The sequence below is a fragment of the Humulus lupulus genome, chromosome 7, assembly GCF_963169125.1.
Source record: "Humulus lupulus chromosome 7, drHumLupu1.1, whole genome shotgun sequence".
NCBI lineage: Eukaryota > Viridiplantae > Streptophyta > Magnoliopsida > Rosales > Cannabaceae > Humulus > Humulus lupulus.
The window spans coordinates 7,973,777-8,045,143 of record NC_084799.1 but is presented as its reverse complement, the minus strand read 5'-3'; the positions used below and the strand labels follow the sequence as shown (position 1 = coordinate 8,045,143).

Here is a 71,367-nt window from a genome sequence, read left to right as displayed (position 1 = left end):
CTGCGGCCCTGTTCTTGGGCGCCGCGGCCCAAGCTTGGCGCTGAGGGCAGTGGAGGTTGTGTGTGCTGGGGGCCGTGACACTGGGTAAGGTGCGTCGCGGCGCTTGCCCCTAGTGCTCCTGGCTTGGCTGGGGGCCACGACTCTTGAGGGTTTTTGATGCCAAATGGGTGTTTTGATCATGGGAACTCAACCTTAGGCCTTAAGATCGTTCCTGCTACCCGGTTTAGTGGGATTCGATGTCCCGGAGGCTAGGTCTTGGTTCGGGAACCTTTGTTGTTCATTTTATTGATGGAATCCCATATTTGGTTATGACTAGGTGACCGCTAAAGGACTAAAAGTTAGATCGTTCTCAAGAGTGGTTCTTTTATTCATTCTCGCTCGAACCAGAGGTAAGAAAACTACACCCTGTGTTTATGACATGCGTGGTTGTTATAGAGGCATGTTGGTTGTTAAATGTGGACATTGATCGCATATTAAATGCTTAGCAAATCTTGCTTACTTGTGTATGGCACTGACTATTCAGAATCAGCACTGGTCGCATATTGCTGACCTAAGAGTCAGGAACGGCATAAGCGTCAAGAACGCAGAGCCGATAAAAGATTAGATCTAATCGATATCAGCGTTGAATGATTCTTAAGGAGCATTGATGCTGGACCGACCCTAAGGTCGATGAAAATTATAAGCGCTTGACTAGTCTAAGACTAGTTACTTAGAGTCAGGGCCAAAGGCCTAGGTGACTATTTTGTCACATGGCTAGGGAGCGGAATCCCATGGTTGTGACTCTATGGTCACTCGGTAGGTTATGATGGTGGCTATTTCATCAAATACCTATCTTGATAAGCTAGTGAAAGGATCACTTATTTGTAAAGCCCAGGTGACCCTATCGTCACATGGCTAATGGGAACGGAACCCACCTTAGTGAGTATTACAACTGTCACTCCTTTATTTTGGACTAAAAGTCCTGAATGATTATTATGATCATTGTTGATATTATATTCATGTTGTATTGAGTTTTCTTGCTAGGATTTGGCTCATGGGTGCTATGTGATGCAGGTAAAGGGAAAGAAAAGCTCACCCAACCTTAAGTGGAGAGCTTAGGTGGTGATGTGTACATATGCGGCCGCTTGACCACCACGGCCAAGGAGTTCTCAGGGGAACTAGGGGGTTTACCCTATTTTTGCCGCTTAGATCGGCTGGTTGTAAATTTCAAACTATAATGACCTTTTTGTATCGTAAATGACTTGTAAACGTTTTTATGGGCCCATGAACAGTTTTATGTTTTAAATGAAATATATCCTTTCCTTTTGATTAGTTTTCCATCTTAACCTAATAAAAATACCTAGAAACACGTTTTTAACCAAAGAACTCGGTTAGCGAGTTAAATTCACGGTTCAACGTTCACTGTAACGGTCTTAGGGTAACGAGGGCATTAAATGTGACTACCACTAAGCGGTGGTTGTAGTAAAATCGGGTGGTCGATCCACAAGGAGGTAACCTAAAACCAAAATATTAGTAGAAAATAACATAAAAAGTTAGTAATATGAAATAAATAAAAATGGAAATGAAAAGAGATTTGAGATTTTGGTGTTGTCTTTTTGATGAAATGATAAAATGAGATAAGTGAAATAAAAGTAAGGTGTAATCAAGAGTTTGAGAAATATAAAGGTTTTAAGAATCATCCATATGCTTGTTTGGTTACTTAGTTACTTATTGTGAAAGCCTTTTACTTCGGTTTATATATAAAAAGTGAAGTGAAAAGTGGACTTTCTACTTCGTTTTTTATATATAAACCGAAGTAAAAGGGTTTTATAACCCTATTCCCTTTCACTTCGACATCATTTCCCTCTTCTCTCTCTGAAGAAGAAACCCAGAAGCAAAAAACGTTGATTCTGTTTGTACGATTGACGAGGGTTTGGTTTTCTAACATTTTTTTTTGTTTTTCCGCCATTCTTGACTAGTTTTCTTGATAAAAACTAAAGTAATGGCTAACAATTGATTTATTTTCATTTTTTAGGAAAAAAGAAAGGCTTTGGCAATGGGTCTATTTGGAGTTCGAAAATGGGGTTTCCTACACGATTTTGATTGGATTTTTAAGGTTCAAATATGTTCTTCAGCTTCAAAATAGCTATGGATCGTTCAATCTTTGGTTGTATGATTTTGTTTTTAATTTTCTATATTATTATCAAACTTTTTGTTTTTATATATAATATATTTTTTGTTGTAGCTTTTTATATATAATGTGTTGAATGAGTTGTTTGTATTTTTTTTTTTTATATTATTTTGATTTTAATTAGGTAGTGTTGTTGCTAATGTTAGAACTTAGAGAACATAAAATGATTAGATTATTGGTGACTTATTTTTGTTTTCTTTAACTAGTTTGACGTACATGTTGTTTGATAATTGTGTAACTATTTTTTTTTAATCTTTTTAATAGTCTTGTTGATTTAGTGGTGAGCTTGGTGTGGAGGGATATGATTGTTTAAGAAAGATGTGTTTAATTTGAAGGCATATGACTTGTTATTTCAAACTTTAAATATAGCTTCAATAGGTAGTGTTGTTGCCAATGTTAGAACTTAGAATGTTTGGATTATTAGTGACATTTGATTTTATTTTCTATAACTATCTAGCTTGATATGTTGTTTGATGATTATGTAACTAGTTTGATTAATTACGTAACTAATTTTTATTTGTTTTGGTTTAAGCTTTTTAGTAGGGTTGTTGATTTGGTGGCCAATTTGTTGTTGATTTCGGGTGACTTCAAGAGTAATATTGGAGGTGAGTAATCTTGAAATTTTATTTATTACTATTGCAACATTTATTTATAAAATTAGAGTTAAATCATGCATATTGAATTTAGTAAAGTAGGTTCTCGGAAATTTGTGTGTTGGCGGTGATATAAGGATAGAATTATGTTTGTTGAGTTTTGTGTTTGTTTGTATTGAATTTATAGGTAATTATGAATTTGGGATATGCTATAAAAACAAAGGAAACTATGCCATTTTTTTTTCAATTTTATGAATTGTTTTCCTTTTTAGATTTGCACATCATGTTGGGATATTCTATGTGTTATTTACAGGTTTTGAAATTTTGGGATATGTTAAAAGCAATTGTTATGCTGCCGAAATTTTTTTAGACTTAGGAAAGTTTAATAATTAAACATCTATTATGTTGGATATCTTAGAAAAGGAACTAGGAGTAGAAAAAATTGTAAGTGTTGTTATAAGTTACTAATTTAATCAATCATTGGTTTGTTTTGCAGAATGAACTAAAAGACAAAGTTAGTAGTAGCCAAATCGTCGCTAAGGGTCGGGATAATATCTTGCCAAAGTTAGTAGTAAGCCTATTTTGTTTATAAGTTCATTTAGTTCTAAGTTTAGTTTTATGTCAATGTATTAATGCTTAGACTATCTTACTTAAGTACTTATATCAATGTATAAATGTCTATTGTACCTAAATACTTATAACATTGTATAAATGCTAGAGTGTTTTGTTTTCATGTCTCTTTTTAACTTGTGTCCATCCTTATGGATGACATTTCTAATGAAAGAAAGTTAACTTAATTTCATTAAAAAAAATAGAATTAATTCCAATTGAAAATATATATAAATTTAAAATTAGGCCATTAAAAAAACCATAATTAATATCCAATTTTATTAAATTTGGTTTAAAAAAAGAAGAAGGAGACTTTCTACTTCAGTTTTTATGTATAAACTGAAGTAGAAAGTAAGGAATCTACTTCAGTTTATACATAAAAAGCGAATTAGAAAGGTTTATATAGGTCACACACTTAATTGTTCAAACCTTTCTACTTCGCTTTTTATGTATAAATCGAAGTAGAAACCCTACTTTCTAAATGCATCGTTACAAAACGACTTCAAGGTGGAGAAGACAAATATCAAAAGATTTCCCAAAGATAGTTAAGTTATCCATGAATACTTCCATATAATTTTTCAATCATGTCACTGAAGATACTCATCATGCATCTTTGGAAAGCAGCTGGTGCTGTAACGTCCCAAAATTACCTAATAAGGCTTAGGGATTTGGTTAGGGGGCCAGGATGGCAATATATGGAAATATATGCTCAAGTGTTATATTTAATTGTAATTATGTGGATTATGTGATAATATGGCTAGTTGTGCATGTTTAGAGATATTAAATATGCATGTGGGCCCACTTCTTATTAGAAGGGCAATTCTGATAATTTGGCCCGTTGCGGGCATAATTTTATATTTATGTGCATATATGTGATATATGTGAGAGACCACATTATTATGTGGGTTTATTTGGGTTACTCGACACGAGACGATCCTATGGAGCAAGTTAGCGGGAAAGTCATAACGGGACCCAATACCCGACTCCGGGCGAGTCAAGGGGTATTTTGGGTATTAGGCATTTAATTGGGTTAGCGGGTAATGGAAATGAATAATTGGTGATATATTTGAAGTTAGTAAGTTTAGGAGGGAATATTGGGGAATTTGACCATTTTGCCCTCGGGGACGTTTTTGGTACCCCGAGCCTCGAGATTAGCTTAAGTCATTTAACCTTAGGAAACAAAAGACAAAACACTTAGAAACACTTCTTTGACCAACTCTCTCTCTCTTTCTCTTTCACTCTTTTTCTCTCAAACTTTCCTAAGCTTGTCCTTGAAGAATTAAGAGGATTTTGGGCTAGAAACACAAGAATTGAAGGCTTGGGATTGGGAATTGGATAACTTGTGGCTAGAGGAACTTCACTCACAGCTAAGGTAACCATTCAAACATTTTGTTATAGTTAAATTTCTGTAGAATCCATGGCTGTTTTGAGATGTTTTTGAACCTTTTAGCTCAAGAATTGAAAGTGATGTTTTGATGAGTTTTAAGACTGGATTTTGTTGTTGGGAAGTTGTTAGAACTATTGTGATAGTTGAATTATGGTTTTGGGGTGAGTTTTGGTTAGTTTGGTTTGGATTTGGCTGCTGAAAAGTATGAAAATTCTGGGTTCGTGGGGCCAAGTTGCGACCTTGTTCTTGAGGGGTCGCGAGCCTGAACCCAGGGCCTTGGGAGGCCTCTGTCTAGGGGGCGTGTCGCGACCCTCAAGGGAAAGTCGCGGCCCGCACCCCTTGACAGAGGGGAGGGGGCTTGTTGTTAGGAGGGGTGCGTCGCGACCCTCAGGGCCAGGTCACGGCCCGCCTGGGCATTTTTGGTCTTGGGAAGCTTTTTAAAAAGAGAACATTTTCCTTAGGGCTCGGGATCGATTCCACTACCCAGTTTAGTGGAACTCGAGGCCCCGGAGGCTAGGACTCGGTCCGGAAGCCTTTATTTGCTCGTTATTGATGGAATCCTATATTATGGTTGTGACTAGGTTATCTTTAGGGGCTCGAAACTGAGATAGTGCTCAAGGGTCATTCTTATTTACGCTATACTCGGACTTGAGGTAAGAAAACTACACCCAATATGTGTTATATGTGATTAGGGCTTGGCCCGATTGTTATCAATTATCATGACTAGGGCTTGGGCCCCAAGAACACTTATATTTAAGCTAATGCTTCACATGTTGGTCGATACTTGCTTAAGTGTTCCATGATTGTTGTATGAATTCAGTGGTTAAGGCATGAGGCCCCGTTGAATAAGTATGATTAGTATCATGAGAGTGGTTATTCGATGGTGTTATGTGATTAAACTGCATGTGTGCTTATTTGTTGGGATATGCCTATCCATATCTGTTTCTGTATTGAGGTCTGTATTCCTGGATCAGGGCTTGACTTATTAGTAAAGGACGACAATAGCGCGTTGCGCGCTGGTCGAAAGGCTTAGACCTATGTTAACCCAAGATATGTTTCCAAGAGGGGGGGTGAATTGGAAATATAAACTAATTTCAGAAATTTAAAACTTAATATGCCAAATTATGCAATAAATCAAATTTATCAAGTAAAAGCAAATAATATGGCAATCAAATAGATATAGCAAATAATCAAACTTGTAATGTAAAGAGTTGAAGGTTAAGAAATTGCAAACTCTCGAATTTTACAAGGTTCGGTAGAACTAAGCCACCTACGTCCTTGGTCTTCAAAGCTATGGACCTAGCTTTGAGTTCAACTATCGAGCCAAGTTAGCGGGCTTGACTAACCCTTACAACCGGGAATTTTTCACCAAGGTATTTCCAAACCTCTTACAATAGTTTTCCACCACCAAGGACTATCAACCTCTTTTTTGGATTGTTGAAGTGCCAATCTCACTCTAACCGGGTTGTTTACAAAACCGGTGCCAACCTCACCTCAATCTCAATATGGGAATGTGTTTGATATTACAAGCAAAAATCACTCTAGAAGTATGATAATACAATGAGCAACCTAGAGTGATTAGCAAGCACACTTAGAAGAAATAAATAAAAATTTTGGCTCAAGTGTGTGAAAATGTGTTTGGATGAGTTAAACTTTGAGAGCTCTTTGAAATCAATGGATTAGGTTTGGTATATGTAATAAATGCTCAGCCAACCTCCAACTTTGAGTGAAAAACGAGTTTATATAGAGTTTGGGAAAAAACTATCCGTTTATAGCCGTTAGGGGTTAATTTTCGAAGCTGTCTGCCGCGAACCGGAAGTCCGGATGGGGAACCGGAATTCCGGTCTGGAAACAACCGGAATTCCGGTTGCCAATCCGGAATTCCGGATGGCAAACAGAGAGCAAAATCCGAATTATGCCTATTTTCCCGTTTTTCAATTCTTTATAACTTTTAGCTCGTTTATCCAATTTCACAAATTCCAATTGCGTTACGACCGTATCGAGATGTATTTTCTTAAAAGTGAATTTAGGATATTTATTTCTCATTTTAAAAAATCACCATTTTTAGTATGTGAGTGAGCCAAATTTTATACTTATGACTTAAAGTATACTTGCAATCACTTTACAAGACTGAGAAATGAAATTAAACCTTTATCTTGAGTTTCTTGAGTCTTGAAATCCATTTCGGGTCATTTCCGTAAAATTTGGTAAAATGACCATTTTGCCCTTGGTCATAAGTTTGACTTTGAAATGCTAATTCACTTTGGTTTTTGCTACAAAATCAACAAATCATTAGTAACAAATAATAATCAAATATTTGTTAATCATCAAAACAAGGAGACTTAAGAGTTTGGGTCAACAGCCTAAACCAACAACGTATTATTATGTTGGCCGATCCTATGGTCGAAGAAACATTAAAGCGCCAGGTACGCTGGACTAGCTCAACGGCTAGTTACTCAGAGCTAAGGGCAAAGACCCCAGGTGACTCTATGGTCATGTAACTTGGGCATAGGGCCCCGGGATTGACTCTATGGTCAACTTTTCAAGGCAACGACCCCAAATTGGTCCAATGACCATTTGTTTGTAATTAAATAATTGTATGTATAGGTTACCAGTGCTGGACGTGCTAGATAAGTGCCTGGAAGTTTATATCATCTGCTTATGCACATGTTGAGTTTTCTTGCTGAGCCTTGGCTCACAGGTGCTTTGTGGTGCAGGTAAAGGGAAAGGAAAGCTTGACCAGCCATGAGTTGGAGAGCTTTGGTGGCGGTGTGTACATATGCGGCTACTCGACCACCACGACAGGGGATATCTCAGAGGAACTATGGTTATAGCCCTGTTTTTTCCGCTTAGGCCAGTTGAATGTAATTTTTTATGAATATTCACTTTTTTTAAAAAAAATTGGTTGTAATATTGTGGGATCCCATGTTTGTATGAAAGTTGTTTACCCAAAACGGACTGCCAGATGACGTGGCAGGATTGATCTACACGTAGGATGCACGTGGCAGTTTTAAGTAAGTGTATCCTGCTCGGTCATTGACCAGGAGATCATTGGCTTATCAAGTATCATAATTATGAGCGATCAGGCTGGTCGAATATATTCATTTATTTCATTTAGATATGCAATCTTGTAATTACACATTAATTGTAATTTTCATTATTATTTAGATACACATGTATTAAGTGTAATTAAGGCCCATTGGCCCATGTAGAACTCCTTGAGCCTATAAATAAGAATCAAAGGGCTCAAGAGAGGGGACTTTTGACTTTCAAACATTTGGCTTGAGAACGCTTATGCTGAGAGATTCTAAGAGAGAAAAATAGTGTTGTTATCCATCACTGTTATCTCCAAAAATGGAGATTGATGACGTGGCAATAGAGGTGACAAATGGCAGTACATGGTCCGTAAAAGACACATTAAATAGTCAATAAATACATTGACTCCTCAGAGTTGTGATAAAGTGATCTGGTAGACTGATGAAGAGTTTTGATTGCTTTAGAGTGTCACGTCCAAGCCAAGTACATCCGAGGAGCTGTCCAAGTGCCCGGTCGGACCTTGGTCCGATGGAAGGCCAAGGACAGGTCGGACCTTGGTCCGAGGAGAACTCAAGAGAGTGGTCCTAGGAGACCCCAAGGATGTGGTCCTAGGAGACCCCAAGAGAGTGGTCCTAGGAGACCCCAAGGGTGAGGTCCGAGGAGGAGACCCCAAGGATGTGATCCTAGGAGAGCTAAGGAGAGTGCATCCTAGGAGATCCCAAGGGTGTGGTCCGAGGAGAAACATGGCATGCTAGAGGAGAGTGCCATGTTAGAGGAGAGAAGTGCATGTCCTACCACCATGCACGTCCGACCAACAAATGTTTGTCCTACCACCATGCACATGTCCGACCAGCACTTGCATGAGTGGTCAGTAGGAGAGGTGGATCAACTAGCTAGAGGAGGACTAAATCAAGATTCCCAGAAACAGCTTCAACAAGATACGCGGGAATCTCTCATTCTTCCCACAAATGGGGGGTTTGGTTACATTTTGAATGTTTTTTGTAATTTAAATGTAATAAATATAATAAAATATCTCGATTCTATGGGATATCATATGTATCACCCTAAGCCTATAAATAGAGGGCTTATGGGATTAGAGAGGGGCTTCTTCTGCTTCTTCTTTCTAGAGAGAGAAAATTGGGTCTGAGTATTCTAGAAAGAGAAAGTACTGATATTTGAAAGGATTCTTGTATTTTTGCAATCTGTACTGAAGAAACTCAGTTGGCTCAGTCCATCTGATCTTGAGTACAGATCTATAATCACAACTCTAAGTGGATTAGGCTATTATCGACTGATCGGGGCTGAACCACTATAAAAATCTCTTGTGTTATTTACTTTCATTGATTAAACTGTCTGTTGTCGTTTACATTCTCTTAAAGGCTTGTCGTTATTGACGTTCTCACGTCGTTGGCTAAAAACATAGTCAACAATCACAATTGTATTTATCTGAGATTTAATGAAACTCGTGAACCATAGTTCATTGATCACTGTTCTTGGAATACTACATCAATAAGAACACTAAGTGGACGTAGGTTATTACCATTCTATTGGGGCCGAACCACTATAAATTGTTTGTGTCGTTTATTTTTTCATTTGGATTTCTTCTTGTTTTCATCTTACTCTATATCGTTTATCTGACTCTGTGTCGTTGACCAATTCTAGGGTCAACATTTTGGTGCTTTCATTGAGAGACGAACTCAAGACTTCCAATCAGATCAAATGGCAAAAACATCCAGAAAGACGGGACAAACTTCTGGTGCCGCACCGACCAATCCTCCTCCGCCAAATGTGGTTGAGGATGAGCCACAACTAGATTTTGAAGAGGAGGAAATGAATTCTGAGACATTGAGGACAACAGTGATTGTGTTGCAGGAGGAGTTAGCCAATCTGAGGGCTAATCAGGAGAATATGGCTGAGACAATGGTGTTGCAATAGAGGGAAATTGACCATCAACGTCAAGAGTTGAATGAGCGGCAGGCTGACATGGACCGCCGACAGAGAGAAGCCACTGCCGCCTTGGAAGCAGCCATTCAGTTAGGCCGAGGACAACCTGCGCCAACTTCTCAACCGGATCAGTCACCAAGTGCACCACCACAACAATGCCCAAACTCGAGTCATCCACCTCAACCGGCAAGCCCTCAAAGACCGGAGCAACCACCTACTGCTCAACAAGATATTCCATTTCAAGATCCTGAGCAATAGGCACCTTATCGTGCTGGTCGAGATAATCCTCAGCGTCAAAGGCAGAATAGGGCCGGGTAGCCTCCACGAAGCCCTAGACGCCAAACTGTTGAGGAACCGAATCCACAGAGCAGGGGACATCGTCCTTCTGCTAACATAAGGCATGCTGAGTCAGGCTCTGCGGTCAGGGCCCCCCACGACATAATAATGCCCTGGGACCCACCGACCAACGCAGACCTCCCCTTGACGCTCGGAAGGTACCAACAAGAGGAGGAAATAGTGCGATCAGCAGGTCGCGCCATAGCCAGTCACATTTTAAGGATGGTCATGATTACAATCAAGCTGATTCTGGCAGAGGATATGCTGGTCGAGGGCAAGGAGAGAAACGTGGAGAAAGGAACCGCCCACCAAGAGAAAATAGGCCTCCAAGCCAGAACGCTGGGGGCAGCCTAGGCAACCTAACATCTTTGATCGATTGGGCGCTAGCGAGCAAAGGCGTAGAGATGATGACTTGAGGGATGTGCTCAATGATAGGCAAGAAAGGCATGATGGGTACGCTCCTCCAACACCAGTCACCCCAGCGATACCAGACGCAGTACAGGCCCAGATCGATGCACTGAATCAAGTCGTCCAGCAGTTAGTGGGGAGCCGAACAACCCACATCGAGTATGATCGGAGAAGAGGCACTCCATTAATATAAAGAATAGCGATGGAAGAAACCCCAAGCAAATTTAAGATGTCAATATTGCCCAACTTCGATGGATATGGGGACCCAATATCTCTTGTGAATAAATTCGAGATACAGATGGACATTCAGAAGGTGTCGGATGATGCTCGCTACAGAATCTTTTCGGCCACCTTATCCGATACAGCTCAGGAATGGTTTTTCAAATTCCCTCTTGCTAGCATAGTGTCATGGGAGATGTTTGTAAAGGAGTTCTACGGGCAGTTCTACGCTGGTCGAGTACATCCGACTGAAGCCAACCAACTGGTCGAGATACACCAGAAGGAGGATGAGTCCCTGAAGGAATATGTCCAGCATTTTATGCGAGCTGCAGCTGGAGCTAAGACAGTCGGTGACGAGGGGAAAATGATGGCACTTACTGCTGGAGTGCGGCGCCACTCACCCCTCTGGAACAGTTTAAGGAAGAATGGGGTGAAGAGTACCCAAGAATTCCTAGATCGAGCAGACCGGTACGTCAAGCTCAAAGAGGCGATTGCTAACGAAGGAAAGTCGCCTACAGGAGACAAGGGACCAAAGGAAGATCCTGCCAAAGCCGCCAATGGGTCAGATAAATCTAATGGCAACGGCAAAAACAACGAGAAAAATGGTGGAAAAATGGCAAACAACGAGCCGACAACTTCTGAGAATAAATGCCCAAAAAGTAATAGGAACAAGCCAAGGTTCACCAATTACACAGCCTTCGTCGACAGCAGAGCAGAAGTGTACTAGGCGACCAACACCAATGTCCCTTACAAGCGACCAGCGCCAATAAGGAAAGATATCTCCAAAAGAGATACAACCAAGTTTTGTCGTTTTCACAACGACTATGGTCATGACACCAATGAGTGCAACCAGCTGAAAGATGAAATTGAGTTCCTTATCAGACAAGGACACCTGAGGAGATATGTACGAGCCACTGGAGGTTCTCAGTGAGAGGCTGTAGAGTCCAAGAACTTTACTTAGCTAATTGTTCAGTAGTATTATAGTATGTTTAGTATTATCTTTGTTACTGTGGATTTTTGGTTCAAACCGGGAATTATTTGGACACTCATAGTAGTACTTATAGATTTTTTAAGTTTAACCTATAGTTTAAGAATATTTAGTATAACCTAAGGTTTTATTAATGTGGCTGATATTAAGGATTATATTTATTATATTATAAGGTTTAGACATCAACCAATAGGATTTTAAGCACATGTTATGAATGGTGATTAAGGATTAAGTATTTTTTAGGATTAAATTTAATAAGGAGTAAAGTTTGAATGTTATAGGGTCAGTCAGCAGCTTTGAATACGTTGAAGGCTTAGTCAAGGTTGTTTACTCCATTCAAACTTAGCTAAAAATGTGTAATTTCGTGTTTAAATATTCAGCGTATGCCGATATATCGCAGCTATAGGGGGCGATATATCGCAACACGTAGATACGGAAAACACGAGACGATGCACGGTCGCCTCGGGCATACTGGCCCAGGCGATATATCGCCTACAGGGGCGATATATCGCCTCCTCCAGCATGAATTCAAACTCTTTTGAATTCTTTTCCTTTCAGCCATTCAAACTTCTTCAAAAGTCCAGCATCTTTTGAACGAGTCTTCAGCCTCTGCTGAACGATTATTCAAATGATTTTCACCTAAAAAGCCATTATTTTTATTCAAGTAAAATCAAGATACTTTCATTCCCAAACTCTATAAATAGGACCTAGTACCCAGCCATTATTCACGTTTTGCTCTAAGTTCAGAAGCTGCTAGTGTTAAGTGAGTGTGAGAGTGTAAACACCTGGTTTGGGAAAATCATAAGCTTAAACATCATAAGCTTATCAAACACTTTGGGAAGTGAGGTTCTATAGTATTTCGGTTGAGGAGTAGATTGGTCTTTCAAGTCTTTGAGGTAACCAAAACTCTAGTTCATTTTTGTATTATGTTATTTTCTTTCTCATAGTCTTCTACTCAATCTCTAACCTTAATCTTCATTTTGGTTAGGGAATCTAAGTTCTTGAGCACATAAGTTTCGGTCAGCATGTTTCTCAAATGGTTTAGTCTTTCCATCCCTTTCATTTCATCTTCTTTCTTATTTAGACTCACTATTTCTTATGGTTTTAGGAGTGTTCCAAAAAGTCCCAACTCAGTCCACACATCTCGGTAACTTTGGTAAGGAAAATAGGCTAGAATCAATATGTTATATGCTTATGTTATCTATGTTTTATGTTGTTAAATGTGTTATGATATGTATGCATGTATGTTTGTAGGCTTGGGCATATGACCCATATGACTAACAAGACCCCAAATGGGTTATGGGCATATGACCTACTTAGCTAGTAGGACCCCACTAATCCCATGGGCATATGCTTGTTTAGTCTATGGGACCCCAAGTAATAATGGCCATTATAATAAGTGTATGTTATATGTATTATGTTAAGTCTTTATGTTTCTTATAAAGTTATGTTTATGACTATGTGTTAGATTTTCCTTGCTGGGCATTAGGCTCATTCCTTTTTGTTTTATGTGCAGGAAAATAAGCTTTAGAGGCGGTAAGATTCGTGACGCTTAGAGGATGTGTATCGATGGTGAATGGAGTCAAGGGGCCGAGCGTTATTCGATTCGAGGATGTAGTTTCTGTTTTATGTCTTTTTACATGTATTTTCCGCACCATTTATGTAATGTCTTTTATTTTAAATCATGTTTTGTTTTTAAAGACAATGGGATCCCATATCCTTCTTAGTATTCTATTTATTTGTAAGTAACTCTTATTTTACAAGTTACTCAATAAAATTATGGTATTTTCGTAAAAATGTAAGTTTTATGTATAGTTTCGTTAATGGTCCAAATAGTCTAGATTAGTGGGTCATTACAGAGGCTCAAGGAGGCAACAAGCAGGAACCTGCACGCCAACGCTCGCCCCCTTTACAGCCGGCTCCTGTGGCAGGTACATTGTTGACCATCTGTGGCGGCCCTCACTTAGCAGGTGATAGTGGGAAGGCAAGGGAGCGATATGCCCGAACCTTATGCCACGACCAGGACATTGAAAAGCTGAATGTGGAGGAGAGAACTCCCAAAAAAGCTTAAACAGTAGAATAAACTATAACCTTCTCCGAGCTTAACACGCAGCATGTCCGATTTCCCCATTCAGACCCTCTGGTCATAGATGTCCAACTCGCCAATATGATGGTTAAGCGAGTGTTAGTGGATACAGGGAGCTCAGTAAACATTCTGTACAAGTCTTCACTAGAAAGGATGAAGCTATCAATGAAGGACTTGGAGCCATGCAACCAAACCATTTATGGTTTTTCTGGCAAAGGGCTCGCGCTAACAGGGTCGATCAGGCTTCCAATCATAGCAGGAACTACACCAGCGAACAGGACACTAGTCACTACTTTTACAGTAGTTGATTGTTCTTCTGCATATAACGTTGTGATTGGAAGGCATATTCTAGTCGACTTGCGAGCCGTAACTTCGGTCTGACACATAGCCATGAAGTTTCCAACCGACGCAGGGATAGGATGCGTGTTGGGAAACCAGTGAGAAGCGAGGGAATGCTACAATTCCTCGATTACTAAGGTGAAAATGGGTGAATCGAGGGAAGGAGCCGAAAAAGGGTTGCAATTGGCCAATGAGATACAATCCCAATTAGGTGAGCACGTCGCCAAATAGGGTGTTGCCCAAAGGGAGGATAGGGATTTAGATCCTCGCTTTGGAGATTTTAAGGAAGATCTAGGACCAGTCGAGGACCTCGAGGAGGTCCAACTCGATGAGGCAGATCCAACCAGGGTTGTGAAAGTCAGTAAAAACTTAGAGACAACAATAAAACAAAACTGGTAGAATTTTTGAAGAAAAACCAGGAGGTGTTTGCCTGGTCGCATAAAGATATGGTTGGGATTGATCCAACAGTTATCAGCCATGTCTTGAACATAGATAAAGTTTTCCACCAGTACAACATAAAAGAAGGTTGCTCGACAAAGATAGATCAAGAGCATTAAAAGAAGAAGTCGATAAGCTAAAGGAGAATAGATTCATCAGGGTAGCGTTTTATCCATTGTGGGTCTCTAATCCCGTACTGGTTTCCAAGCCAAATGGCAAGTGGAGAACATGCGTGGATTTCACAGACCTCAATAAAGCCTGCCCAAAAGATTATTTCCCACTCCCAAGGATCAACCAGCTGGTCGATGCCACTTCAGGGCACGAGATCCTATCATTCATGCAGATCAGTATGCACCCACCTGATGAGGATCACACTAGCTTTCAAACCGATATAGGGCTTTACTGTTACAAAGAATGCCTTTCGGGTTGAAAAATGCTGGTGCGACTTACCAACGACTAGTCAATCATATGTTCAAAGAGTTGATCGGTGTAAACATGGAAGTGTATGTTGATGACATGCTGGTTAAGTCGAAGAAGGCAGAAGAACACATCGAGGACCTGCAAGAGTGCTTCAACGTCTTAAATAAATATCAGATGAAGCTGAATCCCCTTAAGTGTTCCTTCGGAGTTGGATTAGGAAAATTCTTGGGATTCATAGTGAACTCACGAAGAATCAAAGCTAATCCCGAAAAAGATCAAGGCCCTGGTCGAGATTGAGTCGCCAACAAAGATAAAAGATGTTCAAAGTTTAACCGGGAGGATTGCCGCTTTAAGTAGATTTATCTCCAAATCTACGGACAAGTGCGTCCTATTTTTTAATCTACTTAGGGGCAATAAGAAATTCGAATGGACGGAGGAGTGCGAGCATGCTTTCCAGGCTCTGAAGTCTCATATGTCGCAGCCACCAATTTTATCCAAGCCAATTGAAATGGAAACTTTGTTCATCTATTTGGCGGTCACAGAATATGCTGCTAGTGCTGTCCTGGTAAGAGAGGAGGAACATGCGCAAAAAACTGTGTATTATATATAGGAGTAGAACTGCGATATCCACCCATTGAGAAATTAGCCTATTGCTTTATCTTAGCCTCCAGAAAGCTGTGATCATACTTCCAAGCTCACCCCATCGCAGTACTCACCTACAAGCCACTACGACAAGTCCTGCAGAAACCGGAAGCCACTGGGCAATTATTAAAATGGGCAGTTGAACTTGGACAATTCGATATTTCTTACTTGCCACGAGCAGCAGTGAAGGGACAGGCTTTAGCAGACTTTGTTGCAGAGCTCACTGGGCTCCAGGACATCGAGCCGATAGAAGAGCCTGAGCCTCAAAGCCAAACTCCCTCTTGGAAGTTGTTCGTAGATGGCTCTTCCAATGAGCACAACACTGGAGCAGGTGTGATTTTAGTCACGCCTGAAGGACATCGATTCCACTACACAATCAGATTTGAGTTCACAACATCCCATAACGAAGCTGAATACGAAGCTTTGCTCGCAGGATTAAGATTAGCCAAGGATATGAACATAAAGTCACTTGAAATCTATAGTGACTCCCAATTAGTGGTTAATCAAATTACTGGAGAATATCAAGGCCAAGGTCTGAAGATGGTTGCTCATTTGAACAAGGCAAAGGACTTGATGGCACAGTTCGAAAAATATATTCTACAGTAAGTACCTCACGACCAGAACTTAAACGCTGATGCTTTGGCCAAGTTAGCAAGTGCGAAGGATGCTAACACCTTAAGTATAGTGTATGTTGAGCATTTGTCAGCATCGAGCATCCAAGCCGAAGAGTCCTCCCTGGTAATTCAAGCAGCGGACACATGGATGACACCCTTCATCGAGTACTTGAAGCATGGAGTACTGCCAACGAACAGAAACAAAGCAAGAGCCCTCCAGAGGCAATCGACTCGATTCATCCTGGTCGACATAGTTTTATACAGAAGAGGGTACTCAATTCCACTCTTAAGGTGTGTTTCCAGGGAAAAAGCCAAGAAGTTAATGCGAGAAGTCCATGAAGGCTTCTACGGGGATCATGCTGGGGGGTAGAGTTTATCCAAAAAGATCCTAAGGCAAAGATACTTTTGGCGAACAATGAATGAAGACTCTATGGATTTTGTTAGAAAGTAAGACAAGTGCCAATGATTCTCCAAGATACCGCGAGCAGCCCCTAATGAGCTAGAACAGATGCAAAGCCCGTGGCCATTCGCAGTGTGGGGGATAGATTTAATTGGGTCTTTGCCCACGGGAAAAGGCAACGTCAACTATGTCGTGGTTGCTGTTAACTACTTCACGAAGTGGGCCAAAGCTGAGCCGCTTGCAACGATAACGACCAAGAAGGTGCTGGATTTTGTGGTCAAGAACATTGTGTGTCGCTATGGGTTGCCAAGAAAAATTGTCTCAGACAATGGCACATAGTTTGACAGCGATCTGTTCACAGATTTTTGCGAAAGGCATGGGATTATCAAGAGTTTTTCTTCAGTAGCTCATCCACAGGCAAACAGACAGGTTGAAGCTGTCAACAAGACACTGAAGAAAAGGCTCGAAGAAGCAAAGGGGGCATGGCCAGAACAGTTACCTGAAGTCCTTTGATTGTATAGAACATCCCACTGAACAACAACAAACCATTCTCCATTTTCCTTGGCCTATGGGTATGAAGCTATGCTGCCTGTTGAATTAGATCCGCCATCGTACAGAAGGGTGGCATACGATCAGAATGTTAATAGTCAGTTGTTGATAGAATCTCTGGATTTGGTTGATGAAAGGCGCGAGCAAGCTCAACTCCGAGTAGCAGCTTACCAACAAAGGGTCGCTCGGTATTTCAACTCTAAAGTACGCGAAAGAAAATTTAATGTGGGAGATTTGGTACTTAGAAGAGTTTTTCTTAATACCCACGATCAAGCCGTCGGAGTTCTCGGGCCTAACTGGGAAGGGCCATACCAAATCGAAGAAGTCCTTCAACCAGACACTTATAAACTTGCTCGCTTAAATGGAGATCTCATTCCTTGCTATTGGAATGGAGAACACCTGCGCAAGTATTATCAATAAACAGTTCTTTTTAAAGAATTGGCTTGTATTAATTTCACTTTTTACAAGTTTATGAACAAGGGTTAGTCAGCCATATGACTAATCGCTTATAAGTGTGAGATCAAATTTTTGATCACTCGTACAGACACGATTGTCCATTGATTACGAGAAATAAAAGGAACTATGCGCAGCCAGTTATTCTTGCAAATTATTGTCTTTATTGCAAGTATTTGCTCATTACGTGTGTTGTTTTGCTATATTATCATTTTTATAAGAATTTATTACGAGCAGTAATGTTCGAACATGTCTTGGTCAAGGCAAGTGACCGAGGACCTTAAGCTCCTCAATCACTTGGGGGGCATATAAGGTACCAAGTAAACAAAGCATATCAGTGAGTATATGTAAACACACGAGCAAAATAAGGGAAAGCATGCTATGGTCCTTAGAGTATTTTTCAAAATTTTGTTAAATCAAAACAAAGTGCTATGCTAAGTTCGGTCATGCGAACAGATGTTATAATAATATTATAATGTCAAAAGTAAAATCCTTTACACCGCGAGAAGTTTATGCTCGGATGTAATTGTTAATTAAAAGGAAAAGCTGCCCGTGCAGCAAAAAATAAATTGTCTTGACATCACGAACCGAGGTTCGTGTGTCCCAAGTTACAAATTAAAATAAAAAATTATGAAGCAGCTGAAGGATCCTGCTGAGGCTGTTGTGGCTGCTGGTCGACTGTGGCCCCAACATCTTCATTGATGCCCTCAACGCCTGTCGCCAAAGATATCTCAGGGAATCCCTGAGCCTTCTCCTCATCTTCAAGGCGAGCAGTACACTTCGCCAACTCAGCCTGCCTTATATGGTCTAGTAGATAGGTAAAGTCTGCCTTGGGATTGCGTTTCCAGAACATATAAAAGCACTAGAACACCGCTCCCTTATACTTCTCTAGGTTGCGGGCGTTGGTCTCCTCGAGGTCGGCAGTCTCTTTATTGCTGATCTCCAAGTCCATTTGAAGTATGTTGGCTTCTCGATAGTTTATCAGCGAGGTCTCCTTATACTTCTCCTTGGAGGCAGTGATTCTGGCGACTGACTCCTTCTTCTTTAGTTACTCCTCGAACTTGGCGATTTTAGCCTCAGCTGCTCGCAACTCCTCAGCATGCTTGACCTCGACCACCTTGTGTTGCTCGGCAAGTCTTTCCTCGATCGCCTTGATCTCTTCAGCATGCTTGGCGACCATCTCCTTCGAGCGGTGCCAACCGATACTCACGGTCAGAATCCCCTGCGATATGAGACAAAATAAAAAAGCTATTAGTATTAATCAAAGAGTTAAACAATTAAACCACAATGAAAGCGACGACTTACAGTGAGTAGTTCGTTCAACGCGCGACTAAAGAGCTGGTCGACCGACATGGTTGGAGCGCTGCTGAAGGATTCCAAACTGCGTCGGTGTCTGGACAGTTTCTTTAGCCTGTCACTGGCCGAAGTGCAGGCAGAGTTCAGCATAGCCTCAACTAGAGTTTTATCTAGTCGAGCAGGAGGATTTGGGTCGATAGGGGCTGGAGGATTCTGGTCGGCGGGAGCTGGAGGATTCTAGTCGATAGGACCCGGAAGACGAGTCGTCTCTTTTGAGGGAGTTGGTATAGGAGGGTCCTCCGTCCGAGCCCTTTTTGCGGAAGGGTCATTGCAGCCTTCTCCGGATTGGTGCCGGTTCGATTTTTTCCTGTTCGCAAGAGTTGTGGTAGTAGGATTGGTATACAAATCGAATGCATTATCGGCAGCCATGTCTGCAGAAAAAGAAACATACGATCAGTCAGGGCAAGTTGTCATGGAAAAAAGACAAGGAAATGGGGAGAAAAGAAATTATAAGTAAAATACTCGAGCTACAACTACTGGTTGTTACATTATCTATTGTACTATTGCTACACTCTCTCTGCCTTGAATAAATCTGAATTTAAACTAGTCGCGTATTTAAAGTTGCCGTCCCCGTCAAATAAATGACAGGGAATGGGCAGACTGTCTAAGAGTGAGAAGTCAGTACCATTCTCATCCGATGACTCAAGTATAGGCTTAGGGTGTTCAGGAAGCTTCTGCTTGCCTTTTTCCTGTTGAGCAGGGACATCAGCTGCTCGTGGAGTGCGGGAAGGTTCCCTCATGGTCACTCCTGTAGCTAGGGGTGTTCATAAAACCGCCCACACCGCACAAACCACCTACACCGCACCACACCGCACCGCAATTTGCAATTTAGAACCCTTTGCGGTGCGGTTGCGGTTTGTATTTTTGCCAAATTGCGTGGTGCGGTGCGGTTTTAAATTTTATAAATGCGGTTCAAACCACACCGCACCGCATCATTATATATATTAACTTATTTATACTATTTTTTTTCAATTCTACTACATTTAAAGTTAATGCATACATATTTATATAGTATAATATAACATACACAATATCTAGAAAAAAAATATAATGTTTCACGGGATGCTAACACATATTCTACTTCAATATAAAAATATTCTTCATTAATTAAAATAATATTTACTTTTAAATTACATTTTTTCTTTGTTATTAGTTTGTTATATTTTTATTGTTTTGCTTAAAGTTTATTAGCTTGTTGTACATTTAATTATTTTGTTAAACACTATATGTTATGAGATTTATTATGAATATTTCTTAATTATAATATTTAAATGTTAAATTATTTGGCGATAGGTATAAACCGCCCACACCACACCGCATTTTTGCGGTGCGGTTTGAGGTCTATGCGGTGCGAGTTGCGGTTTGGAAAATTGTTCAAACCGCATATGCGGTGCGGTCCACAAAATTAGAGAAAAACTGCACCACCCGCACCACGAACACCCCTACCTGTAGCCCTCCTCCTCGGGGGCTGTGACACATCCTGGTGCTGCTCGGGAACTTCTCCCCCAGTAGCACTTCCCGCTGTCGATTCCCTCACATCCTGGTGAGGTGCAAGAAGGCCAACCAGCCTTAGGTTGTTCTCCGTGACCAACTCTTTGACACTCTTTTCAATATCTGTCATGCTGGCCAGGGCTGCTGCCCTTATCTCCATTTCTGGAGTAGGTTCTGGTCAATGCCATGGACCTATACAACACCGAAGTTCTAAAGAATGTATAGAAAAGCTAAAAGAAAACAAACGATCAGTAAGTAAATGATTTACCTCCTTCAGTGAAAGTCAGGTTATTGGCGACCAGGTCTGCTGTTAGAAAGTACTCCTGGAAGTACTTCCCCACGTTGGACTTGTGGGTGATGTCACTCAGGAAAATGCGAGCAGACTCCTGGTGGTAGAAATGGAAGAACCCCGTGTTGTTGTGGTTGGGGTTAGACTTAAGATCAAACAAGTAGTTGATCTCATGTGGCGTAGGTACGGGCCACTTCTTATGGTTGTAGAGGATATAGAGGGCAGAGAGTACCCTATATCCATTGGTGGTGATTTGGAAAGGGGTGACCTCGAAATAATTGGCCACCCCTTGGAAGAATGGATGCAGAGGCAAGGTTGCCCCTGCCTCGATATGATACCTCGACCAGGTGCTGAAGGCGCCCCCAGGCAAGTTTGCTCGTTGGTCGGGTGAAGGCTTGATGAGGGTTATCACAGGAAGGGCATACTTCTTGAGATAATTGGTTACCATCCTAGCTGTGATAAGGCTAGGAAGCGCTACATACCATTTGACCTCTGTCCTAAGGACATCGCGAGGTCGGGCTTTAAGTTGAAATTCTGGTGGTGAAGTGTTTATGGGTTGAGGATCAGTAGAAGGGTTGGTTGTCTTCTTCCTTTGAGCAATCGACTTTACACGACCCATATTTGTTGTGCTGGTCGGAGGTCTGTTTGTGGGGTTGTGTCGAGAAAAAGGAATTTCTGAGAATTGCAACGACGGCTATTCTTGATCTTCGAACAATAGTGCGAGCAATCGTCTTCAATCAGCCTCTCACCTCCCCACGGGTCATGAAGGAAAATCTACGAACAGAGAAGGGGAGATGAGAATCTACGGCCAATAGGCAAAATGAGTGGATATGTTGGGATAACGTTGCTCGTCAGCATTCTAATGTAAACACTAAATAACATGCGAACAGTTTGGAAAGCGGATTAAAAAGCAAAAGTGAAAAGTTTTTCGCGGAACTCTGAGAAAAGGCGGGAAAAACCTAGTTTTTCCGAGTGCCTAAAAATCGAATTTTTACTTCGATTTTGCGCCCTAAATCGGTAATCCTAACTCCTAAACCAATTCCTAAGTCTCATTTAGTGTTTTTTCCTTATCCTATTGTTGACTGTGTTTTTAGCCAACGACGTGAGAACGTCAATAACGACAAGCCTTCAAGAGAATGTAAACGACAACAGAAAGTTTAATCAATGAAAGTAAATAACACAAGAGATTTTTATAGTGGTTCAGCCCCGATCAGTCGGTAATAGCCTAATCCACTTAGAGTTGTGATTATAGATCTATACTCAAGATCAGATGGACTGAGCCAACTGAGTTTCTTCAGTACAGATTGCAAAAATACAAGAATCCTTTCAAATATCAGTACTTTCTCTCTCTAGAATACTCAGACCCAAATTTTCTCTCTCTAGAAAGAAGAAGCAGAAGAAGCCCCTCTCTAATCCCATAAGCCCTCTATTTATAGGCTTAGGGTCATACATCTGATATCCCCTAGAATCGGGATATTTTATTATATTTATTACATTTAAATTATAAAAAACATTCAAAATCTAACCAAACCCCCAATTTGTGGGAAGAATGAGAGATTCCCGCGTATCTTGTTGAAGCTATTTCTGGGAATCTTGACTTAGTCCTCCTCTAGCTAGTTGATCCACCTCTCCTACTGACCACTCATGCAAGTGCTGGTCAGACATGTGCATGGTGGCAGGACAAACATTTGTTGGTCGGACGTGCATGGTGGTAGGACATGCACTTTTCTCCTTTAACATGGCACTCTCCTCTAGCATGCCATGTTTCTCCTCGGACCACACCCTTGGGATCTCTTAGGATGCATTCTCCTTAGCTCTCCTTGGATGCACTCTCCTTAGCTTTCCTAGGATCACATCCTTGGGGTCTCCTCCTCGGACCTCACCCTTGGGGTCTCCTAGGATCACTCTCTTGGGGTCTCCTAGGACCACATCCTTGGGGTCTCCTAGGACCACTCTCTTGAGTTCTCCTCGGACCAAGGTCCGACCTCACCTTGGCCTTCCATCGGACCAAGGTCCGACCGGGCACTTGGACTGCTCCTCGGATGTACTTGGCTTGGACGTGACACTCTAAAGCAGTCAAAACTCTTCATCAGTCTATCGGGTCACTTTATCACAACTCTGAGGAGTCAATGTATTTATTGACTATTTAATGTGTCTTTTACAGACCATGTACTGCCATTCGTCACCTCTATGGCCACGTCATCAATCTCCATTTTTGGGGATAACACCTATCATATGAATACCTACAAGCCTGATTACCCCAAATCCATTTTTTCAAAAACAGTCAGAAACTCAGATACCAACAAAACAGAAAACTCAAGGGATAACTATTGCATGGCGTATCAGAGACAAAGAAGCTCAAGAAACTTACTTGAATAAAAGGTTGAAGTGAAGACGTGAGCGTTGATTCGAGCGGCTGGACAGATACTCCATGGATCACCGAAGTCGCCTGAGTTTTCTGCGTTCTTAGTGCTTCATTCTTCAGTGTTCTTGAGGAAAAAAGAAATAATAAAAAGTAAAAAGTGAAATCGGGGTATTATTTATATTGATCGAGACACGGTTAATAAGGTAATGATGGGGGATGATTTTTCAAGGCGTTGAAAAATGTGTTAATCGTCAAATTGCTTTTTGGGAAACTGCAATGACATGATTGGTTAGTTTTTTTCGAAAAGGCATTGATGGCTTTGACGGTTCTGATAGGTCACGTGAAGGGTCGGTCGGTTAAGTTTACTTTATGCTAGTCGCAGTAAAATAAACTTGGGGGGCAAATGTTTACCCAAAAGCGGACTGCCGGATGACGTGGCAGGATTGATCTACACATGGGATGCACGTGGCAGTTTTAAGTAAGTGCATCCTGCTTGGCCATCGACCAAGAGATCATTGGCTTATCAAGTATCATAATTATGAGCGACCAGGCTGGTCGAATATATTCATTTATTTCATTCAGATATGCAATCTTGTAATTACGCATTAATTGTAATTTTTATTATTATTTAGATACGCATGTATTAAGTGTAATTAAGGCTCATTGGCCCATGTAGAACTCCTTGAGCCTATAAATAAGAATCAAATGGCTCAAGAGATGGGACTTTGGACTTTCGAACATTTGGCTTGAGAACGCTTGAGCTAAGAGATTCTAAGAGAGAAAAATAGTGTTGTTATCCATCACAATTGTGTTTATCTGAGATTTAGTGAAACTCGTGAACCATAGTTCATTGATCACTGTTCTTGGAATACTACATCAATAAGAACACTAAGTGGATGTAGGTTATTAACATTCTATTGGGGTCGAACCACTATAAATTGTTTGTGTCGTTTATCTTTTCGTCTGGATTTCTTCTTGTTTTCATCTTACTCTATATCGTTTATCTGACTCCGTGTCGTTGACCAATTCGAGGGTCAACAAAACTTTTTATATAAAAGTCAACAATTCATTTGACCAAATTTTTTAGCGCTAACCCTTGACATTAACCTTAGTTACACATTTTAAACCAAATGACTTGGTTAGCAAGTCTGACACAATTTTAAGTACACAGTGTAACAGTCATGGACTAGGAGGACGTTACAATTACACATCTCAAAAGGCATACGCCAAAAAGCGTAAGGGCCGAAAGGACAAGTGAAAGTGGTCTTATTTTGATCCTCTAATGCAATTTCGATTTGATAATAGCCTGAATAGTCATCAAGAAAGAAATAGAAAGGATGACCAACTACACGCTCAAGGATTTGATCAATGAATGGGAGCGAAAAATGATATTTGTGGGAGGCGACATTTAATTTTCTATAATGAATGCACATGCGCCATCCCGTCGCAGTTCTTACGGGAACAAGGGCCCCTTTTTCATTTTGAACGGTGACACCCGATTTCTTGGGTACTACTTGAGTGGGACTAACCCATTTGCTGTCGGGCACTGGATAAATGATATTAACGTCTAGCAATTTCGGAACTTCATTTTTTACGACTTCTTTCATTGTGGGGTTTAGTAGCCTCTAAGGGTCCCTTCGAGGGATAGCTTCATCCTCCAGATTAATTCGACGGGAGCAAATTAAAAGACTAATACATTTGATATCAGGAAACGTCAACCTATCGCATATTTATGCATTCGCAGTAGCTCGAGTAACTGCAATTTTTGATAATTTTGAAAGTTGGACGAGATGATAACAGGAAAGTTTTCACCGTCTCCCAACAAGACACATTTCAAACCATATTAAATATATTATTGAATATTATATGTAATAAATTAGAAAAAATTGCAAAAAAAAAAAAAAAAAAATCTAAGCAAAATTTTAATTTTTGAATTATTTCACATTTCGTTAGGGAAATTTCACTTTTTATCTCTAATAATACTTAATATTACCAAAAAATCCCAACATTAATAATATTTTCAAATTAATGCTAAACTTTCCTACCATACCCAAAATACCCCTCCCATTATATCAAAAATTCACAAAACCTTCTCTTCCACTCTCCTCCCTCTCTCTCTCTAATTCTCACGAAATCTCCATAAAACCTACAGTTTTGTATAATTTTCTTGTCAAAATCATTGTTAGTTATCTCCATTGTTTCTGTGAATTCGTTAATATCAAAGGCAACATCTATTTTGAGAGTTTTTGGAGGAGAAAAACCATGGGTAATGAGATTTTACATTTTGTGTTGGGTATTATTTGTTTACATTTTTTTTTGCTATTTTGAACAGATCTGAGCCTATATTGGTGTATTTTTCGGGATTTTTTGAGAGATTCCGCGATCTGTGTTTTTCTGGGTTTTCTGCAATTTTTTTGCTCGATAGAAGCTCGATAACGGTTCGATAACGGTTCGATGGTATGTAGAAGAAGGTCTTTGTAAGAGCTCGATGTAGCTCGATGTTAGCTCGATAATAGCTCGATAGGTTCGGTTTAGTGCTCGATGGAAACTCGATAAGGGTTCGAGAAGGGGTCGAATGGATCTATAATATGTGAGCTCGATATTAGCTCGATATGAGCTCGATAGGGTTCGATTGAGGGTTTGGTTGTGTTTTATAGTCGGTTTTGAGAAATGATAGCTCGATGCTAACTCGATAATAGCTCGATATGGGTTCGATGGAGGGTTTGGTTAGGTTTATGTTCTGTTTTGAGAAATGGTAGCTCGATGATAACTCGATAATAGCTCGATAGGGGTTCGATGGAGGGTTTGGTTAGGTTTGTATTCTGTTTTGAGAAATGGTAGCTCGATTCCAACTCGATAATAGCTCGATAAAGCTCGATAATGTTATTTTTTATTGCATTTCTGGAAAAATGACAGTTTTCCTGACAATGTTAATGTTTTTTTTTCCAACACAGGCTCTATTGTCTATGTTTTTGTATCCTACAATGGTGTTTGGGAATTACAAGGGAATAAGTGGATTTTCAAGGACCCTCAATGCACGGTGATACCGATGGAGGATACTGTAACGTACTTGCAACTTCTTGACATATTGCACAAGGAACTTAAAGTTGATAAACAGATGTATGAGTTGAAATTAGAGGTTCCTTACACTTGCGGCGACCAACCGTTTACACCCGTTCATGTTGAAAGTGATCTTGGTGTCCGTGCATTCATAGGAGTAACATCTAAAGAAAGGTTGGCCTTGTGTGTCACTCCTGTTAAAAAGATTGTCATTGCAGACCCATATTCCACTCCCAGACTTGAGGGAGCAGCCAGTACTTTAGGATTTCCTATTGGTGACCTGAGGGACAACCAGTATGAGTACAACCCCTATGTGAATGACGATCCGGTAGCCGAACACAATGAGGAATTAGGAGACAATTCGGTGGATGATGATCTATTAGCTGAACATTTGCAAGTAGAAGAAGCACAAGAACAACCAATACGTCATATTGCACGGACGAACCCACCAAGTCAAGGACGCCGAACACCTGGCACCAGCTCTAGTCGTCATGGTGGAACAGAATATAACTATACAGGGAACATTTCAATATGTTCAACAGAAGATCACAGAAAATGGAGTGCTCCCATGTTTACAAAAGAAGATATCATAGCTTGTAGTCGTTCTGAATCACCCTCATCCGGTATAGCGTTGGGGGAATTACATCTTGGGAAGACATTTGAGAACAAGATGGAATTGAAAACCAAAGCGGCTCTCTTTGCAATGAAGAATAATTTTGAGTTTATGGTTAAGAAGTCTGGTACTGATGTGTTGTATATCACCTGCAAGGATCCTGATTGTGGTTGGAGAATAAGAGGGAAAAAAGTAGCGCGATCAGAGATGTTTGAGATCACTGTTTATAATAGTGTACATACTTGCTCACTAGAATTGCGACAAAAAGACCACCGTCAAGCAGCACCTTCTGTCATTGGGCACCTTATCAAGAACAAATATGCTACTGATGGCACTAGCTATCCACCAAACAGCATAAAGGAGGATATGAAGAATAATTTTGGGATCGATATGAGTTATATTAAGGCTTGGAGATGCAGAGAGAAGGCACTCGGTTATGTTAGGGGGACACCTGAAGAATCGTACTCCAAGTTACCTTCTTACCTGTACATGCTGCAGCAAAAGAATCCAGGTACAATTACTGATTTTGTCACAGATGACAGTCGCTTTCTTTACTGTTTCTTCTCACTCGGAGTTTGTAGAAGGGGATTTACATCATGTCGTCCTGTTATATGTGTGGACAGCACTTTCTTAAAGTCAAGGTACGGTGGCCACATGTTGTGTGCTGTCGCATTGGATGCGAATAACCACATTTATCCAATTGCATTCGCGATTGTTGACAGTGAGAATCATGCTTCTTGGAAGTATTTCATGATGAAATTGAAGGAAGCCATTGGAGTTGTTGATAATCTGTCTTTTGTTTCAGACAGGCATGCTAGCATTATTCATGCTCTTGAGTTGGTCTTCCCTGATGCCTACCACGGCGCATGCTACCATCACATAAGTATGAATGTAATCGCTAAGTTCAAGACCGATCACTGTCACAAGGAGATGTATAATGCGGCATATGCATTTCGGAAGTCAAAATTTCACAGGTTCTTCAATAATATAAAGCAAATGGATCCTGCCATAGCTCAATATCTCGAGGGTATTGGCTTCGATAAGTGGACTCGTGTATACTTTCCTGGGAATCGATACAATGTAATGACAAGCAACTACGCTGAAAGTTTCAACAACAAAACCAGAGACGCAAGAACCTTCCCAGTCACTACTTTTGTGGAATTCATTCGTTTCACAATTCAATCATGGTTTGCCGCGCGTCGTGAGGAGGTAGAGAAGTGCACATCGAAATTAGCAACAACATATGAGAAAGATGTCTCAGGCATTGCGGATGATGCAAGGTACTTGAAAGTCCATCCTCTTGGACAGTTTGAATTTCATGTGGTAGACCCAGAAGGTGATGGTGAGGTGAATTTGATGACCAAATCATGCTCTTGTGGTCAGTTTCAAATAATGGGTTACCCTTGTGTTCATGGTGTGGCTGCGGCCATGTTGCGCAATGTCAACATTTACTCACTGTGTTCACCATATTACACTACTGAGATGTGGAGGGAGTCTTACAAAGAAACAATTTACCCAACTGGCAATGAGGATGATTGGGAAGTTCCCGAGAACATAGAGAAAATGCAAGTTGGGGTTCCCGTTGAAAAACAACCAGTTGGTCGACCGAAGAAGAATAAGGTGGGAAGAAGGAAGACAAACCGCACTCCATCGAATGGAGAAATCATTCCCAGTCATCGCAAGTGTAGCATGTGTGGTGGTCTTGGCCACAACAGGGCTACATGCAAAGCTAGGCTTTAAACTTTTTTTTCCCATTTGAACTTGTTGTATTAATAAACTCTTTTTATTTGATTTTTCTGAAAAGTTATGTTTATGGCAAAGCTAGGCTTTAAACTCTTTTTTCCCATTTGAACTTGTTGTATTAATAAACTCTTTTTATGAAGGTAACAAATTTTGATAATTCAATAACAGTTCGATATAGCTTGATATTAGCTCGATAACAGCCCATGAAAATTATAAAAAAATGTGAACAACAAACTGTACATGTAAAGACCCTGTATATATACAATCATCAAGGTAACAAATTTTGATACCACAAGTCTGTGGTCCACTTGTTCCTGAACACCTCCATATTTTCATCGCAGATAGCTTCCAATGGAAGACCGACCATTAGATGCTCAATATACTTGATAGCATACACACCACAATCCCCACTGTAAAAAAAAAATATATATATTAAGTGCACATTACTATAAATTTAGTTAGAAACAAAATTAGTATGAAGATGATGTTTGTTACCTTCTCTTTGACTGAGGGAGCTCGTGTTTCTGTTTGCGACGCAATGTGAACTGATGCGGCCTATTTCCTGCTGATGGAATCTTCAACATCAAGCTATCAGTAAACAGTTTACTTTGCATTAACAGAGAAGGTAGCATAAAGCACCATGGACTCATAATATCCTCGAGCTTTGCGTCACTAATCACCGAGTTGTCTGAATCGTAAACAGTCAAAGTCCAACTAGAAATGGAAGCCTCAATGGCAAACCAATGTTGTTGTCCATAGTTCTGGCACCAATATACATCCTCAACTCCTCCCCAAGATGCCAGAAACTGCTGCTCGATGCCGGTCAACATGGACATAATGTCAGCATCCCAATAATACTTTGTTTTGTCGGCTGTTTTCTTGAACTGATCATATCGGGCAGGTATCACTTGTGAGAAATAACTGTTCATCACAACTGCATTCTGTCGATATATATTGGGAAAATACTTGCGACGCATACGAAGCATGTGTTCTGCCGCATCAATATGCTGCAAAAGAGAGTACGATAAAAAAATTAGCAAAAACCATCATAAAATGCTGATGTCGAGCTCCATCGAGCTCACATCGAGCTCATATCGAGCTCATATCGAGCTCACATCGAGCCAGTATGAAACAGTAAAAAAACAAACTACTTTAACATCCCTATCGAACTACCATCGAACTACTATCGAGCTCACATCGAGCCAGTCTGAAACAGTAAAAATAACCTACTTTAACATCCCTATCGAACTACCTATCGAGCCATCATGAAATAGTAAAGACAACCTATTTTAACATCCCTATCGAACTCCCTATCGAGCTCCATCGAGCTCACATCGAGCCACTTTGTTAAGGGAATTTTCACTATCGAACTCATATCGAACTCACATCGAGCTTTTAACATCCCTATCGAACTACTATCGAACTAATATCGAGCTCACATCGAGCCACTCTAAAACAGTAAAAAAAAACAATCTATTTTAACATCCCTATCGAACTACCTATCGAGCTCCATCGAGCTCACATCGAGCCACTCTGAAACAGTAAAGAACAACCCCTATTTTAACATCCATGTCGAACTACTATCGAACTCCTATCGAGCTCACATCGAGCCAGTATGAAACAGTAAAAATAACCTACTTTAACATCCCTATCGAACTACCTATCGAGCTCACATCGAGCCATCATGAAATAGTAAAGACAACCTATTTTAACATCCCTATCGAGCTCCATCGAGCTCACATCGAGCCACTTTTGTTAAGGGAATTTTCACTATCGAACTCATATCGAACTCACATCGAGCTTTTAACATCCCTATCGAACTAATATCGAGCTCACATCGAGCCACTCTAAAACAGTAAAAAAACAATCTATTTTAACATCCCTATCGAACTACCTATCGAGCTCCATCGAGCTCACATCGAGCCACTCTGAAATAGTAAAGAACAACCCCTACTTTAACATCCCTATCAAACTACTATCGAACTCCTATCGAGCTCACATCGAGTCAGTAAAAATAAAACATGTAAAATTGAAAATAGTCCATAATTAGGTATAAATTGCTTACCCCATCATTGAGCCACGACTGGGGTGTCTTCAACGTCAGAAACCATGCTGGACCGTGACTCCCAGTCTTTACATCCCGCGGGGTCTTGTTGGGCATGTCTCCAAGAAGCCACTTGCACATTGTCCTATACTGTTTGGGATCTGGCTTCTTGAGAGGGTCCAGCACATGTGTAGCCTCTTGTGTAGCCTCGTCTGCTGGTGCAGCTGCAGCAGTGCGAGGTCTTTTCCTCGTGGGATCCGTATAGTCCTCAAACCAATCTGGCTTGCGTCTTTGGCGTCTAGCCCTCTGAAACTGAACCCCAGCAACATCCTCAGGGTTGACAATAACGACTCCCGGAGTCTCAGCATCTGGTGTCACAATGATGGTAGGGGGCGTCGTTGGATCATCAACATAGTCTAGCGGAAGATCCAATGACTCTGACTCTGAATCTTCATTGGACCCCCTCGGTTTCTCCTTAACAAATGTCAGGATCTGACTGAGTACGTCCAAGATCACTGACTGGTTCTTCAAGAGGGTCTCTTGTCGACCCTCGACTCTGTCCAACCGCTCAATCAAGTCGGCCAGCTCAGGGGCTGAGGCTGAGGCTGGTGGTGGGGTTGGTGTTGGGGCTGACACTGAGGCTGGGGCTGATGTTGGGGCACAGGTTGATGCTGGGGCTGAGGCTGGGGCTGATGTTGGGGCACAGGTTGAGGCTGGGGCTGAGGCTGGGGGAATAGGAGGGGTGGGACCTGCAACCTCCTCCCCCGGGGCAGCATCAACAAATATCTTGGCTGCCTCGGCAGCCTGAGAAACTTTCTCTGCCATTTTCTCAAAAGTCGCATCCTCCTCCTCATCAGTCTCCGAGGGATCCTGGCCAAGCCCAGGATAAAGGGGAAGATCTCCCTCAGTCAAAGACAAGTAATAGTCTTTTTCTGCTGGCCGAGGCTTCAACATCGGAAGAACAATTAACTGCAAACAACATAAAACATTTGGTTAACTCAAATAATGATAAAAGATAAGCATATAGATAAAAAAAAACAACATAACTTACATTCTTCTTCAATAATATCGGTGCGATGACGGACTTGGTGAAATCCTTGTTCTTCCGATGCGACCAGCTAAGCATCCTCGGGAACATGTTTCCCGAGCTCACAACAAGCTCCACCGCAAGCTGTTGGATAGCCTCATATGCCCAGTACTGTAAGGCGGGGGCATAACCATACATACTGTATTTGGACTCTTGCTGCACCTTGGCATCCTTCTTGGCATCATAGTTGGCCTTTTGCTTCACCATGTCCTTCTTACAAGAATGCAATAGCCTCCTATAAGAGTACTTCCCCCATGGATAGTTGAAGAAGTACTCTACATTCTCAACAATTTTTAGAATATCTCGCCAAATGTGCAGTTTTCCCTCAATGGCATTCAGAACCCCCTCAACAAACAGACATAGACCAAGCTTGTACACATCTTCCACAACCGTACAAGTCTTGAAAGCATGGTCCACCTGTGACAGCTTTACTTTCTCAGCATCGTTGAAATACTCCTTTATCAACCGATCGCTGAGATTACGCCCTTCCAACTCTTCTGGTGACGGGAAGGCACTGAAATCCAACCCCGTCACCAGGGCAAACTCTCCCATGCCGAATCTACAAGACTTCGACCCCAAGAAAAAATGCACCTCATCTTCGTTGTTGCTGGCAATTTTCCTCAACAACAGTTGATGCACCAAGACTCTGGAGAAATTAAACTCCGAAGCCAAAAAGAATTGCTTAAAAGGGGATTCCTTAGCCCTTTCAAGCAGCCCGAGCTCCAAAAACCTGGTCTTGATGTGATTTAAAGTACTACTACCCCGATATGTCACTCGACCAGGAAAGTGATCACTGAACGGAACAAGCAACTTAGGCATCTGTAACAACACATGAAATTTTTTTTGTAAGAAAACAGAATAAAAAAAATTTCAAAAAAACACTGAAATAAGTTGTCATCGAGCTATATCGATCTCTATCGAGCTATCATCGAGCTGAAACATACCCTATCGAGCACTATCGAAAAACTATCGAGTTCCATCGAGAAATATCAACAACCTAAATTTATCGAGCCTATCGAGCCAGCATCGAGCCTATCGAGCTAAGAAAAATCTGTCTGTCTAGATAAATAACCATCGAGCTACAGTCTAGTCTCATATCGAACCATTATCGAACCTATCGAGCTAGGAAAAATCTGTCTGTCTAGATAAATAACCATCGAGCTACAGTCTAGTCTCATATCGAACCATTATCGAACCTATCGAGCTCTTGTAATATAATACAACATATCCTACCGAGCTCTTATCGAGCTCCTATCGAGCTCATGTCGAGCTCATATCGAGCCATAATCGATCCATCATCGAACTGTTCAAACTACCTTATCGAGCCTACTATCGAACCATAATCGAACCTATCGAGCCACTGGTTCAAACCCATAAAAAATTTCCCACAAAATCGGACAACCCATTCCACAAATCACAGATTCAACAACGATATAAAGCAAATATGGACTTGGGTTCAAGATTTTACCTTAGTTTTTTAAACTTTGAAGGAAATATGCTCCGTGGGTCTCGGGTTTGACAGAAAAATGGGAGTTTGCAGTGGGCTCGAGATCGCCGGAGAAATGGGAGAAGGTGGGGGCTCGACGGAGAAGGTGGGAGCTCGACGGAGATGCGGGCTCGACGGCTCGACGGAGATGGCGGCTCGACGGAGGTGGGGGTTCGATAGTTTTTGGGGGATTTTTGTGAGACTGAAAGAGAGAGAAACCGAGACTTAGAGAGAGAAGGCTGAGATTGAATGGGAAGGGTATTTTCGGTAGGAGGGAAAAGCTTAGCATTAATTTGAAAATATTATTAATGTTGGGTTTTTTGGTAATATTAGGTATTATTAGAGATAAAAAGTGAAATTTCCCTTTCGTTATCAGTTCCCTATCAATGTGTCCACATTATCATCTTCTTTGTCTCGATGTGTTTTCATCCTTAAAAATATTCAACAATTGATATCTTCCTCTAATCTCTTTTCCGTCTTTAAGATATTCTTAAAGTGCTCTTTCTTTTACATTTGATTATCTCAATACATGACATAACATAGTGGAATGTGAATTTCCTTAACAATTATACAATTAAAAAAATACAGATTTTTTTTCCCAGATTTTTTTTTAACAGAACAAATAATTGAATTGCTGTTTGGAAAGGTTATATAGAAATGTTTATGGGGTTGGATTAATCCGTTTGGGGAAGAGGATAAAAATGTCAATTCGAATGCCAAACAAAAGGTTTGGACAGTATTGACTTGGGACTAGATATGAAAGAAGAAGAAGACCACGACCCTTCACCCCATGAGAAGAATTATCCATCTTTCACTTTATTAGTACCGTCCGATCAAAATTAAAAGTGGTTCTCAGGGTGCCACGTGTACACTAATACCCATACTCAAAAATCCCCCCATCCACCATGGCCGATTCATTCCGTCATTTCCTTTCACTGGTTTCAGTCCTCGTCCGTACTGCTACTATTACCTCTCTCCTTGGGCCTCGATTCCACTTCTTCCATGGCTGAATCCATAGCAATGCTTCCATGGAGTATCTCCTCCACTGCTCCCCTGGACCATCATCTTCATCACCATCGGTAAGTCTGTCGAAGAAAGTTTTTTCATCTTCGTTGATTTTAGTACCTAAAGAATTGGATTACCGATTCTTTTTTGGATTATGCTCGCAGAGTGATGCTTAGGGCAAATTGTAGCTCTCAGAAGCTCGAACGCTGTTCTGGAACTTGTACTGATGCCAGCTTTTCTAGATTGAGCTCGACTCAGTCTTCCATAGTGTTCTCCAACTCTAAGAGATCGAGGCTAAAGTGCTTTCCGCCATTGAATGTTTTGGTGGATTCAGAGAGTCAAACTGTTCCCGCTAAGCCGCTTATCGGGAATGATAAGATTGGGGTTTTGTTGCTCAATCTTGGAGGTCCTGAGACTCTCGACGATGTTCAGCCTTTTCTGTTTAATCTCTTTGCTGATCCGGTAAAATTCCATTTTCTTACATATATGTATAAACATACACACGTATATACTGAAATTATATATACTCTGAGCTTCCGCCAAATGATTCTTTTCTTTAGGGGATGAGTTTAGTTACGGTCTCACTCTTTTTTATTTTACCTTTCATGTGTTTGGGGGAGAGGCGGCAAGTGTGGCCTAGATTACGAATCTTTGGTAGACTTTGGTGAAATTATTGATAATTTATAGTGCTTTTTAGATGGGTCATTATTTAAAGATTATCACCTTAATAAAATATTGTTACTTGTTTTATTTACTTTATCTTTATTAGTTTCTTTAATACATGTGAGCATGTCATGCATAATTATTAATTATCGTTATGGATAATGGGATCTGTTAATTGTTTTGTACACATGAGTTTGAATTGTTGTCTGGTGTTATATTACCATTTGGACAGGATATCATTCGACTGCCAAGATTATTTCGCTTTCTTCAAAAGCCCTTGGCACAATTCATTTCCGTCTTCAGGGCACCCAAGAGCAAAGAGGGCTATGCTGCAATTGGTGGTGGTTCTCCTCTTCGACGGATAACTGATGCTCAGGCATGAATTTTTGCAAAAGCATACTGAACTTAGTTTATTGCTTGAAAGTCTTTTATGAAGAAAAAATGTTAACTATAATTTCCTTATGATGGAAATGTCTTCTCTTCTGTGCTCTGATATTTGGTTCTAATTACTTAACCATTATTGTTTGTATTCAGGGTGAAGAGTTGAAGAAGGCCCTTTGGTCTAAAGATGTCCCAGCTGATGTGTATGTGGGTATGCGATATTGGCATCCTTTTACTGAAGAAGCCATAGAACAGGTATCCATTTAGCTTTGTATCCTAATTTTTGACATACCCTTGACAATATGTTGAGTACATTGCATTTTAGACTGGGGATAAGCATGAAAACAAATATTATTGGGAGCTGGATAGTTGGATAACTTTCTGTCATTCAACTTTTGTTGTATTTTGTCGATCCCTGGAACTTACAGCATTGTACGTGCAAGGCTGTGAACTGTAGATATTTTTGTTGATTGATAAACAATTTTGCAGATTAAAAAAGATGGGATAACAAAGCTTGTTGTCTTACCGCTTTATCCTCAATTTTCAATATCAACTAGTGGTTCAAGTCTTCGACTGTTGGAGAGTATATTCCGGTGATATCTAAGCACAGTTCCCATTAAAACCTAAAAATATAACAAAAACCATTTTGTGTGACAAAATAGATATTTGATTGATCAGGGAGGATGAATATTTAGTCAACATGCAGCACACGGTAATACCTTCCTGGTACCAGCGTGAAGGCTACATAAAGGCAATGGCAAATTTGATCGAGAAGGAACTAAAAGGTTTTGAATCCCCTCAGAAGGTACCACACTTTTATTTTTTAGAACAAAAGGATGCTTATTCATTTCATGAATTTGTTATTAAATTTCCTCATCATGAGTGAGCATTGGTCTTTTTGTCAAAAAAAATAAAATTCTCATCATGAGTGTTCTGTTACAAAAGGTTTTTAAAAGAAGGTGCCTTAATCAGCTAAGATAAACTGTTTTATGTTAATTTGACTGTCTAATCTAGAATTTGAAAATACATGTTACCATGCATGCAAACAGCAAGTGAAATATGCATCTCTCTTGGAATAACAAACGCTCAATTTTTAGTCTATCGCTTACAAATTTTCTCATATTGAGCATAAATGTTGTATTCACTATCACTTGTTTTCTTTCAGTGTGTGATATTCTTTAGTGCACATGGAGTTCCACTTGCATATGTAGAAGAGGCTGGGGATCCATACAAGGCAGAGATGGAAGAATGTGTAGATCTGATAATGGAAGAATTAGAAAAAAGAAGCATAAACAATCCATATACTCTGGCATATCAGGTAATTTTAGTTTTTGCATAAACAGTTCATCTCTTTCTGAATTCTAATAAAATCTGATTTTTATAGTATTTTGCATAACTGTTAAGGACAATTATTTAATTAGCATAAACTTAATTGGATTATAAGGGGCAATTGGGTCAAGATGTGTATTTGGAGACTTTACTCTATGCATTTAAATTAGGTTGACTTGTGTGTATGGGAATGGGGGGGATTTTTTTTTTATTATATGTAAGTTTATTTATATATTTTTGTAAATGAGCTTCATAGATTTTAAATGGGAAAAATGCTCTTTCTTCCAAAATCATAAATATTATATATATCAGGGTTGATTAAGTAATCATTTATCTCTTCCTACATTAGAGTCCATTTGTTTCTTTATTAAATAATGATCATGTGCTTATTCTAAGCGGTTGCTATTTGAAGGAGCGTGTGGTTTATAGTTGAGTGATCTCTTTCGTGTATATCTTGTTATATCCATAATACCACCTGTGATTTGATTGATAGTAAATCTTGTTATATCCATAATACCACCTGTGATTTGATTGATAGTAAATTTTCTTACAGAGCAGAGTTGGACCTGTGGAATGGTTGAAACCCTATACGGATGAGACAATAATTGACCTTGGGAAAAAAGGAGTGAAAAATCTGCTTGCAGTGCCAATTAGGTGATTAAACTTCTTTTCTTGTCATTTTGGTGTTTCTTCTCAACAATGTTGCTCCTTTTTTTTTTTAAAGATATTTATGTGATGAAACTTGGCTTTGCCGTTTAATTTTTGATGTTCCAATTAGGTGATTAAACTTCTTTTCTTGTCTTTTTGGTGTTTCTTCTCTACAGTGTTGCTCCCTTTTTATCCGTCCATTTTACATGCATGCATGTGTGCACGGCTATATGCACATTTTTTAAAGATGTTAATGTGATGAAACTTGGCTCTGCCGTTTAAATTTTGATGTTTGACTTGCAGCTTTGTGAGTGAACATATTGAAACTCTAGAAGAGATTGATGTTGAGTACAAAGAATTAGCCCTAGAATCTGGTATAGAAAACTGGGGTCGCGTTCCTGCATTAGGATGTGAACCCACCTTTATTTCAGATTTGGCAGATGCTGTAATCGAGTCCCTCCCATATGTTGGAGCTATGGCTGTATCTAATATCGAAGCTCGACAGGTACTTTACACACACCCATCTAAACACAGAATATAATAACATAACATCACTTAAAAAGCTAATAAATTAAACTTAACAATCTCCATACAATAACTTCATGAAAATGCATATACATATATTAGAGCCATGCCCTTGTGTGTGGGGCAAGGATTAGATTTATCAGCCCTGATAGCTGATTTGGATTATACCTATTGTTGCAGTCTTTGGTTCCACTTGGTAGTGTGGAAGAGTTATTAGCAGCATATGATTCACAACGGAGAGAACTACCGCCACCGGTCACTGTGTGGGAATGGGGTTGGACCAAAAGCGCAGAAACTTGGAATGGGAGAGCTGCTATGCTGGCAGTGCTTGTTTTGTTGGTGCTAGAAGTCACCACCGGGGAGGGGTTTCTTCACCAATGGGGTATTATGCCGTTCTTTCATTGAATCAAATCTCTTTTAATTGCTATAAATTTTTTCTTCTATTATTCTATATAAACACGAGTTATTGGAGGCTTGTAAAGTTTTCTCTTTTCAGATAAAAATGTCTGTATTCATACCAGTGACTTCTTTCATACATATGTAGTATGTTGGTTACCCAGGCATTGTTTATGATGCTTACATAATATCTAATTTAGGTAGTTTTTAGGTGAACCACTAGTGTTGGTCAGGAGGATAAAATATGTATTCATGAATAAATAATAGCAGCATATGAATATATATATTGAGAGGTTTTTGTGTTTTCGTGTACTTTTTCAAATATATATATATATTTTTCTTCCGCTATTTCGTTTGTTGAATTGTTTAATCAAGTGTCATATCAAATAAAGTGTTTTTTCTTCTTCTTGAAATTAAATCAAAAAAATTTATTCAAATTTATGGACCACCACCACATATTACTTGTCACTAGCTAAATACAAATCTATTGATTAATTCAATGTCTAACTACTAAGTTTCGTTATAAAGTATGGCCCGGTGGTTGACTCGACTGTCGTCGATGAGCTACTGTGTCACATATATAATATGTCCTACCTGCTAAAACCTTGTTAACTTACCTAAATACCTAATAACTAAAAAAATATTAGATACCAAGAAACATTACGCGGCTTCTAGGCAAAATTTCCCATTTTAATTTAAATTTTAGTTAAATGCTTCAGGCTCAAATTTAACAGTATATAATTACTCTAAAAAGCATCAAGCTCAAATTTAACAATATATAATTACGAAAAAAATCTACAATAAGGTAATCTTTTTTGCTTTATAGGTATTTTTTTATTTTATATGATGGTATTTTATTATAATTATAGTAGGTCTCTTACAAATTTATGGGAAATTTTGGATAATTTTATAAGCTTCAAATAGTTTGTTGCAGGTATTGTAAAAAAAAAATTTTGAATTTTAATTTTGGCTGAATTTTTTTAATAGTTTACAAAATAACTACTATTACTACAATTAACACGCCATAAAAAAAAAAAAAAATTATAGTTGATTTATGTGCTTAAACAGTTAGTGCACTATGCTCACCGGACTCTCCCAATAAAATAGTTATATATTTTTAAAAAATATCAGGATTTACCATAAAAAAGAAGTAGACGATAATGAAATTGGGGTATCCATTAATGAGAAAATGATTAAGCCTTTGTTAGTTAGGGTGGAATGGGTGGGATAGAGCATTGGAGGAAGTAGCCGACCCAACCCACTGACCTGAGTGAGTGACGCGGGTATTGGACAAAGTACACGTTCGTGTTCATTTGGCGCTCTCTTTAAGGAACGTGTGTGTCAAACCACACAAGGACCGCTCTTCTATATTTTCTTCATAAAATGTCATCATCACGCTTACATATCATCCCATATAATATATATATATATATTTGGGTAGTAATGCTGTGCACCCGGCTGCACTGGTGCACCATCCTCTAATTTTTGGTGAGGGATTTTTTTTTTTATGGTTATTGTAGTTATTTAGATTATTTTTTTATTTTTTAGAAAATTCTGAATAATATATTGTGTAGAAAACAAATTTTAAATAGTTTGTTGCACGCGTAATTTTTATTTTTTTATGCAAATGGAATATAATATATTTGAACTTTATTTTCAACATTGTAAATTATTTAGAATTTTCTGAAAATTTGCAAGATACTCAAAATGACTACAATGTACATGGTTATAAAAAAAATTCGTCGAAAATACTTCTCGAGTCAAAAACACTAAAAGAGTGCACCGATGTGTCCCTTTTTTAGGGTGCACCAGATAATCCTCCTATATTTTTATAAATCAATCTATAATTAATTTATCTCCTGCATATCAAATATATAATTTAGCAGGATTCTTCAGTGCAACCCCAAAAAGGGCACACTGATGTACCCCTTAGTATTTTTGGCTCGGGAAATATTTTTGACGAATTTTTTTTATGACCGTGTACATTGTAGTTATTTAGAGCATACTGTAATTTTTCAGAAAATTCTAAATAATTTACAAGGCCAAAAATAAGGTTAAAACATGTTACCTTCCACTTGCATAAAAAAATCAGTCATGCGTGCAACAAATTATTTGAACTTTGTTTTCTACACTGTAAATTATTCAGAATTTTCTAAAAATTTGCAAGATTATCTAAATAACTACAATATACACGGTCATAAAAAAAATTTACGCCGAAAATATTTTTCGAGCCAAAAACTAAAAGGAGTGCACCGGTGTACCCTTTATAGGGGGTCACCAGAGAACTACCCTATAATTTATAGTTTGTTTTGATAAAGTAATCAAGGGAGTATATTATATAGAGTAGTTCTCTGGTGCACCCCAAAAAATAGTCATACCAGTGCACCGTCTTCTAGTTTTTGGCTCATGAAGTATTTTTGGCGTAATCTTTTTTATGGTTGTGTATATTGTAGTTATTTAGAGTATCCTGCAAATTTTAAAGAAGTTTCAAATAATTTACAGCTTAGAAAATAAAGTTTAAATAGTTTGTTGTACGTCTGTTTTTTTTATGCACGTGGAATGTTATCTATTTAAACATTATTTTCGACTGAGTAAATTATTCGAAATTTTATAAAAAATTGTAAGAAACTCTAAATAACTAAAATGTACACGGTCATAATTTTTTTTACCGAAATACTTTTCTGCCAAAAACACGAAAGGGGTGTATCGGTGTAACATTTTTAGGGAGTGCACCCTCTTATTGTATATATTCTATAAGAGTGCTAAAGAAACTCATAATTATATATTTATTTTTTTGATATTCTCTTTCATTTTCAATTATTTTTATTAGTGTAATATAGAGTACATTTAATATTTTTTTAAAGGTATATAGAATAACATTAGATGGAACTAGATCTAAGATGCACAAGCATCAGAATTTAGTACTCAGTGGGTAAGCATCAGAATTTACTAAGTGGGTTGGGAAGGCTAAAGCCCCCATTACATATATTTTTATAATTATTTAAGTTAAAAATATGAATTTAGACTAAAAAATATATTTTTGCCTCCCAATAAATTTGTGAACTTCATTTACCTCCAACTGAAAAAAAACTTGCTGAAAAAATTAAATATTACTCGTGTGCAATCAAATCAAAATTTCACAAACACTACCTGGGAAAATCACTCTTTTATGCACTCGCAATATTCATTGTCATTTTTTAAAATTAGATAAATACTCCGCATAACCATTTATTAAATAATTTTTTATTTAAATAATTAAAAATACGAAAACGAAGTTATAAAGTGTGGTGTTGTTTGGTAACACTTAAAAAAATAGTTTTTTATTTAGGGTCTGTTTGGTAAAATTTTTGTTTTTAAATTTTTTAAACACAAAAATGAAAATAAAATTTTATTATTATTTCTTTATTTTTAAAAAATAAAAATATGTTTGGTAACTATTTTTGTTTTTTGTTTTTAAAAATAAAAAATAATAAACGCCTTTGATAATTTTTATTTTTATTTTTTGTTTAACAATATGAGGTGTTGATTTGAAGAAGAGAAGAAAAAAAAAACAAAAAATTGAAAACTGTTTAAAAAAAATTTGAAAGTGAAAAAATTATATTTTCAAAATTTAATTAAAATTTAAAAAAATAATAAATAAAAATAGAGTTACCAAACACATTTTTTGTTTAATTGTCAAATTTTTAATTAATTAATTAAAAAACGTTTTTTTAATTACCTTTGGTTGTGTTTGGTAAAATTATTTTTGAATTTTTTAAACACAAAAACAGAAATATTATTTTTATTTTTGTTTTTTATTTTTAAAAAATAAAAATATGTTTGATAACTATTTTTGTTTTTTGTTTTTAAAAATAAAAAATAATAAATGCGTTTGATAACTTTTATTTTTATGTTTTGTTTAGCAATATAAAATGAGGTGGTGATTTGAAAAAGAAAAAAAAAAAACTAAAAGTTGAAAACAATTTTAAAAAAAAATTGAAAGTGAAAATTTTCTATTTTCAAAATTTAATAAATTTTGTTTAAAATTTAAAAAAGTAAAAAATAAAAATAAAGTTACCAAACACTATTTTATGTGTAATTATCAAATTTTTAATTAATTAAATAAAAAATTATTTTTTTAATGGTTACCAAACAGCACCAAAAATTTTACTAAACGGACCCAAGTGTGTTCGTTAATTTTGCTTTTAATTTTATGTTTAAAAATTTTAATTAAAATTTATTAAATTTTGAAATCAGATAATTCTCACTTTTTCATTTTTTTAAAAACAATTCTCATTTATTTTTTTCTTCTTTGCCTACCACTCCTTTTTTTTAAACAAAAAATAAAAATTACAACACATTTTTTGTTTTTTTTATTAAAAAATAAAAAACAAAAATAATTACCAAATACATTTTTATTTTTCAAAAATAAAAAATAAATTTTTTTTATATTTTTTATGTTTAAAAAATTCAAAAATAAAAATTTTACCAAACCACACTATCTAATTTGTTTAGTTATGTAAGAAGATGTAAATTCTTATTTTATTATTTACTTAATTAATATAACGTAATCTCACTTTATTAAAAAAATCCTATCAACTTTGTAAAAAAAAAAAAGCATTATTTTGAAAATTACATTTGATTTTTTTTTTAATAAACCAACAAAATAGCAAATGTCCCTACACTAAACGCCGTGTCCAAACGACCCCACATCAAAGCTCCCTAATCCCGCCACGTGTCCAAACGACCCACATCAAAGCTCCCTAATCCCGCCACGTGTCCCTTCCATTCGTTCCTCCCTGTAATGATGTTTTTTTATTACAAATATATTTTTTCTTTTCTTTTTGAACTCATACTTTTTCCGGTACTGTCTTCTTTATCTTTTTGCTTTGTTGGATTATACCTTCCCCTTTGGCTGTTCCTCGTCCTTTAATCCTTTTCCACTCTGTTTTTTCCTCCTTTACTTAACTTCCTGTAAATATCCAACACAATCCCAATGCCCTGGATACACAGAGAGAGAAGGATTACCATTTTCCAAACAAGCGCACCTGTACCTTTTGGATTCCAAATCTCTCTTTAAATCATTCGCATTTTGATTCTTCGTTTCGATTTCTCTTTGGAAAAGTTTGGTGAGAGCCGAGCAATGGCGGATCATCGTCGGAGCCGATCCGCTACTTCCAGCAGTGACATTTCTATATCTCTAGACGCTGAAAGTTTTTCCGCTGATGCAAATGCCAGAGGTTTTTCTACGAATTTTTTTTTTTATATCTTAAATTATTCGAATATGTTTTGATAATGTAATCGCAACGTTATTGGCGTAATCGTATTGGTCTTGAACTATTGTGTTTTGAATTCAGGAATTAATGACATAAAATTATCCGGAGAGAGCACGGCAGGGGAGGGATCTGCGACAGGAGAAGTTGATTCGCGTTCGAGTTCAGGTTCGAGTTCGACGAATTCGAATTTGAATCACAATCAGCTAGACAAGCCTCATCCGGCCAAATTGACACAGACTCGCTCTTTGGCTGCCTTAGCAACTAAACTTTTTGATGACAAAATTCCATTCAAGAAGAAGGTTCTTCCATTTTCATCTCCTCTATCCATTTCTCTAACTATATATATTTATATATATATATGTGTGTGTGTGTTTTAACTTATTTGATTCTTATTAAACTAATTTATGTATTTGTAATAGTGTTTTTAAAACGAACTAGATTTGATTTATGATTATAATATTATTATTTATGCATTTAAAAAACAATATCGTTATTCATTTATTTGAGGTTATCTTTTTATTTCCAGTTGAAATGGGTAAGAAGAGTGGCTACTGTCACCGATAATGGTACCGTACTGCTCGACGTTCCGGGAGATATTAAACCACATAGTCTTGATTTTGGAACTGGAGTGGTTTATAATGGTACTGCAGATGATGAACATGAGGCACCAGAGGTGGAAGACAAATTTCTGCCTCCGTTGCAAATTGTTATGCTTATTGTTGGAACAAGAGGAGATGTTCAACCCTTTATTGCTATTGGAAAACGGTTGCAGGTGATACATACATATATATTATATATAAATATATATTTATTTAGTTATAAGAGCTTATCAATGGAATATAATTATGAGAATATTACGATTATAAATATGTTTTCTTAGTTGACCAAAACCTCGATTGCCTTTTTTACTGTGCATTGATGTTATGTATGATGTGCTGAAATCTTTTCTTCTTACTGAAAAATAGGTTGATAGCTATGGTTGTTATGTAGATTGGGAGCCTGCAATTTATTATGTATTAGCCTAATGAGTGTAAATATTTACTTGCAGGATGATGGGCACAGGGTTAGGCTGGCAACTCATGCAAATTTTGAAGATTTTGTTCTTAGTGCTGGACTGGAATTCTATCCTTTAGGTGGAGATCCAAAAATTCTTGCTGGTTGTAAGTATGTTAATCCTGTTGTAGATTTACTTTTTTGATGTCCAGCTTGTTTTGATGGCAAGAACTCATTATGAACTTGTTTGGTAACTGAACTTATAAATTTCTGTGGTAATTTTGGTCGTTGTTTAACCTTGTTTCTTGTTCATGAAATTTAAATTTACATAAAAATATCTGTACTATATACAAATTTGGATGTCCTCTTCCTACTTATCTTTTGTTTTTTTTTTCTCTCTCTCTCTCTCTTTCTATTATACTTTTTCTCAGTTTTTTTAAACGACATATGAGAGTGATCTTGTACCTTTATCTCTCATCTGCATAATTATGCCCACGAGCACATGACTGTTTTCAATACTAGACTAGTGTGTGGATATTATATATGCTAGGAATAATTTTCTAAGTTCTGTTTTGATACCTTTTCAATAATGTAGAGTAGAGATATTAAATTTGAAGAGATCAGTTAGAACTTGGAAATGTAAATTTTTGTTTTCTCACAATTTTCTTATTAAATCCCACTCTTTCTGGTTAATTGAGCCAGTTGAGAATTTATAATCTTGAGTGAGACTTATTATTATTATCATTACTGTTTATATATGTATCTGCTTGATATGTAAGCTTCTCAGTTACCCTGTATTCTTTCAAATCTTTCCTACAGATATGGTCAAGAACAAAGGATTTTTGCCGTCCGGGCCCTCAGAAATACCAATTCAGCGAAATCAAATGAAGGAAATCATATTCTCTTTGCTTCCTGCATGCAAGGAAGATGATCCTAAAACCAAAATTCCATTTAAAGCAGATGCAATAATTGCCAATCCCCCAGCATATGGTTAGATTCCACATTTATTTTCACTTTTAAGTACTGCGGCCTTTCTAAGAAAATTACTGCAGTATGTCTTAAACTTGGAGCTTGTTAGAGAATGGGAACTATGTTGCTGCACACATCTTAATGTTAAGAATGCATTGTTAGTAGATTTTTAACTTTTGTTTAATTGTTCAGGACATACACATGTTGCTGAGGCGCTAAAAGTACCAATTCATATATTTTTCACGATGCCATGGACGTAAGTCTTGTTTTCTGAGATAAAATTCTCAGATGGTTGGTTTAGTTTTAGAATGAATTCTATGATTATAAGATAAACGCTGAAATCCTTTTGAATAGTGTGTGTGTTTTGTTTTGTTTGGCTTTGACTTTGTTAATATATATATATGTGTGTGTGTGTGTGTTTTGTTTGGCTTTGACTTTGTTAATATATTATCATCACAAAAGTTTATTACTTTGTCAGACCTACTAGTGAATTTCCACATCCTCTATCACGTGTTAAGCAACAAATTGGATATAGAGTATGTCTCACACACTAATCATTTTCTTTCTCAAATCTCATTTATGCAGGATTTTCTTAGAGTATCCTTTCAGTTTTAAGTTTTCATATTTTACAACCACTTTTTTTTTTTGCAGCTATCATATCAAATAGTCGATGCATTGATTTGGCTAGGAATACGAGACATGATAAATGAATTTAGGAAGAAAACGCTGAAGCTGAGACCTATCACGTATTTGAGTGGAACTTATAGTTCTCCCAATGATGTGCCATATGGGTATATATGGAGTCCTCATCTTGTTCCCAAACCCAAAGGTTGTATGCGTGTATCTTCATTACTTCAAAACATCTTGAAATAACATAAATATGTTTCAAAATGGCTGATTTCATTTTATTGCTCCGTGAAAATGTAATTACGATTTGAAATGATATCATGAGTCAATCTTACACTTAATCTTGTATTTATTACTTGTTCTGCAGATTGGGGGCCTAATATTGATGTAGTTGGATTTTGCTTTCTTGATCTTGCTTCAAGCTATGAACCGCCAGATTCACTCGTGAAGTGGCTTGAAGCTGGGGAGAAGCCCATATACATTGGATTTGGTAGTCTTGTAAGTTTTGGTTTCATTCATCTTCATTTTTATCAGGACATACAATTTTGTTGGTGACAATATGAAGTACTTTCAACAATTTTTGTGTATTTTGATATACAATACTTGTTTGTAACAGCCTGTTGAAGAGCCAGAGAAAATGACCAAGATTATAGTTCAAGCTCTGGAAATAACCGAACAAAGAGGCATCATTAACAAAGGTTGGGGTGGCCTTGGGAATTGTAAGTTTCTTTTCCCCTTTTATCCTAAAAAATATTTCAGGTTTTGAGTAATGATTGAGACAATTTTTTGCACACACAAACTGTCCCTACACTTGTGTGGCAGTATTATTAAACGACCTATAAAAAAATCAGTGTGAAAATACGTGGTTGAAAAAACTGCAACATTATTGTATGTGCACTTTGTGTGTAAAAAAAGTGTAGCATCACTCTTTTCTTTAAGTCCCTTAACAGACAGGCAAGGCACTGACTGTTACTTCTATGTGTTCCCATCTCATCAGTGGAAGAACCAAAAGAATCTGTGTACTTATTGGACAATTGCCCTCATGATTGGTTATTCCCTCGTTGTTCTTCGGTGGTAAAGTTTTTTGCATTAACAAAAGTCATTTTCTTGTTTCATCTTTTTTTTGGCTCCTAATAAGGGGCAATATTTTTCAGGTACATCATGGCGGTGCAGGAACAACTGCAGCTGGTCTAAAAGCTGCGGTAGTACTCCATTTCCAGTGATTTATGTTTTTGCTATATGATTATTTTGAGGAGTGCCAAAAAAATTAAAATAATAATATCTACTTTTTCTTTCACTCTTATTTTATTATTTGCCACATAAATTTGATCGATGATTTATGATATCATTTACGAAGCCATATTTGGTTATTTCATCAGCTAATTTCAGGTCATATTTGGTTCTTATTTGTAGTGTCCAACAACAATCGTACCATTCTTTGGTGACCAGCCATTCTGGGGAGAGAGAGTACATGCTAGAGGAGTTGGTCCTGCACCCATCCCAGTTGAGGAATTCACGCTTGATAAGCTGGTTGATGCCATACGTTTCATGCTGGATCCCAAGGTAAGAAGTTAAGGACCATAAGATGGCCGAAATTAGGTGCTCCAACGAGAAACATCGGCTTTTTTGTTGTTGAGTTTTGTGTTCATCCATAATATGCAATGCAGGTGAAAGAGCAGGCTGTTGAAATTGCCAAGGCCATGGAAAATGAGGATGGTGTGGCAGGGGCCGTCAAAGCTTTCTACAAGCAATACCTCATCGGAAAAAGTAAAAGTGAAGCCCAGGCAATGTTGCACCATCGGAAGAGATTTTCAGTTAGGCAATGTTTTGGTTTGTCATGCTCTTGAGATATTATTAACACACACCAATGGTCTTGCTTTCAACTTCCGATCACCAATGTAAATTTTGCTTATTACCACAAAAGCTGCCTGTGGGGAACCGGAGTTTCTGTCAAGCTTTTTTGTTGTAACTTGTAATTGCTATTTTGCTGCAGAAGTATTCTTTTGCATTTTCTGGTCAAAATTATACGTTTCATGTTAATCGGGAAAGTTTTTCACATTGTGCCTTGGGGGATTATGTTCACACTTGAGTTTTATAAAGACACCTTCCTTGTTGTAAAAGTGAAAAAAGAAGAAAAAAAAATTATACAAATATGCTCATCTTTGAGAGGAATATAAAGATGTGAAAAAATAACAAGACCAAATTAATAAAATATATATTTTTTTGGGAACGACTACAATTTTTTTTTTTTTTTTTTTTTTACATTTATGGTGCATCTTTTTTTTATATTTTCTGCACCTGATAAAAATAATTTCAATTTTTTTTTATATAATTATATATATTGTAGTTATTCAGAACATTCCATAAATTTGTAAGATGTTCTAGATAGCTATAATGTATATAATTATATAAAAAAAATTTAAGAATATATCTAGAGAGAATGCACCAGTGTTGTTAAACAAGTGTGAATGTGTTGTAGTCATTCTATATTTTTTTGTTAATGTTACAAGTATTATCCCGAAAATTGAACAAAAGTTTGGGTGGGTTAATTGCCAAAATTGGATTTTTAATATTCAATAGTGAGATTGTACCTGACGCATTTGATCACAACAACGGAGTAACCAAAATTCGAGGAAGCAAGCTCATAAAGGAAACTTCTATTCTATATATTAATAGTAGCCAGTCAGAAGAAAGGTCGTACTAGTTGATATTGTAATAAGTTACTCCATTTTTACACGTTTGGAATGGTTTTGCTTCATCCAATCTAGACATTCCTCTGCGGTCCCGGCGGGATGAGCCAGTTGCCAGGCAAGCAGTTTTTGTTGCTGCAACGAAAAATAATTATAATAATTCAGAGCACTAGAATTTCATCTTATTATTACAAATTACATTTGGTTTGGTGATGTAATGCTTACCCATTCCCTAACAAGTGGTCCTCCAGATTTTAGTTCCAAAACATTCATTATCTCCTTTCCATTGACTAATGGTTTGACTTCCCATACTTTTTCAAGACCTGCACATTCATACCATATAGATGATTAAGAAAATAACATACGTGGATGCTATCCAATGCACCAACCAAATCATTGCAACATAGCTTTACGAAACAATATACCATATTCCCTTAAAAAGGGCGAGAGAATAAAGCAGGGGATATAATGCCGTGTGGCGTAATCAGCAAGGGGAAAATAGTCTTGAATGAGGCGCAAGCCAAGTATCTAGTCACCGAAATAGATTTTTACCAAAAAAAAAAAGTATGCAAAATTACCTGAAGATTAATCATGTGTTGGTTGAAAAGGAGATTATTCCATATTCATTATATTCCGAAATAACATAAAGTTGAAAAGAGAATGGTTAAAAGTTTCCTACCTAATTCAAGAACTGTATTCTCAGCTGCTTTAAAGATATCCTTTAGCTTCTCAAGTTGAAAGTTCTTGCTTAGAAGATCTTCGCTAGAATCAATTTCATGTAACAATGTAGACATCAACAATGCAACTCGCCAGAAATCTTTGATCTCTCGAATCAGAAAGCCTGAAAAGTTATTAATATTACATGTTAATATACATAAATATGGCATCCCAGGCTTAATTCTAGTTGAACATTCTGTCAACAAATATAGGAACTTATAGCAAACAAACTAGAAGCCTTCCAAGAGGCTTCAAAGCTGTTAATGATGTCAAGTAAGGACGGACTTTTAGTTTATGGCGACAACAACAATTTCATACCTGTCAACACTCGTAATTTTGAACTGATGGGGATATCAACAAGCTCTGATGCCCATTCAACTTCAGTTAGTTGGATGTCTTCATTTAACGCTAAAGAAGGAAGCAAAGACGAGAATTTCTTCAGAGCACGGTGTCCATTCACTACCTGTGTCAACAAACAAAAAAAAGAGAAGAAATTGCGGCTGAAGTTAATGGTACTTAACAATTTAAAAAGTCCAATAAGGTCTAAAATTAAGAAGAGTCAAACTGACCGTATCTGCATCACTGGTTTTTCGCTTAAGAGAGTCCCGAAAAATGAAGTTAACTACAGGAATCTGTAGAACAGAAATTCAGCTCAGAGTGACATGTAATAGAAATACAATGACACGGAAATTAACAAGTGTCAACACAAATGAGATTATCAGTGTAGATTTATACCTCTTTTGATTTGTTATCTTTATATATTGTTTCCCTCAATGGGAGAAACATAGCAGAAAACAGAGAGAGCCTTCTTTGTTCATCCTGAAAAATTACATGCAAAATAAATCAGTAATTTTAAAAATAAGTAAAACAGCTTTTAGAAAGAAAAAAGAACATAGATTAAAGTTTATCAGCAAAACTTGGATAACCAAAACCGATAAACGAGAATATTGAATTTTAATCAACATGCATGTTGCCACTCACATTGAAGGAAGAGCATCCGATTAACTGAATAAGGTTCCATGTAACATCCGAATAAGCAATGCATAGCCTACAAAAAGAAATAAAGCAAAATTACAGGTGTGCTAGATTATAAGAAGTAAAAGAGAAAATAATAATAATAATAAAAATAAGCAGGAAATGTATCAATTTGTTTCGCATTCTCAGACAGTAAATATTTTACTAAAAAAAAAGAACAAACCAGCTCCTAGATTAATATGCAAGGGTGTCTTGAAAAAATAACTTTGGGTGAAAAGGCTTTCAGGTCTACCAAAACTAATGTCAAAGTTGATACAGGGAAAGAACTGCCCATCTACCCTACTTCAAATGCTAACTCTAGATAAAAGATTGATGACAGTATCATAGCCGATTTATACATTATTATATGGTTCGAAAGCCCACCTGTCACATCCTTCAGGTAATGCAGGCTCAAACTTAGGAGGAAGATTGAAGACAACCCAGAATAACTTCAAATGACAAATATAGGTCATTGCTTTAACAGGTTGGTTGCCAGACATCATAAGATCAACCTGCATTATGAATTTTAACACAGCAATAAATTGTCAGTTATTCTCTCTGCCTCGCAAAAGTAGAGAATTTTGATATAAATAATCTCAAATTCAAATTCCAGATACATAATATAAATATTAAGAGAAGCTGCTACTTATGACATGCTAAGATACCAACATACTTCAGTACCAATGCGCTCTCTGCTAATTTTAGCAGCCAGAGCAGCTTTCACATCATCACAGGATGCAGCTTCCTTTAGTTCTTCATCTAATACAAAGTCAAACCTTGCACCTAACAAGAAGCAACAGGAAGTGGTATGAAAAACCCAACAATGGAACACGAATACAAATTAAAAAGAGGCAGTAGAAGTTAGAAAAAAAAACATAAAAATCAGCAGAGTCCTAAAGAACTTAAAGCAGGCGACCATATAATGCAGGAGCTACTTCCAGTGTAAAATTAATAAACATGAGAAAAAATGATTATACCAAATCGGATAGCTCGAAGAACACGTAAGGGATCATCCATAAAAGTAGCCTTTGCTGGTAAAGGAGTCACAATTCTTCCACATTTCAGATCCTCAATGCCTGTGTAACAAAATATAGGAAAGGGAGATGAAGCAAGAGCAGCAAATAACAATATGGAATCAATAATTTCCTATGGAAAAAATGCAGGCAAACGTTATTGATATGTACTTCCACTCAGACTCAAAAATAAAATACTAACCTCTTTTAGTGTAATCTTCAACTAAGTTGGTGTTGATATTGTAGAACAAGCTGAAAAATGTCCATGAGAATCAGATAACGCCAAGCAAGAAAAAAAAAATCAATTTGAGACTAAACACAAATAGGCTATCATTCTTATTTGCGCCCACTCAGACCAAAGAATGGTACCTATTAATGGTTAGATCCCTTCTGTATGCATCCTCTTCAGCTGTGCCGTATTTTTGCTACAACACAAATGCAAACTTCAATGATAGTTTACCTCATCAAACATTCAGAGACTGAAAAGCAAGAGAGAGGCACAAAACATTGAAGAATTGACAGATTAAAAGGCCGAGAAAAATTCAATCCTAATCCTACAAAATGATACACACATATATATTTAACAATGCATATTATAATAAAAACACTCTAAAAAATGCTGTGAAAAAATCATTTCTATTTCTTTAATGTGATATGCAATTACAAATGTACATTATAATAAAAACTGTAAAAGATTGATTCACTCATATAAATATATACCGTTGTAGGAATACGGCTATTATCGCTATACTCTTCACACCTTAAGTTCACAAAATCAATCCATACATCGCATATTCGCATCCTTGCCGTTTCCAAATGTTTTGATTGTTCAGGATTGCTGCAAAATTAATAAGAAAATAGTATCGTAAGTAATATATACACACGCATACAAACTCCAAGCTAGGTATCACATAACAATTTTTCTTTTCATTCACTAAATCAATCTCCAAAAAACTATCAACAGTTGATAAAAATAAAGAAATAAATGACGCAACTACCTTGGAATGACGGCAATTCCTTGTGCCTCTTCTCCAACTGACAACAAGTACTCTCTGACCTTATCAACAAATTCACTCCCCAACATATTGTCCAGAGCTATATCAATGTCATAACAGTCTTTGCCTAGAAGCTGAAAATTCGAATATCAAAATCCAAGAACCACTAAGCACAAATGCACAACCAAACAAACAACGCAATCATTTCGCCGGAAAACGAAGAAGAGAGAAAGACCTTATCGCGGACCCAACCACCGGCGACTCGGAGCTGGTTTTCAAGACCAAAATGGCGAAGAGTTCCGAGAAGCCTATCGAAAATCTGCTTCTCAACATCGGTGAGCTCGATCTTCTCCCTGACTTGTACGGGAGGCGATGAAGAAGAAGAAGAAGCCGCCGCCGCCGTCATTGGTCGGCGAGAGAAGAGAGAAGTTAGGGTTTTGGTTGGGGTCGGGGTTGTGGAGGGAAAGGAATAACGAAGCGGTGAAGTGAAGAAGTGGGAGTTAGCGTGTTTGGTTCGGTGGAGGGAGGGAAAGAGAAGAGCTAGTGGCTTTACTGCTGCTATTCGCATTTTAACGCTACACAATTAACTCCAAACTATATATATTCAATTTCTGAGAAAATAAGGGGAGAGAGAGAGGACAGTTTTGTAATTTCACAGTTTGCGTCGCGCTCGTTTTTAGTCAACGAAAATGGCAGTTGGCCACTCCGTACTACTTACTCTAATAGAGAGAGGAAAAAAACATAAAAATATGTTATTTTTAAGGGCAATTTTTTAGTCCGTAGGTTCATTTTGAAGGATTAAGTACTTCATTTAGTATCGGCTACCGTTTGTTTGTTTTAAAAAATGTATATTTTGTATTTTTTTTTTAATTTAAAATCCCTCAATCTTCGTTTATTCCCTCCTTACTCCTAAATCGTTGTTTGGCAAAGAGAAAGAAATCTCAATATTTGTGGCAAAGGCATTGTTTTTAGTTCCTAGGTTTGTTCGTCGTGGATGGTGGTGCCTTCGTCCGCCCGATGGTTTGTTTTTGGCGATTCGTTCGACACTGTGAGCGTAATGTAGCATTATCCATCGTCGGCTATTCTTAGAGGTAGAAATTTTACAGTGATCCATTTTGTTTTTAATTTCGTGTTACTAAGAAATTTGCAATAACTTGCTATTGTTTCGGGTGTCTCAATTTCATGAACAAGTACTATTATTATTTTTTTGTGGGGGTTTAGAGAAGATAAGTCTGTTGAAGTTGGTATATCCTCTACAAGTTGGAGGAAATTGTTATGGTAGAAAACGTAAATAGTTTAGGAGTTGTGATTGAACAGATTTTTGTATGAATAATTTCATTTCTGAAAAATTGTTGATAACTGAATGATTAGTGCTCAAAAATGCAAATTCATTAGTTTTAAAGTGTAAAATAAATTAAGTTTTAATTAATATTTTTATGAATTTATTGTAATATTTGTTTTAATTGAAAATATTAATTTTTGATTTAATTTTCAGGAAATAATTTGCATTTGGACAATAATAAAAAAATAGAAGAAAGAATTAGTTAAAATTGACAAAAAGAGAAAAGAAAATGGTATTCTTGAGATTAAAGCCCAACTAAAAGAGCAAGCCCAAGCCCAATTTCCTCCCCAGCCACTGAGGCCGCCGAGCCTCGAGCCGAGCCGCCTGACGCTGCCAGCCACTCGCCTCGCGCCACTTGTCAGCTGCCCTTCAATCTCTCAGCATCTAAAGCTGAACATGCCCAACCTGAAGCTTCAACTCTCCAGCAAGCCCAATTCGTGTCTTCTCCTTCTCCTCCTCTCCCATCAGCGCCAACCCTCCAGCAAAAGCCCAACAGGCCCAACGCCTCCTCCTCAGCCAATTCAGCCCAGCACCCCAATGTAATCTTCAAGGCCCAATTCAGCCTAGCAGCCCACCTACTAGTCACCTCCTCATTGGTTGGAAATGAGTCAAAACCCACCTCTGCCACCAGCCACCTTCAACCCATATTTTGTGGGTATTGGGCATTGCAAAATTGTCATTTTGAGCTTTAAAGCTCATCTTTTTTGGTATCTTTGAAAAAGAACATATTGACATGCCCCAAAATAACTAGGTTAATATTTATAATAAGATTTGATTTTTCAAAATCATATTTTATTATTAATATTTCAGATTTATTTTGTAAACCACATTTTGTTATTTAATTTCTTTTTGGTCATTTTCTCCTTCTATAAATAGGGACTCCTTCTTCATACTATGTATGTAATTTTTAGAGTAAAAGAAACTATAGCAAAATTTATACTCACTTTCTTCTCATATTTTATTCTTATAATTTTGTGAGAATCGTGAGCATAATGGTCTAATCTTCCTAGGAAAGTTAGAGATGATTCCATATGTTAGTGATGTTATTTTGCTACTTTGATTTACTATGTTCTTAATGTAAAGTTTTTGAGTTATTTATGTTCTTTCATTTCCATCTTTATTTTGTTGTCTTTATTTACTTATGCTAATAGTATATAGGATTAGTCATGCTCTTTCTATGTACTTCTAATTAGTAAAAGTAATATTGATACCTAATTTCATGTCTAATCTTCTATTGCATTATTGCATTTGGGTATTTTGTCATTTTTAGATTTTTCATAAGATTAACATTGTGCTTTTAAAGTAAATAACTTTATAACTCAAATGAACTTTTGTTAGAAAGGACTATGGACTTTAATGTTAGATTTTCCAAGTAAATGTTGGGAAGTGAACTATTTACTTGTGTATTTTTGTAAATCAAGTAACCAAGTAACTAAACAAGCATATGGATGATTATTGAAACCTTTCATTTTCTCAACTATTGATTACATCTTACATTTATTTCACTTATCTCATTTTATCACTTTATCAAAAAGACAATACCAAAATATCAAACCTCTTTTTACTTACAATTTTATTTATTTCTTGTTACTAACTTTTTGTGTTATTTTCTACTAATCTTTTGATTTTAAGTTACCTTTTTGTGGATCGACCGCCCCATCTATACTACGACCACCGCTTAGTGGTTGTCACGATTTGTGCGTTAAACACTAAATAATGTAGAAATCTTGAGTTTATCAAAATAGGACAATCACATTTTGTTTTTAGTGAGTTTTACATATATTTGGTCATAAATTCAATTGATAGAGAAAAGCCTTCACATTTTTAAGTTTGGGTAAAAAACAGAAGAATTGAGGATGAAAATGAATACTTAAAAATGTTGTTGTTAAGATTTTGATTAAATAAATAAAATTAATGGGTAATGATGTTCTTACCGATTCATCACATTGGAGGGCCTTGTGAAATTGCCCATTACGCATTAGAATTCCTTTACTATATACATCGAAAATTTGTTCATACTTGTTAACCGAGATTTTCGGCAACTATATTAATGAATACTATTTGCTAGTGATTATAATGAAAATGGGAAATCGACACGAGGTTTTTACGTGGTTAGGGCGTTAACTAGCCTTGGTCCACGAGTCCATATATTAGAGCAAGAAGAAGCTTTTACAATGGAGTTTTCTGGCTATATCTGGACAGAGTCTTTGCCCTTTTTTCTCTCTTTTTTTTTTCTTTTTTCATGTTGTCCTCAGCTTATATTTATAAGCTGAGGGGGTCATCGGGTCTGGGCCGCATCCGACCCAGGCCCATCAAAGGAAAGTGTAGAGGGGCCATTTCTAGTGAAGGCCCAATACAAAAAGATATACAATGCACATAATACAAACCAGCTAAGGCCCAATTAGTTGTCCTGAGACACAAGCCCTCGCCCGACAAAACGGCGCTTGGGCTCTGATCACTTCGAGTCTCGAGGCTGATTCAGGAGACAAGACCGGTCAAGGTACTTGGCTGCGCAGTCCTGACACTTCAGTGTACAATCCCAATGCTGCCTTTTCTGCAGGCGAGAAGTGGGGGGACAATGCCCACGCGAACTGAGGCGGTCTCAGGATCCTGGGCGCCCGGCCCTTCAACTGGGGAGGAGGCGATCCAGGTCCGTTTACCTTCGGCCTGCTACATTTACCTCGGGCCCGAATCATTCCAGGCTCCGGGATGGGGATGTGTAAGCCGCAACGCTCCGGGCGCGCCGGACATCCTCGGGACATTCTAAGCTGAAGATGAACCCGGAGGGACATCCCGGACCCTTCTAAACGGGCCCAATCTGGAGTTCTTGGGCCAGGCCCGAATGCCGAGTCGGTCCACTGACCACGGGCCAGGGCGAAGGCCCAAAGCCCCTCCAGGAAATGGGGATAACATTTACCCCCCAAGCCTTCACCCGGGCTATCCGGGAGTAGGGTTGCACCACCCTCGCGACGCTCGCCAAGTCGTCTCCCCAGTTCCTGTCCGGGCTAGGAAGCTTGGCCGAACGGCCGTGGCAGTGGCAGGTGGCTTCGCCCGTGTCGTTTGCCGTGATCCGGGGACGTTTACCTTGGCCCGCTTTGGGAAAAAGCGACCCACGTATCGCCATGTGATTGTTGCAAGGGCCTCGAAGGGTCGCCTAGGCCTCCCAAAGGCCGCTAGGCCTAGACTAGGGCGTCAGCGCACGTCACGAGGCGTCACATCCGCACGGGGGGAGTCATCATTAATGTCCCTGGAACGAGGTGGATCGTAGGATGGGGAGTCCTTTGACATCCGCTACTCCTAGACCGTCGGATTAGAGGTGCTGAGGATCCAGACCAAAAAGGGCTCATAAATGTCCTCTGCGCGATCCTCGGTCGTCGGATGAAGAGGCATCTGACCGTTGGATCGGGGGCCAGGATTTGGGGGCTGATATAAAGACTCTGAGAACAAACATTCGGCACTTTTCTATTTTCGAACCAGCTTAAGAAAAAGAAAAACCAGAACGCTCGCTAGAGCTTTGCATGTCCGACCTCGCCGACGAAATACTCTGCCGTTTGCTAGTTCTGCGCCACCGCCTGTTTCCCAGGGCCTCAACCTTCGTTCTGCGACTTGACGGCGCTTCTCGGATTTGCCCCACCGACGAACTGCTGCACCGGCTACGCCACTTCAAGAACGAGGTCCTGTCGTCCTTACGATCGGACAACCGCCAGCCTCAACTGTCGACACCACACAGTAAGCATTTCTTTTAATTATATTGCCAACTTTGTGAATTCAGGTTCTCTAGACGCATGTACCTAGGCTCTGTGCTTTAGAATTTGCTAGGAAAGCTGTCTGGTTCGGGTTGCACCGTTCTCGGATGCTTCCCGGACGAGGGGTGGACCTTAGTAGCCTTCTCTCCCGATCAAGGTCCCGGAGCTTTTTGGGGTCCCAGGCCTGGTCCGACGAGACTCCAAGCAGTCCTTAGAAGACTCCCTGTACCTTGACCGACTTCTTTGGGTTTAGGTACTGACTGCTTGGTCTTTCTTTATCTGTTCCCAGATCGTCAATCATGGCCACGGGTGTTACACTCCATTCCGAAGAAGAGGTCAATAGGGCCCCTGTGGTCGCTCCCGGATCCAAGACGCCCACAGGCAACAGGTGGGAAACGGACGAGACGCCCAACTTGTTCCGGAACTACCGGATGATGTTGCTCCTGGAGATGAGGCTGGGCATCGAATCGACTCCGGGCCTCTTCCACAATCGCATGGCTAGGCTAGAGGAACGGGCGCATACGTCCGTGGATGGATTCGGGGCTTGGAGCGCCGGACACATTAGCGCGGGAGCTACGCTCCCGCTTCATGCCTACTTCGTGCGGTTCCTGCACATACGTGGGGATCGCACCCTTCCAACTGCTGCCGCAAGCGTACCGTCTGCTTGCTGGGTGGAAGGTGTTTTGTGTCGCGAAAGAGATCGCGGAGCCCACTCCGGCGGAAGTCTTATACTTCTACAAGTTGGTGCCGCAAGTCAGTGTTAAAAACAAGAGCTTGGACGGCTTTTACAGGCTTCAGCCGCGGAGTGCCTATCCTGCTCCTACCAGCACCTGGAAGCACCCTCCGGATGTCAGGCATTACTGGTTCATGACATCCGGGTTCCTTATTGACGAGAACCCCACGCTGCTGCTAGACTTCCAGCGAGTGGGTAAGTATTCTCCCGGACCCCCTTTTTTTTTATTCATCTTTTGCTTCCATTTCTTATCGTATCTTCCGGGTCGCAGGTCCCTTCATTCAAACCCCCCATACCAAGTTTCTCCTGGAAAGGAGGAGGTTCTATGCCAAGCTGACCGCGGAGGAGCTGGACGTTGGGGGCTATGTCACTGATAAAAACCTCCAGCTGGTAGGGTTGCTGGCGGCCACTCAGACCATCGTCGTTTCGAGTTTCCGGGGCATCCCGTGCGAGAAGGATAACGAGGTTCGGGAGCAGTTGGCCCTCGAACACATCGCCGAGGTGGTGAGAGCGGCGCGGGCCACGGCGGCCCAGCGTAAGAAGAATCAGCTTCCGGCGGAAGAGGCCAACTCGGAAGAGCTGGAGGAGCTTTTCGAAGACGCCCTACCAAACGTCGGGACTCCCGGGGCTAGTGTATCGGGGCGAGGTAACTCCCCTTTAATCTTAACTTATGCTCCCCAAGTCGGGGACTTAGCTAGGGATAGGCTAGAGCCGCCGGACCCCGCGTTTGGGGCTGATGGGGAGATGAGGCCTTCATCTCCCGTCCCTGTGGGATCAGGGACGCTAATGTTCCTGTCCGGGTTCCTCCAGTATGGGGGGTTTCTAACCCCGGATGACGTAGGAGACCGGATACACTCATTCGCTTTAAGGGAATTGAGTCTCGCCCGGGGCTTAGATGAGGGTTCGTCCCGGGCTATTCTTTTTTACTGCTGTGTTTTCCCGTCTGGCTTATCATACTAACCTCGTTTTCCTGTATTTTTGCAGAGGATTCCGACATGTCTGATCCGGCCAGCGAGATGAGGAGGCTCATCAAGGAAAGGTCGACCTTGAAGTTGGCCAGGAGGTCAAATGTCGCGGCCGGCACGGAGCTCCCCCCCACCAGTGAAAAATACGGGACAGCGCCCGGCCCAGGCGAGGCACTGGCCGTGGTTCCATTCCGGGCCGTGGAACCGACCGCAGACGGCCCCTCGAACCAGCCTCCGGTAATTGATTTGGAAACGGGCGAAGCCACAAGCCGGAGCTCAGGGAAGAGAGGCCCGGGAGATGATGCCCGGGAGGGCAAACTCGGGAAGAGGCCTCGGACGACGTTGTCAGAGACAGCCGAGGAGTCACATGGGGAGAGCAGGCTAACCGCGAAGGAGATCCCTGCTCCGCCTGCTCTTCCCCTCCGCCCAACCCTTCTCGAGGAGGGGGAGTCCGCTCTGCGGGACGAGCAGTCCCGGCTGGTCAACCGGACCTGGGAGACCGGCCGAAGCTGGAGAGACGATGCTTACAAGGCCCTGACGATCCGTCGTCAGGTCGAGTTTTCGGATCGTCCTGCCGAGTTCAGCGCTCCTCAGCCGATCGTGGATCGGCTAGCTGCCGAGATGGGCTTCCGCCCCAAGCTGGGCCAGGACATTGCCCCCATGGCTGCTGACCTGCTTGATCAGGTCGGGAGCACTATGTCGAACCTCCAGCTGAAGAGGTACGCCACGATAGCCAATCCAGACGTGCTGTTTATCTCTCAGGCTCTCCGCCGCCAGGCTACCGCGGTAATTTTCATCTCATGTTCCTTGGTCACTTGTTGGCGGTGATTTCTTTTTCTAACTTTTGTTTGCTCCAGGTTGACTTGCTATCTCAAAGGAGTGCCGACTTGGTGGCCGAGCTTGCCCTTAAGATGGAGACGGCCAAGCTGGAAATAGAGGAGGCCGTGAACCATAGGGAGGCCGTCAAGGAGACTCTGAGCAGGGAGACAGCCCACCTCCAAGAAGAGTTGGCCTGCGCAAAGGCGGAGCGCGAGGAAATTAGCCGCGCCAAGACCGGGTTGGAAGAGGAGTTGTCCCGGACAACAAAAGTTGCTGACGAAAGGGCGACTCTCTTGGAGACGGCCGCGGCACAGTCCATCCTGGACAAGGAGGAGATCCGGATCCTGAAAGCCCGAGTCCTTGAGCTGGGCGACTCCTTTCTTCAGGAGAAGGCGGCGCACGAAACCACCCGTCAGGAGAAGGAGGAAGCCAACAACTTAGTGGATGTCACCTTTGACGAGGCCATTTATATGGCCTGGTGCAAGGACAAGAACATGAACCTCCTCGTCTTCCCTGATCCCGACGCGAAGCGTGCCGAGTATGAGGCCAAGGAGAGGGAAGATGCGGATCTCCGGGCGGATGCGCTGTAGGCCCTTGTCCCGGCCTCGTTCTTTTGTTAACGTTCTTAGCTTGTAATTAAATTTTAAGACACTGCTTCTTCCTTTGGTTTTTAAGAGATCTTTCCTTTCACCGTTCAGTAAGAAGTTGTCGCGACTAACTGATTGCAGGGGGTTTTGTCCTGGTTCCAACGGCCAGGACTGGACCCAACGATTAGTCTCGGCACCGCTCGGGGCCCTTGGGACTTTGTTTAACCCGGAGCACGTTTTTCCTTAAAGTTTAGGTCCTGGCTTTGCCCTAGGGTCGACCGGATGCTTTTGTACTCCGAAGATCGACCTGTCCGGGTCGGACGTAGTTCGTCCGGGGTGGGACCGTCCTTGAGCTCGGTCGTTTTAATTGTGTACCCTCGGCCGTTGCTCGTCCGGGGTGGGACCGGTCTTGGGCTCGGTCCTTTTATTTTTATACTCCCGAACATCGTTCGTCCGGGGTGGGACCGGCCTTTGGCTCGGTCCTCTTATTCATACCCCCGGACGTCGTTCGTCCGGGGTGGGACCGGTCTTGGGCTCGGTTCCCTTTTTCATACCCCCGGATGTCCTTCGTCCGGGGTGGGACCGGCCTTGGGCTCGGTCCTCTTATTCATACCCCCGGACGTCGTTCGTCCGGGGTGGGACCGGCCTTGAGCTCGGTTCCCTTTTTCATACCGTCGGACGTCATTCGTCCGGGGTGGGACCGGCCTTGGGCTCGATTCCCTTTTATTCATGCCCCCGGACGTCCTTCGTCTGGGGTGGGACCGACCTTGAGCTCGGTTCCCTTTATTCATACCCCCCGGACATCGTTCGTCCGGGGTGGGACCAGCCTTGGGCTCGGTTCCCTTTTTTATACCCCCGGACGTCGTTCGTCCGGGGTGGGACCGGCCTTGGGCTCGGTCCTCTTATTCATACCCTCGGACGTCGTTCGTCCGGGGTGGGACCGGCCTTGGGCTCGGTTCCCTTTTTTATACCCCCGGACGTCGTTCGTCCGGGGTGGGACCGGCCTTGGGCTCGGTCCTCTTATTCATACCCTCGGACGTCGTTCGTCCGGGGTGGGACCGGCCTTGGGCTCGGTTCCCTTTTTTATACCCCCGGACGTCGTTCGTCCGGGGTGGGACCGGCCTTGGGCTCGGTCCTCTTATTCATACCCCCGGACGTCGGTTCCCTTTTTGTTATATTTGCGCTTGGGATGACAGCCCCCGCAAGTGAGCAGAGATTGGTCTGGGGTCACTTGAGAAAGAAATTCGAAAAGGATTCGCCCTGAGGCACACATTTTCATGGAAATAACAGCCCTCTATGACGTTTTGCACACGTCATTTTCATTGTTCAAAAAGGGAATTAGCCCTGAGGCGTACATGTTACAGTGTAAACATTAAAGTGGGACGAGCCCTCGGGCTACTGGTAGTATTTGCGGAGATGCTCCGCATTCCAGCCTCGCGGAACCTCGGAACCATCGAGCCGCTTCAAGCGGTACGTTCTGGGGCAGACCTCGTGCTGGATCTCATACGGCCCTTCCCAATTAGGGCCCAGAACCCCTACTCCCGGATCCTGAGTGGCGGGGAAGACCCTCCGCAGGACTAGATCGCCGGTTTCGAACTTTCGGTTCTTGACTTTGGAGTTGAAATGCCGCGCGATCTTGCCCTGGTACATCTTCAACTGCACTTGCGATTCCTCCCGGATCTCCTCGATAAGATCCAGCGATTCCTGGAGCAAGGTGTGGTTCTGGGCAGGATCGTACGTGTTGCGTCGATGGGACGGGACGGTCGTTTCAATTGGGATGACGGCTTCGCATCCATAAACCATTGAGTAGGGGGTGTGCCCGGTTGACGTCCTTTCGGTCGTCCGGTAGGCCCACAATACGCGTGGGAGTTCCTCGGGCCATTTGCTCTTACAGGCCTGGAGCTTTTTCTTCATCGTCCCTTTTAGGATTTTGTTCACGGCTTCGGCCTGCCCGTTCGCTTACGGTCTGGCGACTGCCGAGAAACTCTTCACTATACCGTGTTTTTCGCAAAATTCCGTGAAGTGGAAACTATCAAATTGCTTCCCTTTGTCGGACACGATTTTGTGGGGGAGGCCATATCGACACACTATGTTGTTGACGACGAAATCTAGGGCCTTCTTGGACGTGATCGTGTTCATGGGCTCCGCCTCGACCCATTTCGTGAAATAGTCTACCGCCACAATGGCATATTTTACCCCTCCCTTTCCGGTCGGGAGGGATCCCACAAGGTCGATCCCCCATACTGCAAACGGGCAGGGAATGTTCATCAAGGTTATCTCTGTCGGTGGGGCCCGAGGGATATTCGCGTACCTCTGGCACTGCTCGCACTTACGGACGTAGTCTATGCAGTCTTTCTTCATGGTGGGCCAGAAGTATCCTTGGCGCAGAATCTTCTTGGACAAACTGGGCCCGGCCGTGTGATCTCCGCAAAAGCCTTCGTGGACCTCATACATAATGGCTCCCAGTTCGGTCCCGGAAACGCACCTGAGGTAAGGCATAGACAGTCCCCGGCGATAGAGTTTCCCGTCCATCATGACGTACCGGTGGGCTTGGTATAGGAGTTTCCTGGCCGCGGCTCGATCGTTCGGAACTTCCCCGGTGGACAGATATCGGATCAGCGGCCCCATCCAGGAAGTGGAGTGGTCGACCGTATTGACGGTGGGAGCCCTGATGCTTGGAACGGGGAGATGGTTGACGGGAACCAGTCCGGCCAGTTCGGCCTCTGCGTCGGTTGCCAACTTCGCTAGCGTATCCGCGAACACGTTCTTCTCCCGGGGAATCTGGCGGATGGTATGCTCCGCGAACGTTTGGAGCATCTCCCTCGCTTGAGAAACGTATGCCGCCATTCGTTCTCCCTTGGTTTGATATTCCCCCGAAATCTGTCTGACTACCAGCTGAGAATCACTGTAAATTTCGAGGTTCGCGACCCCTACTTCCCGGGCCAGACGCAGGCCGGCTAGGACAGCTTCGTGCTCCGCCTCGTTGTTCGAGGCCTGGAACTGGAAACGGAGGGCATTTTGTAGCTGGTGCCCCTGTGGTGACACCAAGATGATCCCAGCGTCGGCCCCGTTCTCGTTCGAGGCTCCGTCCACGAAGATTTTCCAAACGGGCGCCGCGGAAGATGCGGGGATACTCTCTTCTGGAGGGATCCCGGAACATTCGACGATAAAATCGGCCAGGGCCTGTCCCTTTATGGACACCCGGGGCACGTAGGATATATCAAATTGGCTCAACTCCATTGCCCATTTCAGGAGTCTTCCCGACGACTCAGGTTTCTGCAACACCTGCCGCAGGGGATGGTTGGTTAAGACTTTTATGGCATGAGCCTGGAAATAGGGTCGAAGCTTCCGGGATGCCATCAATAGGCAGATAGTCAGCTTTTCGATCAGCGGGTACCTAGATTCTGCGTCTAGTAACCGCTTGCTCGCGTAGTATACCGGGAGTTGTGTCCTTTCCTCTTCTCGTACCAGCACGGCGCTGATGGCATGCTCGGTCACGGCCAGGTATAGGTACAAAGGTTCTCCTTCGACTGGCTTCGCCAGGATGGGGGCCTTGGCCAAGTGTTCTTTCAGCTTCTGGAAGGCTTCTTCGCACTCGGGTGACCACTCGAACCGCTGGCTTCCCCGAAGGATGTTGAAAAAGGGGGACGCACTTGTCCGTGGCCTTGGAAACGAAACGGCTCAAGGCGGCCACTCGCCCCGTCAGGCTTTGAACGTCCTTGTGCTTCCGGGGAGAGGCCATGTCGATCAGTGCCTTGATCTTCTCTGGGTTGGCTTCGATTCCTCGGAAGCTCACTATGAAGCCCAGGAATTTCCTAGAAGCTACGCCGAAAGTGCACTTTTTAGGGTTCAACTTCATCCCGTACTTCCGGATAACCGCGAAAGCCTCCGCCAAATCCTCCGAATGGTCCCCCGACGTCTTGGACTTGACCAACATATCGTCAATGTACACTTCCATGTTTCGCCCCAGCTGGGCCCGAAACATTCGATTGACGAGCCTCTGGTAAGTTGCTCCGGAATTTTTGAGTCCGAAAGGCATGACTATGTAGCAATAGATGCCTTTGTCGGTTTGGAAACTGGTGTGCTCCTGATCTGCCACGTGCATGGAGATCTGGTTGTAGCCCGAGTAGGCGTCCATGAACCTTAAGATCTCGTAACCGGACGTGGCGTCCACCATTTGGTCTATTCGGGGGAGCGGGAAACAGTCCTTCGGGCACGCTTTGTTGAGGTCTGTGAAGTCGATGCAAGTTCTCCAGGTCCCGTTGGGCTTCGGCACCAAGACCGGGTTGGCCAGCCATACCGGGTATACCGCTTCGCGGATGAAATTGATGGAAGATAACTTCTCCACCTCCAGCTTGAGGGCCTCGGCCTTTTCCATCCCCAAAGGTCTGCGTTTCTGGCGGACCGGGGTCGCGTTTGGGTCAATACTTAACGCGTGGCAGATGATATTGCGGTCGATCCCGATCATATCGGAGTGGGACCACGCTAGAAGATCCTGGTTTTCCTAGACTCGGGCGATAATGGCGGCCCGGATATTCGCCGGTAGGCTCTTTCCCACTTGGATGACCCTGGTCGGGTCGGTTTCGCTGATGCGTACCTCTTCTACTTCGTCCATTGGCCCCAGGACACGCTCGTCTCCTATTCGCGGATCCAGATCGCCCTCATCCTGGACCACTCGCTCGACCGGGCGGAGGGCAGGCTCGACAGGCTCCTCCCGGACCATACAAACGAGACGGGCAGAGACGTGGTAACACTTCCGAGCGCTTTTTTGGTCTCCGCGGACAGTCCCTATTCCTCCGTTGCTGCACGGGAACTTCATGCATAGATGGCGGATGGAGGTTATGGCCCCGAACTCGACTAGGGCGGGCCGGCCAAAGATGACGTTGTAAGCGGTTGGACAATCCACCACAACAAAGGTGCAGAACTTGAACGAGTGCTGCAACTCATCCTCCAGCGTCACCGGCAGCTGGACCTTTCCCATGGGGAGGAGCGCGTCTCCGTTGAAGCCGTAGATTTGGGTCGGGCAGGACGCCAAATCGGCCTCCGTCAGGCCAATGGCGGCAAAGGCAGGCTTGAACAACAAGTTGACAGAGCTTCCGTCGTCCACCAACACGCGGGATACCAACTTGTTGGCAATTTGGGCATCCACGACCAGCGGGTCGTGGTGCGGGAAATGGACGTTGCGGGCGTCGTCCTCCGTGAACGTGATGAGGAGGTTCATCAGTTTAGGGCGCTGAGCCGGGACCTGGACAAGGGCGCAAACCTCTTGGTCGTGGTCCAGCTCGCTCAGATAGCGCTTTTGGTCATTCTTCGAAGGTCCTCCTAGGTGGGGTCCGCCCGATATGGTCGCCACGTGCCCGTCCACTCGAGGGGGCGCTGCTCCGGTAGGATAGGGCGTTCCAGGGCCGGGGGCCTGCGCGCCGATGGTCCCCTGAGGGGCCTGCGCTGAGGGTCCTGGTGCATACCCTCCCTGGGGCAGGTATGCACGAGTCGGCACCGGCGTCGTGGATTGTCCGGGGATCGCTGACATGCCCGGGACGCCCACGGGCATTCTTACCCACTGATGGAGGTGCCCCAGCTTGATGAGGTTCTCAATCTCGTCTTTGAGCTGCCGACACTCATCGGTGGTGTGACCCACATCTTTGTGATAGGCACACCGTTTGCTGGTATCTCTAGGATTCCTTCCCCCCTTAAACATGGGGCTAGGCTTCCGGTAGTGGACTGCTCTTTCCGTTGCCAGGTAGATGTTTTCCCGTGTGTCCACCAAGTTGGTGTATTCTGAATATTGGGGCTCGTATCCCTTCTTCCCTTTTTTGGCCAGCTCTGGCCGGTTCTGGCCTTTGCCGGACCGCTTCCCCCGGGAGGGATTCACGCTTGCCTCGGTTACTCCGGTCTGCGATTGCTAGGCTACGACGGGGGCCATACTGTGCCCTGCCGGCGCAACGCCATAACCAGAGAAATGAGTTGACTGGGCCGGGGCGTATCCCGAAGCAGCAGGGCCGTATATCGTAGGCGTGTAACTGGTACCGGGCGCGATGGCCGTCCCCGGGACTATGGGGGGCCTTGCATAGGCCTGCGCAGGGAACTGCCCCGCACCACTCGGAATCGTCTGAGGGATGGGGTGAGGAGCCGGCGGCCATCCGAAGGCCTGGATCTGAGCCTCCTCCCAGTTGATGAACCCTTGGGCTCTCCTGATGAATTCTTCCAGAGTGGTGGCTTTACTACGCTGCATGTCGTCCCAGAGTGGGGACCCGGTCCGGATCCCAGATTGTAGTGCCACCAGGCGCTGTCCGTCATCGACCTTGGTCTTGGAGGCTTCTTCAGTGAAGCGCTGGATATAGGCTCTCAACGTCTCCGCGGGTAGTTGCTTAATATTGGCAAGGGCGCTGATTTGCATTTCCATCCTCATGGCGGCCACGAATTGCTTCCGGAACGCCAACTGTAGCCCGGACCACGTTTGGATGGACCCCGGTTTAAGCCTTTTCCACCACTCTTCGGCGGGACCGCCCAACGTGATGGAGAAGCAGAGGCATTTGCCGTCGTCGCTGACGTGGGCCACGGTCATAAGTCGGTTGTACCGGGACAGATGATCCCTAGGATCTGTGCTTCCAGTGTACGCGGTGAGGCTTGGCATCTTGAACCCCTTGGGCAGTACGGCGTCCAGGATGTGCCTCGCGCACGGCTCTTTATCCTCTTCGTCAGAGTCAGTATCCGCGCCTTCCTGCTTGCGGACCAAGCGGTCAGTGACCTTTTTTAATGCGGCCATTTGCTCCATGAGCCTCTTGGCCATGTTATCATCCAGGGGGCTTCTCTCGTTCCTCCTGTCATTGATGTCGTTCCTGAGGTCGCCGTCTCGAGGAAGGATTTTTTCCTTGCAGGCCCGCTCTTTTCGGGCATTCAGTTCGTCACGTAGATCTACCCGGGAAGTGTCGTCTCCTGAGCTGAGAGCGTGGCGATCCTCGTGGCGAGACCGGTCCCGGCGGTTCTTGTTGACCAAGGCACTTGGGTGCAAAGACCCTTCCCGCCCGTTCGCCCCTGGGGCGTGCCGGGACTGATCGTTCCGCGGCCGTTCTCCCTGCGGATCGATTGGGCGGCCTCGTCCTGGGACAGGGCGCGCCTTCTCTTTCCTAGGTAACGGCCGGGAACGTGCCCCGGCTTTATCGACGGGGGTGGTCTTTTTCCGGGTCGTTCGTCGCCCCTTGTCCGGGACTTTCGGAGCCGTGTCGGGAAAAGGCTCTGGGGGACGGATCGGGCTGGCACCCCTGGGGCCCCCGGCTTGCGCTTGGGGAGCGGGCTGTTGCGTCTCTGGTTGCGGGCCAGCTGTTGGGTTGGCTGCCGGACCCTGCGCGGCCATCAGTGCTTGCAGGGCTCGCAGGGACTCTTGCACCCGGCGGTGTGCCTCTGCCTGCTCAGCCATCCTGGCTTCCTGATCCAGGATTCGCTGCCTCAGTCTAGTCACCTCCGAGTCTTGCTGATCGTCGCGAGGGACCCCGGGGTCCGTGGCTTCATCGTGATACTCCCCCTCGTTCTCCTCCTCGTAGTACTCTTCTTCGTTTTCTACTTCGTACCCTGCCTCGCCCTCGTAGTCTTGCGACTCATCTTGGTGAGATATCTGAGGGGGCACGTCTTCAGGCAGGTCTTGAGGAATGTGCTGAGAAGGCAGCGGGTCTCTGTTACCTTGCTCTGGGTTGGTAGGGTCGAAGGTGGTGTGAAGCGTGTTCACCATCGCAGAAAAAGGCCTGATGTTGGCGCTAGCTTCCTTCTGCTCTCAATGAAAGCACCAAACTGTTAACCGAGATTTTCGGCAACTATATTAATGAATACTATTTGCTAGTGATTATAATGAAAATGGGAAATCGACACGAGGTTTTTACGTGGTTGGAGCGTTAACTAGCCTTAGTCCACGAGTCCATATATTAGAGCAAGAAGAAGCTTTTACAATGGAGTTTTCTGGCTATATCTGGACAGAGTCTCTGCCCTTTTTTCTCTCTTTTTTTTTTCTTTTTTCATGTTGTCCTCAGCTTATATTTATAAGCTGAGGGGGTCATCGGGTCTGGGCCGCATCCGACCCAGGCCCATCAGAGGAAAGTGTAGAGGGGCCCTTTCTAGTGAAGGCCCAATACAAAAAGATATACAATGCACATAATACAAACCAGCTAAGACCCCATTAGTTGTCCTGAGACACAAGCCTTCGCCCAACAAAACGGCGCTTGGGCTCTGATCACTTCGAGTCTCGAGGTTGATTCAGGAGACAAGACCGGTCAGGGTACTTGGCTGCGCAGTCCTGACACTTCAGTGGACAATCCCAATGCTGCCTTTTCTGCAGGCGAGAAGTGGGGGGACAATGCCCACGCGAACTGAGGCGGTCTCAGGATCCTGGGTGCCCGGCCCTTCAACTGGGGAGGAGGCGATCCAGGTCCGTTTACCTTCGGCCTGCTACATTTACCTCGGGCCCAGATCATTCTAGGCTCCGGGACGGGGATGTGTAAGCCGCGACCCTCCGGGCGCGCCGGACATCCTCGGGACATTCTAAGCTGAAGATGAACCCGGAGGGACATCCCGGACCCTTCCAAACGGGCCCAATCTGGAGTTCTTGGGCCAGGCCCGAATGCCGAGTCGGTCCACTGACCGCGGGCCAGGGCGAAGGCCCAAAGCCCCTCCAGGAAATGGGGATAACAATACTATATGCAGTGAGAGTATGTTTCTCCTAAAACAATTGTTTGATATGTTCGAATTTTTTTAAGTGAAATTATGAATCATGGGATAATCTAATTACATGTGGAAGTTAATGTTATAAAAATAATCATGGCAATGGTTGAAGGAATGAAGTAATGAACAAAATACTTTCATTTCAGTTAAAAAATTTGACTTGTTAAACTCTCACCATACTTATAACAAGTTGTTTATTGTGGAGAGGAATTTCAATTAGGTAATGATTTCAGGAATGTGGAGATGTGGATGTGGTTTTGTACTTTAATTCTCTTATCTTGCAAAAATAAAAAATCATTAAAAAAAATACTAAGGAAACTTAAACTATTAGGTATCTAACATTATATAATGACCAAAAATCATACAAAAGTAACTATACAACACTAAGGTACCTAATCGACGCTAATTCATTCATCCAACCATTAAAACATATTTGAAGTATTTTCTAACACAATCCACGCTTAAAAATAGATTGCAGATTACTTCACGTATTTTTATTTTATAGCAATATGGTGAATAAGTTTCAAATCAATATCAAATTGATCATATTTTTCTATTGTTCTATCAGGAAGTAAAATTACATTATTGTCCTCACCTTTGAGAGTCACACCAACAAAACTATTCACAATCGGTTTATATAATCGATTCTAAAGGTAAAACAATATAAAAAATAAATACAACAAACTACCTCACATGTTGACACTTGGCAAATTTAATGGTTCCCACCTATAAGACTAAGTCATGAAAGGGACTAAATAATTTGCCTATTTTAAAAAAAAAATTAAAGGCTTTCTGGCTTCTTTGTCTCCAAAAAATGAGGTTTTGGCCTTTTCTTTTGTTTTGTATAGCTTGGTTTCAGTATTTCCATTGTTGAGAATGATGTATAGGTTATGGTTACTTTCATTCTCTTTTTTTAAGATGTTATCTTATGGATTTGTATTTTTAGGAATATTAGATCTTTGTTTTCATCTTTTTTAGTGTGCGTCTAGTTCATGTGTTGTTTCATAGCAATATCATTCCTCGTGGCTTAATTAGATATGCACTTCACATAAATATGTAAATAAAATTATCCTCAAATAATTTTCTCTCTCTATATATATATGTAGTCCTGGAATGTTCTAGTGTATTGAAATTTAGTGAGTGATCATCATTCTATTTGAAAAGTCCTTTAAGATAAGAACAGTTGTGAATGGTGATAGGGAAGTTAGTTTTTAGGAGTGAACTCAAATTGCCTTCACAATAATGTTTTCCGCACTCCTTTTATCCATCATGAAATCCCACAAAATGGGCAAGCTTTTAAACCATTCACCGTTTCATGAACACCTTCATTTCATAGCTTGTTCTGAAAGTTCTTTTACATGTATCGTTACTTCTCTTTATTATTGGCTAAAATATGTGTTGAGGGAGAGAGAGGACCTGCATTGACATCTCTATCAATTAACTCTTTTCCTTTTTGAATTGCTTTCCCTTTAGAATAAATGTCACATGTAATATTCTACAAGTAATATGTAGCTGGGGAGCTGCACCATGAATGTACAGAAGAAGAAACTTAACCGGTCTGGCCAACGAGTGGATCGTTCCCAGTAACACCAGAAACTGCTGATGAATCCAAATTCAATGCTTGCGTCTCCAATTTGGGCACTATCAGCGGTTTTACTCTTCTAGTCACCGTCATGTTCAACCCGTCCGTTGTGTGAATTGTTGCTCCTGTTGTCATTTTTACCTGCACAAAAATATTCATTCTCTGAATTCAAATCGCATATTCCAAGTTAGTTCACTTCTATCAAGTCCATTACGAATCGATGAACTTACTTCAGGGGCTCCAACTGCCATTTGGAAGTTAAATCTTCGAACAAGCATAGCAAGCGCCACTACAGTCTGTAAAAATGGGAGTTTAAATATGTCTATATAAACCAACCATGTTAAGTTTCCAGTTGTTTTCATTTTTACAGTCTAAAAGATGCTTTGTCAATTTACCTCATAGGTAGCAAACATGTCACCAACACATTTTCGGGGTCCTCCTCCGAAGGGCAAATAACTGCGAACGGAAGGACAAGATAAGTCTCGAAACAAACTTTAGT

General features: G+C 41.2%; 4 protein-coding genes across 4 annotated transcripts in view; 2 read left to right on the top strand and 2 right to left on the bottom strand.

The window, feature by feature from the left end:
- Positions 1-34,060: 34,060 nt before the first annotated feature.
- On the top strand, positions 34,061-38,418 carry LOC133790579 (ferrochelatase-2, chloroplastic). Its single transcript, XM_062228251.1, has 10 exons — positions 34,061-34,244; positions 34,335-34,632; positions 35,066-35,209; positions 35,368-35,469; positions 35,704-35,807; positions 35,893-36,019; positions 36,380-36,532; positions 37,097-37,197; positions 37,495-37,696; positions 37,897-38,418. Exons 1-10 carry the CDS (start codon positions 34,168-34,170, stop codon positions 38,119-38,121), a joined length of 1,533 nt encoding a protein of 510 aa, XP_062084235.1. The 5' UTR covers positions 34,061-34,167; the 3' UTR covers positions 38,122-38,418.
- A 4,529-nt stretch (positions 38,419-42,947) lies between these two features.
- Positions 42,948-48,012, top strand: LOC133790577 (sterol 3-beta-glucosyltransferase UGT80A2-like). The gene is made up of 14 exons (XM_062228249.1): positions 42,948-43,331; positions 43,449-43,666; positions 43,894-44,139; positions 44,416-44,527; positions 45,180-45,350; positions 45,522-45,585; positions 45,808-45,865; positions 45,981-46,158; positions 46,324-46,454; positions 46,573-46,675; positions 46,954-47,030; positions 47,111-47,158; positions 47,370-47,519; positions 47,624-48,012. The coding sequence occupies exons 1-14, from the start codon at positions 43,235-43,237 to the stop codon at positions 47,801-47,803; spliced, it is 1,833 nt and encodes a 610-aa protein (XP_062084233.1). The 5' UTR covers positions 42,948-43,234; the 3' UTR covers positions 47,804-48,012.
- A 589-nt stretch (positions 48,013-48,601) lies between these two features.
- On the bottom strand, positions 48,602-52,961 carry LOC133790578 (tRNA nucleotidyltransferase cca2). Its single transcript, XM_062228250.1, has 15 exons — positions 52,621-52,961; positions 52,389-52,519; positions 52,111-52,228; positions 51,760-51,815; positions 51,593-51,642; positions 51,355-51,453; positions 51,051-51,160; positions 50,762-50,889; positions 50,345-50,411; positions 50,099-50,182; positions 49,933-49,995; positions 49,682-49,826; positions 49,326-49,487; positions 48,872-48,969; positions 48,602-48,781 (listed from the first exon to the last, which is right to left on the bottom strand). The coding sequence occupies exons 1-15, from the start codon at positions 52,951-52,953 to the stop codon at positions 48,677-48,679; spliced, it is 1,749 nt and encodes a 582-aa protein (XP_062084234.1). The 5' UTR covers positions 52,954-52,961; the 3' UTR covers positions 48,602-48,676.
- Positions 52,962-70,715: 17,754 nt separating this feature from the next.
- The window catches only part of LOC133790576 (protein LUTEIN DEFICIENT 5, chloroplastic), a 4,465-nt gene continuing 3,813 nt past the window's right edge, over positions 70,716-71,367 (bottom strand). Inside the window, exons 13-15 of the mRNA XM_062228248.1 lie at positions 71,264-71,324; positions 71,099-71,164; positions 70,716-71,009 (exon numbers count right to left, since the gene is read on the bottom strand). Coding sequence (XP_062084232.1) covers positions 70,836-71,009; positions 71,099-71,164; positions 71,264-71,324 — 301 coding nt within the window. The 3' untranslated portion in view covers positions 70,716-70,835. The remainder of the gene's footprint in view (positions 71,010-71,098; positions 71,165-71,263; positions 71,325-71,367) is intronic.

Excerpts from the sequence above, each read along its gene's own strand:
- LOC133790578 (XM_062228250.1), bottom strand. The coding sequence starts at position 52,953 with ATGCGAATAGCAGCAGTAAAGCCACTAGCTCTTCTCTTTCCCTCCCTC. Across the intron at positions 52,520-52,620 it reads GTGGTTGGGTCCGCGATAAG|CTTCTAGGCAAAGACTGTTA; the intron begins GTCTTTCTCTCT and ends TCGAATTTTCAG. Across the intron at positions 48,970-49,325 it reads GAATACAGTTCTTGAATTAG|GTCTTGAAAAAGTATGGGAA; the intron begins GTAGGAAACTTT and ends ATGAATGTGCAG.
- LOC133790579 (XM_062228251.1), top strand. The coding sequence starts at position 34,168 with ATGGCTGAATCCATAGCAATGCTTCCATGGAGTATCTCCTCCACTGCT. Across the intron at positions 35,808-35,892 it reads CTGTTGGAGAGTATATTCCG|GGAGGATGAATATTTAGTCA; the intron begins GTGATATCTAAG and ends TTGATTGATCAG. Across the intron at positions 36,533-37,096 it reads CATATACTCTGGCATATCAG|AGCAGAGTTGGACCTGTGGA; the intron begins GTAATTTTAGTT and ends ATTTTCTTACAG.
- LOC133790577 (XM_062228249.1), top strand. The coding sequence starts at position 43,235 with ATGGCGGATCATCGTCGGAGCCGATCCGCTACTTCCAGCAGTGACATT. Across the intron at positions 44,528-45,179 it reads TCCAAAAATTCTTGCTGGTT|ATATGGTCAAGAACAAAGGA; the intron begins GTAAGTATGTTA and ends TCTTTCCTACAG. Across the intron at positions 45,866-45,980 it reads AGCAACAAATTGGATATAGA|CTATCATATCAAATAGTCGA; the intron begins GTATGTCTCACA and ends TTTTTTTTGCAG.